The sequence below is a fragment of the Phyllobates terribilis genome, unplaced genomic scaffold (genome assembly GCF_046119375.1).
Source record: "Phyllobates terribilis strain yellow unplaced genomic scaffold, ASM4611937v1 Scaffold_1__5_contigs__length_1240528914, whole genome shotgun sequence".
Taxonomy (NCBI): domain Eukaryota; kingdom Metazoa; phylum Chordata; class Amphibia; order Anura; family Dendrobatidae; genus Phyllobates; species Phyllobates terribilis.
In genome coordinates, this window is record NW_027362761.1 from 932,950,661 (window position 1) to 933,022,749 (window position 72,089).

Genomic DNA, 72,089 nt, shown 5'->3' on the forward strand with positions numbered 1-72,089 from the left:
TACTGATGTGCTTTCAGACACAGCACTAAAGTCTTATTCTGACGTAGATACATTTTGAATGTCAGAATGAGGCTTTACATGGACATGGCAGAGCTTAGTAAGTTTGCAGAGCTCAGCAGTGTTATGATTTCACTGCTGGACTCAGAACACTGTGGCAGTGGAAGAAGTCATGGCCGAAGCATTGCCTTAGAGCAAGGCTGCACAAGCAACTTCTTTAGTGATGAGAACAGGTTAGAAGCTTTGCATTAGTAGTGCAATGTCTGGCTGCCGCCATGTCCTCATTGCCACTGCTCGGCTCCTGTCGACGCTGTAACTATTGGTGACAGGGGGAAATTGCGCTCAACGTAGAGCTATGATAAGTTGATGCAGTGAACTGTGCAACACACAAGGTGTGTACAATTTAGACCTTTGTCAGCCATAGTATAAGCGATGTGGTCAGACATCGGCCGCAGTCTACTATGGTCCAGGGCATACCTGGATTAGCAAGGAAAACAGCGGACATACTATGCATGAACACATGCAGATAACCAATAGCTGCATGCTAATATTTTTTCCCTATTCCTTAAACAAGAAATCCCACTCACACCCACAAATCCAATATAAAAAAGTGATGCTTTTCTTTTTTTAGTTTTACATTTATACAGAAAAGTAAAAGGGGTCAAGACCTAACCTCATCTGAAAAACTTATTATAATTTATGCCAGAAATTAGTATGTCTAGTAAATGTATCGCTCTCATTATTTTAATTAAAAAAAGCAACATATTATATTACAATATGTTATATTAAATATCAAGAATATGCACATATATTAAAAGGTTAAATGTATATTTGAAAAATGTTAAAATATGCAGGACTTTTGCAACTTGTACTTTTCTGAGAGTAAAATTCTCTAGTGTGGCATAGCGGCTATTGATCAAAAGTTCTACATCAACACATAGAGAAACATTACCTTTTTAAACATTCCTAAACAATGACATTTTTGAAAAATTAAGTCCTACATCCTAAAGGTTATTTGTTGTTAAAGAACAAGATTAGAATGGGAAATGAGAACTTTGAGGATGACAAATCCTCACTTAGATGCATAAACTCCGCAAACACAAAGCAAGTCTATAAAACAAAAGCAGATATACTATACGCATAAATGCTAAGAAAATTAATATCAACTGTAAAGAATTAGATTTTTTCTGAAAATGCAATGTGAAATGTTTGTTATGTACAACCCTATTTTTGAGTACAATATGTAAACTTTCTCTGTAGTTTTACTCCCACTGTTCTGCTGAGTATTATTATTTTTTTTTAAATCCACCATATGGGTCAAGAGATATGAACCTTTTTATTTAGTGATAATTTTTCCATTCTATATCAAAGAGGTAGTGTTCAGAGGGTAATAATACAAATGAAACTAAACAGTTTTAATGTTCTTTCCATGTTTGCATGAGTTTCCTCCAGGTGCTTCGGTTTCCTCCCACACTCCAAACCTAGATTTTGAGCCCCAATGGGGACAGTGTTGATAATGTCTGTAAAGTGTTAATAAAAAATAAAATTTTATTTTATTTAGAGGTAGACAACCCCGTTGCATAAGATTTGGTAGAGTACCATTAGGTAGAAATTTCTGTCACTCCAATAGTAAAATGACACACCTCTCACTGTCTTTTTAAGTTCTACATGTCATATAATTCCTTACCCTCTGACTCCCTATGTCAGACTTAGTGTGAGCTCTTAGTTTGATGCTGGGTATGTTGAAAAATTACAGTGATTTGACTGATATAGTCAATTAATTGACATTGTAGGACTTTAAGGAAATTCTCTGCAGTGCTGGACGATACCTAAAGTGCACTGTTTTTCATCATGCATGTTTCCTCAATAGTAAAGGGGAAGATGTTGACATTAGAACCTTAAATCAGACTTGTTGAAATCCAACATACCTTATCCTTCATTTCCTCAACAACTGCAGTCAATGGAAAGTTGGGACACCCCTATACACATTGATAGTTGGCTGGTCCTGCCAAAACTGTATCCTTTGTTAAATCTGTCAGAGTCATTCAGCTCAAAAGGTTACTTTGGACACAGGTGGTACTAGCCACTTCATATGGCTTTCATCTTTTAACGGCTATGCAGGAATCTGAACTTACTGTGGGTTACACTGAGTTGCATCCATGGTAGAAATGATTTAATCTTTTAAAATTAATACTTGCCAGATTCAGTGAATTTTTTTTAAAAAATGTGACAGGGAGTAAATTCACAGGTACTCAAATTGTCCTAAAAAATATGTATATCACACTGAGGTCTTATATGACTGTATCCAATCCTTTTCAAGCTCTTTAACAGAAAAACAGTTAGGGTTGACATCCCCATAGAAAAAGATAGAAACCTCCTAATATCCAACATCCCATTTAATAACACAGCACACTGACAAACTTTTCATGTTTTTTAAAACTAAAAAAAGTTGATCTAAAAATTATTTCTTAGTCATCTGTTATCAGGCAGACTATTCTGTACAGAACACTGACTGAAACTTATGGTGTCGCTGGTAGAGGTAACATCATCCTGTTGTGACTGAAAAGAGTGATGTGCCCTGTATTCCATATCGCACTCTGTTGTCTTCCAATAAACACACATGCCAAAAGCAAGAAGTCTGTTTGTGGTTATCCCATCTATTACTATTCCAACTTCATTTGTTTACCATACATTTTGTACAACACTACACTTAACTTTTGGCAGTCTTTTAAACCCCAAATATTCAACGTTTGCCAAAAAGCCCAAAACAACATAGTTAGAAATGCGAGATTTGTAGATAGCTATATATATATACTAGCCATTGAACCCATTCTACGTCTGGGTGGCAATAATTTTTATTGGTAAAAGGTCCTCTATCCTGGTATATGCTCCCCAATCCTGGTTTCCCATCCTGGTATTTGCTCCCCCAGCCTGGTATATTCTCCCCCAACATGGTATATGCTCCCCCATCCTGGTCCCCCATTCTGGTATATGCTCCCCCATCCTGGTATATGCTCCTCCATCCTGGTATATGCTCTCCATCCTGGCCCCCCATCCTGGTGTATGCTCCACAATCCTGGTCCCCCATCCTGGTGTATACTCCCCAATCCTGGTTCCCCATTTTGGTATATGCTCCCCCATCCTGGTATATGCTCCCCCATTCTGGTATTTGTGCCCCCATCCTGATATATGCTCCCCCATCCTGGAAAATTTGTGCCCCCATCCTGGTATGTGCTCCCCCATCCTGGTATATGTTCCCCCATCCTGGTACATGCTCACCCATCCTGATATATGCTTCCCCATCAACCATAAATTAAATAAAAAAACTCACCTTTCCATCGCTCCCCTGCAGTGTGTCACCAGGGTTATTTTACTAAAATGGTGCCAGAATCTGTGCCTGCATAGCACCATTTTATCGAAAACAAATGTGCAGAGTGTCTTCAAATAAATGGCGCCTGAGTATTGCGCATACCACTATGTCTGGTGCCATTTTGTTGAAGATACACTGCAAATGTGTCTTCACTAAAATGGCGCAGATTCTGACACCACACTCCTTCCCCAGCCTCACGCCCGAACAGAGGCATCGCACTCTTCCCCAGCAGGTATATGCTTATGGCACCGGAGATCGCGGTATGCGTTCAGTGCCTACGCTTACCGCGATCTCTGGCGCCACACTCGTTATCCCCGTATGGGATGTGGATGTGGTCGTCTGTCTGGGGCCAGACTGCTCTTGCTCATTGCGCATACGCAGTCTATAAAGGCTTCGGAGACAAGGACACATCCCTGGTTATATTATAGATGTTCAGAAAATAAAATGTAGCAGCAGGATTAGCATGTACAGTTGTCATATTGGACTAGTAAAACAAGTATGCAAAAACAGACATGTTAACTGTCAACATTTTTTAATATTTTTTTCCAATACCCTTTCAAAAAATGGTGTAAAAAGATGGCACACTTTTTTTTGTGATTAGTGCAAATTAAGTAGTACATTTTTCAAATTTGCGGTGCCATGTGAATTTTATTAAATTTGACTCAAATTTAATTTGCATCAAATTGATTCAATCCTCTCTGTTTCACAAAGTGGTTGTTTGCCAGAGGAGTGAGACTGAGGCATGAGTAATTTTACCACCCATGTCAGCAACAGTGGTGGCAGAATAAGGTGTTAAATCATGAGACACAGCCCAAGTCAGAGAAAAAAACTGACGTTAAATACCAAAATTTAATTCAAGAGCTAAGACAAACAGAAATAAATAATAGGAGGAGTATCAGAACAGACATGGTCAAGGCAACTAGTTGGGACAGAATCAGGAGCCGAACATCAAAATAGCACTCGAGATCAATAAATTATCCAGGAGCAGTATCTACCAATTAACAGGAGAATGCTTACAGTTTAAGTGGGGTATATTGCTGCCAGATAGGCCACAGCAGGGCATTGATTACACTTGATCTGCTGGACTGTACACACACCCATAGTCTAGATGGACAGAAAAAGAGATGCCAGCCACACCAGTATCCATGGTAGGCCAAAGTCCGTGTTGCCCAGAGAATTTAACTGTGATATATTTTCCATTGCCAGAAATTTTCCAAACAAATCTCACTTGGTGTCTAGTTTCTGTTCCTCTGGCTGTATTTTAGGCTGGGTTAAAATCACATTTTTGGCACACATCATTGACTGCATCAAGGCTTCTGTCTGAAGCCATGAAATATGGGATTCAAATGGATATACTGATGGGACCATTGATTTTAATGAAACAGACGGAGTCATTTTGTTCTTTGTCTGACCTAATTTTCAACATTATCCATCTTTTGTAAGTAGACACAAAATCACAGTCGACTATGTTTTTGCTACCACTTGAAAAAGGTGTAAACTGACTAAAATTAGGTTAGACAAAGAACAAAGTGACTTTGTCTACTTCATTAATGTCAATGATTCCAGCAGCAGATTTTCTCGATTCATGTTTTTCAGGACTTTAGACCAAAGCCCAGATGTAGCTACCGACATTTGCCAAAAATGTGAAGTGAACATAGCGTAAGGCTTGACATCACATTTACCAAGCATCATCATTATACATTATACTCACTACACATATACATGCAGTAAATCCACCACAATTATTCCTCCTCTAATAACCAGCACCAAGAATCAAATCATCACTTGATATTTTTCTCTACTTTAAGGATTGTCCACAAAAAGAAAAATACATTATTAATAGTGATGATCGAGCATGTTCGCTACTGCTCGGTGCTCGCCCAAGCATCTCACTGCTTGAGATGCTTGGTGCTCGCCGAGCATTTCCGGGGTTGCTGGGCGAGAGCTCGGGTCTCCTTCCTGCATGTTTGGCGCTGTTTAGAGCACCAATCAAGATGCAGGGATTGTCTGCCACACACTGTAATGCCGCACTCATGTTGGTTGTGGCATTACAGTGATTGGCTGGCTGCACAGTGTCATCAGGTCTATATCAGACCGGGCACCGCCATGCTCTTCACAGTCTACTCCGTAATCAGGCAGTGTAGGGAGTGGTACTGCTGAGCTAGGGAGAGATTTGCTTTTTTCTTAGTTAATTTTGTTGGAAAATAATTATGACATGGTGGGGATATCTGAGACATTTACATTTAAAGGGCTATAGTCTGTTCCGAAATGACCATACAAACAAGCGAGGGGGGTGTTGTATGTTTACATGTAAATTCATCCTTAAAACCCATCTTGCGGGAGGATATATGTGAATCTAATGGAAATGTAGAGTCCCTGTGGGTGGAGATAAGGGGAGGGGGGAAAAATAATAAATTACTGATAGGGGTTTGTTGTAAGTCTCCAAAAATAATGGAAGCAGCGGAGAATATCCTCGTAAAGCAAATAGATGAAGCAGCAACTCAAGGGGAAGTCATTATTATTGGGGACTTCAACTACCCTGAAATACATTGGGGGACAGAAACCTGTAGATCAAGCAAAGGTAGTAGGTTTTTGACAACTATGAGAGACAATTACCTTTCACAACTGGTTCAGGACCCAACAAGAAGGGGGGCAATGCAAGACCTAATATTAACCAATAGGCCAGACCGCATATCAAATATACGAGTTCGGGGTCACTTGCGTAATATTGATCACAAAATAATACAATTTCATGTAACCTTTAATAAGATGTGTAGTAGAGGGGTTACAAGGACACTAAACATCAGGAAGGCAAATTTCCAACGGTTGAGAGATGATCTTAGTGCAATAAACTGGGACGATATCCTGAGACATAAAGCTACACAAAGCAAATGGGAGACATTTATTAGCATCCTGAATAGGACCTGTGCACAATATATAACCAATGGGAATAAACATGCTAGAAATAGGAGGAAACCACTATGGCTAAATAGAGCTGTAAGGGGCGCAATAAGTGACAAAAAGAAAGCATTTAGAGAACTAAAGCAAGTAGGTAGTGATGAAGCATTAAATAAATATAGAAAATTAAATAAATTCTGTAAAAAACAAATCAGCAAAGATTGAGGCAGAGAGAATCATTGCCAGAGAAAGTAAAAATAACCCCAAAATATTCTTTAACTACATAAATAGTAAAAAATTAATAAATGATAGTGTTGGCCCCCTTAAAAATAGTCTGGGTGAAATGGTGGATGAGGATGAGGAAAAAGCCAATATGCTAAATGATTTTTTTTCAAACTTATTTACACAAGAAAGTCGCATGACACAAAACATGATTAATGATAACAAAAATTCTCAATTAAATGTCACTTGCTTAACCCAGCAGGAAGTACGGCGGCGTCTAAAAAAAGTTGACAAATCCCCGGGCCGGGATGGGATACACCCGTGAGTACTGCAGGAATTAATTAACATCATATACAGACCATTATTTTTAATCTTTAAAGATTCCATAATAACAGGGTCTGTACCACAGGACAGGTGTATAGCAAATGTGGTGCCAATATTCAAAAAGGGAACAAAAACTGAACTTGGAAATTATAGGCCAGTAAGCTTAACCTCTACTGTGGGTAAAATCCTGGAGGGTTTCCTAAGAGATGCTATACTAGAATATCTGAAGAAGAATAACCTCATGACCCAATATCAACATGAGTTTGCGAGGGACTGTTCCTGTCAAACTAATCTGATCAGATTTTATGACGAGCCAAGTTCCGGACTGGACCAAGGAAATGCAGTGGATGTTGTGTACATGGACTTTTCAAAAGCTTTTGATACGGTTCCACACAAAAGGTTGATACAAGAGATGAGAGGTGTTCGACTTGAACTGTTCGCCAATCTCAAATTCGAGCTGTTTTGTGCGGTGTACGAGCCGTTCGACGAACACGAACAATTTGAAAAAAATTCGGCTGTTCGAGGTTATGTTCGATAACTGTTCGTGCACCAAAATCATAACTGGATTTTTTCTCAGTAATGCTGAAAATGAATGTTAATACACAGTTTGAGTGTACAGCGGGGCGGGGGTGGGGCAGGGGATGGATTTCTGCATAAATAATGAAGATCTCCATTTTTTTTCTCTTTCCTGCATTTACAGTGGGGAGGGTAACCTGTCAGCCTATCAGCAGCGCACACACGGAGCGAACTGCTTTTTTCCACACAAGCAAGGGCATGTGTCATTGGCAGTGTATGTCACATGTCCTTGCCGTATAAGACACAGCCATTTTCCACGTAGCCACCATTTTCTCACTGCTACAGCTGCGTGTTAGATGGCACCGCTGTTGCTGTGTGCGCTATACTTTGAGTGATAATTTCAAGCCAATTTTCGCAAAAATCTAGAGACAGCTTGGGAGTATGGAATAGTTGTGATTGCAGTCCATTTGAGGACTAGGTTACATCATTTCCTACCACTTTTATCAGGCAGGTCTGTGCTCTTAAATAGATAGGTTGGGAGTAAAGACTAATTGTAATTGCAGTCCTCTTGAGGGCTAGGTTACATCAGTTCCTATCACTTTTATCAGGCAGGTCTGTGCAATTAAACAAATAGGTTGGGAGTAAAGACTAATTGTAATTGCAGTCCTTTTGAGGGCTAGGTTACATCATTTCCTATCACTTTTTGCCAGGCAGGTCTGTGCCAGTGCTATGCAAGTTTTTTTCACAGCATTTGGCTAAATCTAGCTAAGCAAATCCTTTTTGGCCTCATGCATTGTGTGTTAGTCAGTGGAGTAGCCTATCTGTGTTGCAAGCTACACCACCTGTGTATAGAATACAATTTTTTTTACTGCATCTAGCCAAGAAAAACCTTTTGGGCATAGCATCATTCTATTAGTCCATCTATACTAACCTCCACCAGGTTTCAAATTCAAAATAATTTTTATCTGCATCTAGCTCTGAAAAACTATTTGGGCTTGTAGCAGTGTGTGGGACATGTTCTTTTAGTCCATCTATACTAACCTCCACCAGGTTGCAAATTCAAAATAATTTTTATCTGAATCTAGCTCTGAAAAAAAATTTGGGCTTGGGTTTGTAGCAGTGTGTGGGACTTGTTCTATTAGTCCATCTATACTAACCTCCACCAGGTTGCAAATTCAAAATAATTTTTATCTGCATCTAGCTCTGAAAAAATATTTGGGCTTGTAGCAGTGTGTGGGACTTGTTCTATTAGTCCATCTATACTAACTTCCACCAGATTGCAAATTCAAAATAATTTTTATCTGCATCTAGCTCTGAAAATATATTTGGGCTTGTAGCAGTGTGTGGGACTTGTTCTATTAGTCCATCTATACTAACCTCCACCAGGATGCAAATTCAAAATAATTTTTAGCTGCATCTAGCTCTGAATTAATATTTGGGCTTGTAGCAGTGTGTGGGACTTGTTCTATTAGTCCATCTATACAAACCTCCAACAGGTTGCAAATTCAAAATAATTTTTATCTGCATCTAGATCTGAAAAAATATTTGGGCTTTTAGCAGTGTGTGGGACTTGATCAATTAGTCCATCTATACTAACCTACACCAGGTTGCAAATTCAAAATAATTTTTATCTGCATCTAGATCTGAAAACATATTTGGGCTTGGGCTTGTAGCAGTGTGTGGGACTTGTTCTATTAGTCCATTTATACTAACCTCCACCAGGTTGCAAATTCAAAATAATTTTTATCTGCATCTAGCTCTGAAAAAATATTTGGGCTTGGGCTTGTAGCAGTGTGTGGGACTTGTTCTATTAGTCCATCTATACTAACCTCCACCAGGTTGCAAATTTAAAATACATTTTATCTGCATCTAGATCTGAAAAAATATTTGGGCTTGTAGCAATGTGTGGGACTTGATCTATTAGTCCATCTATACTAACCTACACCAGGTTGCAAATTCAAAATAATTTTTATCAGCATCTAGCTCTGAAAAAATATTTGGGCTTGGGCTTGTAGCAGTGTGTGGGACTTGTTCTATTAGTCCATCTATACTAACCTCCACCAGGTTGCAAATTCAAAATAATTTTTATCTGCATCTAGCTCTGAAAAAATATTTGGGCTTGGGCTTGTAGTAGTGTGTGGGACTTGTTCTATTAGTCCATCTATACTAACCTTCACCAGGTTGCAAATTCAAAATAATTTTTATCTGCATCTAGCTCTGAAAAAATATTTGGGCTTGGGCTTGTAGTAGTGTGTGGGACTTGTTCTATTAGTCCATCTATACTAACCTCCACCAGGTTGCAAATTCAATATAATTTTTATCTTCATCTAGCTCTGAAAAAATATTTGGGCTTGGGCTTGTAGCAGTGTGTGGGACTTGTTCTATTAGTCCATCTATAGTAACCTCCACCAGGTTGCAAATTCAAAATAATTTTTATCTGCTTCTAGCCCTGAAAAAAAATTTGGCCTTGTAGCAGTGTGGGGGACTTGTTCTATTAGTCCATCTATACTAACCTCCACCAGGTTGCAAATGCAAAATAATTTTTACCTGCATCTAGCTCTTAAAAAATATTTGGGCTTGGGCTTGTAGCAGTGTGTGGGACTTGTTCTATTAGTCTATCTATACTAACCTCCACCAGGTTGCAAATTCAAAATAATTTTTATCTGCATCCAGCTCTGAAAAAATATTTGGGATTGGGCTTGTAGCAGTGTGTGGGACTTGATCTATTAGTCCATCTATACTAACCTCCACCAGGTTGCAAATTCAAAATAATTTTTATCTGCATCTAGCTCTGAAAAAATATTTGGGCCACGCCAATCGCTACAAATTCCAGATGAGAAAAGGGGGGATTGTTCCTCTGTGAAGCAGAGAAACAAAAAGATGGCCACACAAGTTCAAAATTGTAAAGAAGTAAGAAAATTCCTTTATTAACACATGTAGTAAACACAAATTACAAAGATAAATGCAGACGACAGAGTAGACACAGAGTGCTGGATCCACATGAATAAAACAATGTTAAAAACTGTGACACAGCGCCCGAAAGGTCAGCCTATATTGCAAGTGGAAATATAAGGGGGACAGCGACAGGGTCACATGTATTAATAAATATATACCACCCATCATGAATACCTTTTCCAAATAGTACCCCCAAAACAATAATATCCCATCACAATCAAAATACCCAGAAACAAAAGGGTTAAAACCCTTATACAGATGGAAGTAATACAACCAATTGGTCATAAATAAGCTAAAATAGCTATGTACCTGGGTAAAGCCACCAGACAGGCTCTGCTACCGTCACCCCGACGCACGTTTCGGTAGGAAAACCTTTTTCGTTTTTATTGATATTATTGTTTTGGGGGTACTATTTGGAAAAGGTATTCATGATGGGTGGTATATATTTATTAATACATGTGACCCTGTCGCTGTCCCCCTTATATTTCCATTTGCTATATAGGCTGACCTTTCGGGCGCTGTGTCACAGTTTTTAACATTGTTTTATTCATGTGGATCCAGCACTCTGTGTCTACTCTGTCGTCCGCATTTATCTTTGTAATTTGTGTTTACTACATGTGTTAATAAAGGAATTTTCTTACTTCTTTACAATTTTGAACTTGTGTGGCCATCTTTTTGTTTCTCTGCTTCACAGAGGAACAATCCCCCCTTTTCTTTACTGTTACAAGATGATGGCCCGTTCTCTTTATTAGTCCTATATGCAATAACATGGGTCCATTGGGATTAGATTTATCTTCACTGTGTTGTTTGCATCTGAGTTTCTGTCTCTCACTAAATTCCAGATAAGGCACAAAAACAGCAGGTGCTTCAACGGATATCAAGTGCTCCTTTAAGTGGGCTCTCCTCCACCTCAACTTCAACATCACAAATACTCCAGTCCTCAGAGGTGTCACCCCAATCGCACTTGCTTCCTCACATCTCCCAAGTCTCCAGCTGCCCATCTGAGTATGGGGTAGAACAGATGGTTGAGTCTGCAGTGCTGTTTACTCATACTATAGTCTGAGAATCAGAGGTCAGCTCCAGAGCTTCTGTGAATCCAGACGAGGAAATGATCGGCACTGATGCCCAGAATCTTTATGAGTCGGATCCAGGACCAGACACAGAAGGTTCTGACCATAATGTAGACCCTCATTCCCAAACTGTAACTCCTGTTGGTGGAGACAATGAGGAAGATGATGATGAGACTCAAATACTTGATTGGAGCGACAACTTGAGTTTTTTGTCATTGTAGGAAGAGGTTGGCTCTGAGGACGACGGGTGTGATAACACACAGGGTAATGATGACGAGGTTGGAGATCCCACTTACTGTCAACCCACAGTCAGCCAGTCGATAAGGTCAGCAGAGGAGGTGGAGGAGGATGCTAGTGACGACGAGGTCAGGTTGCGCCTTCCTGGACAGAGACATAGTACTGGAAGCACGTCAACAACTGCATCCTCAAACACAACTCTGCCTCTCACCACAAGTCGTGGTGGCTCTTCAGGTCGCATGGGTGCTAAGCCTTGCATAGCCTGGGCATTTTTTCAGATGGATAAAGATGACCCAACTCGTGTTATCTGCAACATTTGTCAGCAAAAGCTAAGTAAAGGCCAAAAAATACATAGTTTGAGTACTTCATGCATGAACTGGCACATGGATATGAAGCATAAGTTGCAGTGGGAAGCTCACTGTGCTACAATGCGGCCTAGCCAGCCGGGAGAACCACTGTCTGCCACATCTTGTGCATCCGCGGCCTCTTCATTCTCTGTGACTGAGGGGACAGCAGTCACACCTGTTTTGGGATGCAGACCTGCCACCTCTTTACCCGCAACAGCCAGCGTGATTGGCAGGTCATCATTTTCTTAGGAGGTGGAAACACCAGCCAGTGTTCAGCGCTGTCCGACATCGATATCACCACCTCTGGATAAAGGCAACCTAACAAGTCCACCTGCATCTTCCTCACAGACCGGCAGTTTGCCGGGGACACCCTTCTCAATCCCGTCTAAGCACTACAGCCAGCCCTCGGTCCCTCAGAAGTGGACAAGTAAAAGACCATTTCCTCCTAGCCATGAGAAAGCTAAGAGGTTGAATTTCACCATCTGCAAGCTCTTGGCTACAGAAATGCTGCCTTTCCGCCTGGTGGACACAGAGGATTTTCGAGACCTTATGTCCGTCGCAGTGCCCCAGTACCAGATGCCCAGTCGGCACTACTTCTCAAAGAAAGGTGTGCCTGCGCTCCACCAGCATGTCTCACACAACATCACCGCTTCTTTGAGAAACTCTGTGTGTGACAGGGTGCATTTCACCACAGACACTTGGACGAGTAGGCATGGACAGGGGCTGTACATGTCGCTGACTGGGCACTGGGTAACTATGGTGACAACAGGACAAGGGGCTGCTGTCCAAGTCTTGCCATCCCCACGAGTTGTGCGTCAATCCTCTTTATCTCGAAGTTCCTCCACTGCTTCTGCCTCCTCAACCTCCTCTCGGTCCTCCACCTGCACCCAAAGCCTGTCTGGTCATGCCACAAGCTTTCTAACTGCGCAGAAGGGATCCTGCACATCTCCTTACTATGCTGGCAGCAGGGCTCAACGTCATCAGGCGGTTTTTACTTTGAAATGTCTGGGAAATGTGAGTCACACAGCTGAGGAGGTGTGGTCAGCTCTGGAGAACCAGTTTCATGAATGGTTGTCTCCACCGGACCTGAAACCAGGAAGGCCGTGTACGACAATGCTGCAAACCTGGGTGCGGACCTTCAACGGGGCAATGTCACACACGTGCCTTGTTTAGCTCACGTGTTGAACATGGTTGTCCAGCACTTTTTAGCCCACTATCCCGGACTAGATGGTCTTCTGCAGAGGGCACGGTCGCTGTGTGCTCAATTCTGCCGATCGCATCCTGCAGCTCAGCGACTTACATCTCTACAGAAGTCGTTGGGCCTGCCACTTAACCGGCTAAAATGCGATGTGCCTACTCAGTGGAATTCAACTCTGCACATGTTGCAGCGACTGTGGCAGCACCGACAAGCCCTGGAGCAATACGCTCTGATGTATAGCCTAGGCCAACGAGATCCAGAGGTGGGGCAAATCACGCTGGAGGAGTGGTCTCAGATCAGGGACCTATGCACCCTTCTGCTCAGTTTTGAAATGGCGACGAAGATGTTTAGTGCTGACGATGCCATTATCAGCATGATTATTCCAGTGATTTACATGCTGGAGCACATGTTATACCGAATTCGGAGTCAGGTTGTGGCACAAGAGGAGGTGGAGGTAGTAGAGGAGGAGGAGTTGTATGCGGAAGGGCTAACATCTGCAAGGTCCAGATGGTCGTCAGCACCAAGGCGGCAGGCATGGGAGGGTGGGCAAGATGGTTTTACCAGGGCACATGGCAGCAGCCAAACTAGTGAATAAGGTGCAGGAGCCCAGGAAGAATTGGAGGACGAACTGATGGAAGACTCATCAGATGAGGGAGACCTTGATCACATTTCTTTTGTGCGAGGTTGGGGGGAGAGGGCAGAGGAAGGAAGCATGATTGTTGCCTCGCCACCAACACAACACAACAGGGACATGGTGCTCCTGGATGCGCAAGACACATGAGTGCCTTCTTGCTGCACTACCTGTAACATGAACCTCGAATTGTGAGAATTAGAAATAATCCTGACTACTGGGTTGCCACACTGTTAGATCCCCGGTACAAAAGTAAATTTGCAGAAATTATTCCTGTCATAGAAAGAGATACACGCATGCAGGAGTATCAGCAGAGACTGTTGCAGAATCTTACATGTGTTTTTCCACAAAAGACTAGTGGTGCACGTAGTGAATCTCACAGTTCCAACTTGCCAACTGTGGGACCGTTGAGTGTTCAGCACTCAAAACGTAACAGAAACACAGTATCTGCTGGTAACATCAATTTTGCGGAATCATTTCACCACTTTTTTAGCCCATCCTTTGCAAGGCCACAGGAGACAAGAAGTCTGACACATAGTCAACGCCTAGAGACGATGGTACAGGAGTATCTCCAAGTAAACATTGAAGCCATGACTGTGTCACTGGACCCTTGCTCTTTTTGGGCTTCCAATCTGGATAAATGTCCGGAGCTCGCCACTTACGCCTTGGAGATCCTGTCATGCCCGGCAGCCAGCGTTCTGTCTGAACGTGTGCTCAGCGCTGCTGGTGGTGTGCTGACAGATAAGCTCACGCGGCTCTCCACTGATAATGTAGACAGACTCACGTTCATAAAGACGAACAAATCATGGATCCGAAATGAATTTTATACCCCTGTGTCATCCTGGGGAGAGTAAAAGCTTGATGATTTGTTAAAATCACCTCACCAACCGTTTTAAGCTTTCAAATTACTAATCATGTTTATCTGTATCTTGGCTGGAAAATAATTTGGGCCTTGTAGCAGTGTGCAGTACTGATTCTGTTAGGCCATCTATACTAAACTCCACCAGATTTAAAATTACTAATCATGTTTATCTGTATCTTGGCTGGAAAATAATTTGGGCCTTGTAGCAGTGTGCAGTACTGATTCTATTATGCCATCTATACTAAACTCCACCAGATTTAAAATTACTAATCATGTTTATCCGTATCTTGGCTGGAAAATAATTTGGGCCTTTAGCAGTTTGCAGTACTGATTCTATTAGGCCATCTATACTAAACTCCACCAGATTTAAAATTACTAATCATGTTTATCTGTATCTTGGCTGGAAAATAATTTGGGCCTTGTAGCAGTTTGCAGTACTGATTATATTAGGCCATCTATACTAAGCTCCACCAGCTTTCAAATTAATAATTATTTTTAGCTGCATCTAGCCCGGAAAATAATTTTGGGGCTCCTAGATGCGCAAGACACATGAGTGCCTTCTTGCTGCAATAACTGCAACATGACCCTCAGATTGTCAGAATTCTAAATAATCCTGACTACTGGGTTGCCACACTCTTAGATCCCCCACACTCTTCGATCAACCTTTTCATTTTAATAAAGAACAAAAAAATGGTCATTTTTGAAATTATAAGCATTAGCAGGTTATTAGAAACTGAAATCAAACAGTTTTCAACTCAAAACTTTATTCTAGGTGATGTTACATTTGCACATAGGACCCCTTGTTCGAAAGGAGCTTCTGAACTCTCTTGTCCATTGAATTTGTCAGGTTTTGGATGATTTCTGCTTCAATTGATTTTCATGAGGACAGAATACACTCCCAGTGCTGTTGCTTTGATGTGAACTGCCTCCCGCCATCATAGACACTCCTTTTGATGATGCTCCCGAGGTTCTCAATGGGGTTGTAGTCAGGCGAGCATGGGGGTCACACCATAAGTTTGTCCCCTTTTATGCCCATATCAGCCAGAGATGCAGATGTGTTATGTGCAGCATGAGACGGTGCATTATCATGCATGAAAATGATCTTGCTGTGGAATGCACGGTTCTTCTTCTTGAACCATGGCAGGAAGTGCTGTTTGAGAAACTCCACATACATTATGGAGTTCATCTTTACCCCTTCAGGGATCCTAAAGGGGCTGACAATCTCTCTCCCCATGATTCCAGCTCCAAACATTACTCCACTTCTTCCTTGTTGGCGCCGTAGCTGTGTTTGCATGGGGTGTCCATCAACCAGCCATCCTCCACTCCATCCATCTGGACCATCAAGCGTTGCAAGGCAGTCATCGGTGAACAAAACAGTTTTGATGTCAGTCTTCATGTATTGTTTGGCCCTCTGGAGCCATTTCTGCTTGTGCACAGTGGATAGAGGAGGTCGACAGGATGGCTTGCGCACAGCTGCAAACCTCTGAAGGACCCTGCATCTTGTTGTTCGGGGAACGTTGGAGGCACCAGCAGCTTCAAAAACTTGTCTGGTGCTATGACAAGGCTTTTTTTCCGCAGTTCTTTTAACCTGAAGTAATTGCCTGTAGGAAAGAGTCCTCAATTTTCCCTTATCAGCACGCACACGTGTGTACTGTGAATCAGCTACATACTTCTTGATTGTGCGATGATCAGGATGAAGAGTCTTGGCAATGTTCATTGTAGTCATGCCTTGACCTAAACACTCCACAATTTGTTGCTTCTCAGCAGCCGACACATCCTTTTTCTTTCCCTTTTTGGCAGAAAATGTAGACTGCTTAATAATGTGGGACAGCCTTCTTAAGTAATCTTGCCTTTCATTGGACACACCTGCCAAACTAATTAGCACAGGTGTCTGCAATTGCGTACAGTGATATAAAGAGCCCTGACACACATCACCATCAATGAGTTTAACTGACAAACAAAAAAATTCTTACTTTATCACTCCTAAACACTTTTTGCATAATAATTTGGAACACAGTGTACATATGGGTGTTCGACGAACCAAACCGAACTCGAACACTATGGGGGTGGCTCAACACTAGTTGATACATAAAATGAGAACAATGGGGATAGGGGAAAATATATGAATGTGGGTTAAGAATTGGCTCAGTGATAGGAAACAAAGGTTGGTTATTAATGGAAAACACTCAAACTGGGTCTCAGTTAACACTGGGGTACCACAGGGGTCAGTATTGGGCCCCCTTCTTTTTAGCATATTTATTTATGACCTTGTAGGGGGCATACAGAGTAATATTTCAATATTTGCAGATGACACTAAACTCTGCAGGGCAATCAATACAGAGGAGGACAATTTTATATTACAGGAGGATCTATGTAAACTAGAAGCTTGGGCTGATTAATGGCAAATGAGCTTTGATGGGGATAAATGCACTTGGGCAGAGGAAACAACATGTATAATTATATGCTTAATTGTAAAACACTGGGCAAAACTGTAACTGAAAAAGACCTGGGTGTATTGGTGGACGACAAGCTCACGTTTAGTGGCCAGTGTCAGGCAGCTGCTGCAAGGGCAAATAAAATAATGGGATGCATTAAAAGAGGTATAGATGCTCATGAGGAGAACATAATTTTACCTCTATACAAGTCACTAGTGCGACCACACTTACAGTTCTGGTCTCCGGTGTATAAGAAAGACATAGCTGAACTAGAGAGGGTGCAGAGAAGAGCGACCAAGGTTATTAGAGGACTGGGGGGTCTGCAATACCAAGACAGGTTATTACACTTGGGGTTATTTACTGTGGAAAAAAGAAGGCTTAGGTGTGATCTTATTACTATGTACAAGTATATGAGGGGACAGTACAAAGACCTTTCTACTGATCTTTTTACTCTGAGGCCAGAGACGGGGACAAGGGGCATCTTCTACACCTGGAGGAAATTACAGACGGGGATTCTTTAATGTAAGAGCAGTGAGACTATGGAACTCTGACGCATGATGTTGTAATGAGTGATTCACTATTAAAATTTAAGAAGGTCCTGGAAGCCCTTCTTGAAAAGTATAATATTACAGGTTATATATACTAGATACCTTGATAGGGCGTTGATCCAGGGAACTAGTCTGATTGTCGTATGGAGTCGGGAAGGAATTTTTTTCCCCAATGTGGAGCTTAGTGTTTGCCACATGGTTTTTTTTTGCCTCCTCTGGATCAACATGTTAGGCTAAGGGTTGAACTAGATGGACTTAGTCTTCCTTCAACCTTAAAAACTATGTTACTATGTTAGTGTAGGTATACCACCATATATTATTCACATATCCATCTCAACTAACAGTCCTTCTGCTTTTGCATTCACTGCATAGGCAAACACTATGGGAAACCCACTTCCTAATAATGGGAACATTGTTTTTAGGAGGCTCTCCGACCTCTCCATCTCCTCCAAGGGGCATTGAAGTGCCTCCAAAATCTTGGCAGCTTTTGCATTCACTGCATAGGCAATCACTGTGGGAGACCCACTTCTTAATAAATGGAACATTTTTTCAGGAGGCCCTCTACGTCTCTTCCAATGGGCATTGGAGTGCCTCCAAATTTTTGTCAGGCTTTGCTTCACTGCATAGGCAAACACTATGGGAGACTCACTTCCTAATAATGGGAACATTGTTTTTAGGAGGCTCTCCCACCTCTACGTCTCTTGCAAGGGGCATTGGAATTCCTCCAAATTTTTGGCAGCCATTGCTTGATTGCATAGGCACACACTATGGGAGACCCACTTCCTAATAAAGGGAACATTATTTTAGGTGCCTCTCTGACCTCTACGTCTCTTGCAAGGAGCATTGGAGTGCCTCCAAATTTTTGCCAGCCTTTGCAGTCACTGAATATGCAATAACAGTATACGAGATCCAGTCGTTAATAATGGGAACAACAAAGCATTGCCGGCTGATGGCTCGCTAACAATAGCGATGACCAACTGCTGGCCCTTTAAGAATAGTAAGGGCCGCCTGATGGCCCTATAAAAATAGGCTTTGTGACTTTCAGAGTCCCTCCATCATAAATAAAACAGGATGTGTCTGATGATGTGTCACACACCACATGGCCAGATAAGGTTGTAAAATCTTAAAATGACATTTACCAGTGAATGCACTTGTCTTGGTTGAAAGCAATGTAAAAGTGCAAAAATGCATCAAAAACGCTACGTGTGAACACAGCCCAAGGTGTGGAGGAGCATTTTTGTATATTTATTTTGCCTTATATACAAGGTTTCGTTTTTGTATGCTTTATTGTGAGTTCTTTAAAGAGCCGCAATACCTTTGACAACGTTGTTGACAGCAGTGAACTGGGAGTCAAAAATGCTTCCAGGGGTCTTCCCCATGCTGTTCCCATGTCATTTGAGCACTGTTCCCATTGATTTGGGCAATTTTTAGGCCCTTTGAAGACTGCCGGGTGGAGCCGCCTGAACAATGCTCGAGTTTACCATAGACTCACATTGGGCTCGTTGCTTGGGTCGAGCACCCGAGCATTTTAGTGCTCGCCCATCACTAATTATTACAGGTAATGTAGAAGTGGTGGAAATAGGAAACCTAAAACCACAGACCAAACCAAAGTATAAATCTAAACAGTAACAGAAAATTAACTTGTAGTAACTATTACATTATGTATTTCAATAAAGTATTACCAGTCCTAACTGTCTACCTTCTAATATATTGCTTTAGGCTCTGAATCTGTATATATGAGAGCTAAGTTCACTTGACTCTCTACCGACTAGAGATGATCGCATAAATCATCTGCAAATTAACTGTAAGTTGAATTTTCTGATATTTTTTGGTTTTACTGAATTCAAACAATTTGCAATTTGATTTGCTCAGATCGCAAAAATGAATAGCTCAGAGCCACATAAGGTCGGGAATTGCCTTGTGGGCTTCCACAAAATGCCATTCATCCAGAGATGGCGTAGCTACCCGGCATGCCCGGGCAAGTGCCGGGGCATTGGACAAATGGGGGGGCCCACTCACTGTTAAAGATGTATGGGGCCCGTAAGTTGGGGGGGCTGGTGCCAGTGCCGGCACCAGGTCCCCCTCCCCACATGGTACTTTCAACTGTTTCGACATGCTGAATGCTGATACAGTTGAAAGCAGTGATAGGAGAAGGAGCCATCTACTGACATTCTCTCTTCCATCATGCCCCCTCTGCATGTGATCTTTGACATCTCAGTGCAGGGAGTGCAATACGTCACCACAGCACACCCTCTGTGCAAAGAAGTCCAGAGGGTCAGAAGACACTGGGGAGACCGGAGCAACAGGGGAACGGGGAGATGTATTTGTTTATTTATTTTTTATGCATGGAACAATATAGGGGGCCCATTATACTGTATGGAACAATCTATATGGCCCATAATCCTGTATGGAGTAATATATTGGACCTATCATACTGTATGCAGAACTATGTGGGGCAAATTATACTGTATGTAGCAATATATGGGACCCATCATACTGCATGGAACAATATAGGGGACCCATTACACTGTTTATATCAATATAAGGAGCCAATTAGACTGTATGGAACAATATAGGGGGCTCTTTACACTGTCTTGAGCACTATCTGAGGCCATTATACTGTATAGAGCACTGTGACGACGACTGTTTTAGGCTGTGGACTTGTAGTATAGTATTGGTCAGAGACCAAGTGTGAATAGGTTAAAAAAACACAGGTGGTAGATTTGAAATGGAGTATATTTGGCACGCTCCACAAAATTTACTGTATTATTTCTGCAGTAATATGCAATCACGTGTGACAACCACGATATTGGGCTGTGGCCTTGTAGTATAGTATTGGTCAGCGACCAAGTGTGAATAGGTTCAACAAAACACAGATGATTGACTTTAAATGCAGTTTATTTGGCACACTCCACAAAATGTCTGTATTATTACCACAGTAATATGTGATCACATGTGACGACCACGGTTTTAAGCTGTGTCCTTGTAGTATACTATTGGTCAGCGAACAAGTGTGAATAGGTTCAACAAAACACAGATTGTTGACTTTAAATGGAGTATATTTTGCACACTACACAAAATGTCTGTATTATTACCGCAGTAATATTTGATCACGTGTGACGACCACGGTTTTAGGCTGTGGCCTTGTAGTATAGTATTGGTCAGCGACAAAGTGTGAATAGGTTCAACAAAACACAGATGGCTGACTTTAAATGGAGTATATTTGGCCCTCTCCAGAAAATGTCTGTATTACTACCACAGTAATTTGCGATCACGTGTGATGACCACAATTTTACGCTGTGGCCTTATAGTATAGTATTGGTCAGAGACCAAGTGTGAATAGGTTCAACAAAACACAGCTGGCTGACTTTAAAAGGAGTGGAATATTTTGCACACTCCCAAAAATGTCACAATTATTACTGTAGTAATATGGGATCTCTTGTGTGATGGTGGAAAAGTTGCTCTGCTTACATAATACAGCAATGTGAATAAAATAAAAAAGATCTGCCTGTACTCTGCTAACAAGCAAATGAAGTACTGTATTGCTTTTCAAGCAAATAATCAGGATTAAGAGCAAAAAAAAAATAGCCCTGATATGTAGGGCTATGGATATCTGTAACGGCAACAGAAGCAGACAGAAAATGCAATGGACCCTATTGTGCTGTATACACTGTCCAAAAACCCTGCCTGCCTAACTCCTGCGATCACCCTCACTAGTAGTAATATATGCAGCTGTATTAGTCCTCAGAAGAACTGTTAGTTTATATATATACAGTGTGGGTCATTTATATGGATACACCTAAATAAAATGGGAACGATTGGTGATATCAACTTCCTGTTTGTGGCAAATTAGTATATGGGAGGAGGAAAATTTTTCCAGATGGGTGGTGACCATTGTGGCCATTTTGAAGTTGGCCATTTTGGATCCAACTTTATTTTTTTCAATGGGAAGAGGGTCATGTGACACATCAAAATTATTGAGAATCTCATAAGAAAAACAATGGTGTGCTTGGTTTTAACGTAACTTTATTCTTTCATGAGTTATTTACAAGTTTATCTTTGCTTACAGCCATTGACATGTCGCAGAGGTTAACACATGGGGAGAGGATAGAAATTGTGTTGATGTTTGGGGAATGCAGTACCCGGGTCATTGCAGCAGATTTCAATGCAAGACACCCTACGAGACCACCCATCTCCCATGCTGCAGTTAGCAAACTGCTTGCCAAATTTCATGAAACAGATTCAGTGCTGGATTTTCCAAAATGTGGATGGAAGAAAACTGTCACTAATGAAGAAACATCAGTGGCTGTCCTAGCTTCATTCAGCAAGAGCCCACAGCGTAGCACTCTCCGCATGTCACTGGAGAGTGGCATCAGTCAAACATCCCTTCGGCGGATATTAGCTACTCACAAATGGCACCCTTGCAAAATCCAGCTGCTGCAGCTTCTCAACGAGGATGACCCAGATCGGCGAACTGAATTTGAAGAATGGGCAAAACAAAAATTGGAACAGGACCCTAGGTTTTGTTACATCTGTTTATGCAGTGAAACTGGAGACACTAATATTGCAGGCAGGCTGATGTTGTATTAGCCATCTTGGCCATAATGTGTAACCAATCTAGTGCATTTCTGGTTGATTCCATATTTTTCCAGGGTCTTCTAAGTGTGGTAAGTAATTTTGGAAATGTTATATATGTGCCCAAAATCTATGGTAAATAAAAATGTAGCTCTAGCAATGGATGGTGTCAGAGAATAAAATAAGTAGGAGTTGCTAGCAGCAACATCACTGACATTGCTGGAGCAATCCTATCCATTAGTAGTAGTTGCAGTAGTTCCAAATGCAGTTAACATTTGCACAGTATTGATGATGTTACCTCTGATAGCAACCCTATCAATTTTAGTCAGTATAGTGCACATTACAACTACACTTAAAGTTGTATATAGTGGAATTTCACTTCCATCAATGCCACCTTTTTCTGTTTTGCTCCTTAGATCCCTAACCCGCAGCACCCCAGGGGATAAGATAGATACTTTACCAAAACAGCTTCTTCCAGTTGATCTATGGGAAGAGATGATAAATAAGTCTTTGTACTTGGATGACATGAGACTGGAGAACTAGAGGAAATAGTGGACACATTTTAAATGCCTAGCTGTGTAGCTGGTTCTGCAAGTCATGGTGGTAAGGTCATTGGTAGAGGTGGTAGCACTCTGAGCCAGGACAAATCTCAAGTTTGCAATCAGGTGGGGCAATGAACTCAAGCTATTTTCCAAACAGAGACAACTATCAAGAGTCCGGGATGACAATAATGATGATTAGAGATGAGTGGACCTGTGGAAGTTCAAGTTCGTCGGGTTCAACTGAACTTTAGTCCAAAGTTCAGTTTGGGTTCCAGAACTTGACCCAAACTTGACCTCAGACCCAAACCCCATATAAGCCAATGGGGACCTGAACTTTGGTGCTGTAAAATTGTCGTAGTAAAGACAAGGAGGCAGAAAACGGAGGCATAATGGGGGTAAGAGCAGGACAATTGCCCTGCAAACAAACATGGATAGGGAAATTACTTAAAATAAAAGATTAAAAAAATATAAAAAATAATAATCTCTAAACCAGGAGGTGGAGGTCCAAGTGGAGGAGTGCCTCCACTTTGGTGCTGTAAAATGGTCATAGTAAGGACTAGTGACTGAGAAAGGAAGCAAAATGGTGGTAAGAGCAGGACAGTTGACCTGAAAGCAAATGTGAATAGGGAAATTACTTAAAATAACATAGAATAAAAAAATATAAAAAATAATAGTCTTGAACCAGAAACCGGAGGTCCAAATGGAGGAGTACCTGCGTGTGTATTTTACTGTACTTATTAATAAACAAAAAAATGAAAAAAACGACATGGGGTCTCCCCTATTTTTAATGACCAGCCAAGTGAAAGAAGACAGCTGTGAGCTTGTCTTATTATGCTGGGAAGGAGCCAATATCTATGGACCTTCCCAGCCCCCAGCTGTCTGTTTTACCTTTGCTGGTTTTTAAAAATGGGGGGACCCAAAAAATGACATGATGTCCTCACTATTTTTAATAACAAGCTAAGGCAAAGCAGACAAATAGGGGCTGATAAGAATAGGTCGGGAAGGTCCATGGATATTGGCCCTTCCCAGCCTAAAAACACAAGCCCTCAGCCACCTCAGAAATGGCAATTCTGGAGCTTAGCCTCTTCTCTTCCTGATTGCCCTGGTGTGGTGACAATCTGGATAATAGCTTTTGAGGTTGATGTCAGCTGTGTAATGTCAGCTGGCATCAAGCCCAGGGGTTAGTAATGAAGAGGTGCCCCCATTATTAACCCTGTATTTAAAAATAAAATGACACACAACACAGGAATAAAACATTTATTTGAATAAAGACTCCCCCACACATTCCCTAGTTTACCAATTTATTATTAAAAAATAATCCCAGCAGTTCCGACATAATTTATACAGTCACTCGCAGTCATGTCTCATGGGCGATGATGTTACTGACAGCCAGGCTGCATCTTCAAGTACTTTCTGGTAGTTGTCATCATCACAACCGTAACCAATCAAAGCTGTGTGTTGTACTCTGAGTACTCCGCCTCCTTCTCCATCACACTGGAAAATAGCCCATCTCTGATTGTATGTCGATTAAACAGGCAAAAACTAAGAGTCATCCACTATTGTGCTAACTAAACCTCATTTTGTTACGTTTGGGGTGGTGCACTTACTGTCATTCTACCTAGTTTAGTTGGCTCCCTTTCGATAAGTGATGACTTGCACGCAGACTTGCTAGAAAATACAGAGTTGACATTATTTCTCAAAGGAAAAGGTGCCTAATGTGCTCTAATGTGCAAGCGAACTTGGGCTGCTCTCACTATCATGAGCTGCAAACTGTACTGCATCATAGACACCTAGACATGAGCTTCACAGTCTCACAGAGGTCATAGATCCTTGAGCAACCAAGAAGGAGAAACAAGGGAAATACATACCATGTCCACAGAGGCAAGGAAACACTATTAAAGGTCTGGGACAGTTTCATTAGACCCTTGCAGCGCCCTTGCCCTGATGCGTGGTGTAGTCTGACAAGGAGGGAAAAGTTTTTGAAAATGGTGAAGAAGTACCTAGTCAACTGTACAAGTGTCCTCTGTAATTCCTCTGCCCTGTCAATCTATTGGGTATCCAAGCTAGACATGTGGCATGAACTGTCCCTCTATAACTTGGAGGTGCTGGCCCGCACTGCCACTAGCGTTTTGTAAGAGCGAGTTTGTAGCACAGCCGGGAGCATAATAACTGATTGGTGCATCCGCCTGTCAAATGAAATTGCTGACAGGTTGACTCATCAAAATGAACAAGACCTGATTGGCACAGACTTCTCAACCCCACCCGATGACAGCAGCGGAACTTAAAGCAAGTTCAAATGTTCCTTTTTCCTGTGGTGTATTTCCATGCACGCCTTCCCAACCAAAAAAGGCATTATAGTTCAACGTTTCTTCTTATCCTCCTCCTGCATGATATCAACAGGGTCATCAGGCCGCCTTCACTCAAAATCTTTATAGGGTCATCAGGCGACCCTCACTCAAAATCTTTATAGGGTCAATAGGTGGTCCTCACGCAAAATATTTATTGGGTCCACAGGCTGCCCTCACTCAAAATCTTTTTAGGGTCCTAATGCGGCTCTCATTCAAAATGAACAAAGCCTGGATTGGCCCAGACTTCTCAACCCCACAGGTTAACATCAGCGGAACATATAGCCAATGCAAATGTAGGGTCATCAGGCAGCCCTCTCTCAAAACCTTTATAGGGTCAACAGGCGGCCCTCACTTAAAATCTTTGTAGGGTCATCATGTAGCCCTTACTCAAAATTAACAAGGCCTAGATTGGCCCAGATTTTTCAACCCCACCGGATGACATCAGCAGAAGACAAAGCCAATTCAAATGTAGGGTTATCAGGCTGCCCTTATTCAAAATCTTTATAGGGTGTACAGGCGGCCCTTACTCAAAATCTTCATAGGGTCAACAAGCAACCCTAACTCAAAATTTTTAGGCGGTAATTATAAGTCACTCTCTCCAAATTTTTAGAGGGCCATTATGCGTCAATCTCTCCAAATTTTTAGAGGGCCATTATGCATCACTTTCTCTAAATTTTTAAAGGGTCATTATGTGTCACTTTCTCCAAATTTTTAAATAGTCATTATGCATCACTCTCTCCAAATTTTTAGAATGTCATTATGTCTCACTCTATCCAAATTTTTAGAGGGTCATTATGCGTCATTCTCTCCAAATTTTTAGAAGTTCATCATGCTGAACTTGTTCAAAATTTTTGTCTTCCAGGGTGTATTGCAGTCTCTCCTTCTAATTTTTGGCAGTCCTTGCACTGCGTAGTGCGTAGGCTTTATGAGTCTAGAAGTCCCACAACCTAACAATATTAACAGAATGTGTATGTTAAATACAGGGTGTATTGAAGTTCTTCTTTCTTCTAATTTTTGGCAGTTCTTGTATTGTTCGTATAGGCTTTGCGAGTTTCAGAGTCCCTCCATCATAAATTTAACAGGATGTGTCTTACCATGTCACACACACCACATGCCCAAATAAGGTCATAAAATGTTAAAATTACATTTACTGATAACTACCAGTGGTTGTAGTTTTATTTCTTTCCCCCTATACTATGTCATATATTGTAGGCAATGGGGAAATATGGTGAGTGATGGCCCAGCTATTAAGGGGTGGAGGAGGCTTTTTTTTTTTTGCCACATATACAAGACACTATACGCGGAAGAAAGTTTCCTAACTTTTATCCTGTAAAATAAATTTTATCTTCAATTTTGTATGTTTTATTATCAGTCCATAAAAGTTGCGTAATACTCTGACATCATTGTTCCCAGCAGTGACCTGAGAGTTGAGGGGTGTGTCCAGGCGTTTTCCCATTCTGTTCCCATTCCATTTGAGTGCTGTTTCCATCAATTTTAGAGATTTTTCTGCCCCCAGCCTCTGGGTAGGGTCATCAGGAAAAATTACTTAAGCCGAGCCTGTCCGAGTGTCCGACTTGTTCAATTCGAGTACAAAGCATTTTAGGTCTCAGTCATCACTACTTGCAGAGGATGTACAGTGGCTTGCGAAAGTATTCACCCATATTGGCATTTTTCGGAATTAGCTATCTCATAACCTGGAATTTTGGAAATTTCGCTGTTTTTTAGGTGGGCTTGCATCAGTTCTTGTAAAGAACATGCCTACAACTGTGAACATTTGGTTTTCTTTTTCTTGTGAAGCAAACAACAAATAGGAGAAACTAACGGTAAACTTCAGTGTGCATAACTATTCACCCCCTTAAAGTCAGTACTTTGTAGAGCCTCCTTTTGCTGCAATTATAGCTGCAAGTCGCTTTGGATATGTCTCTATGAGCTTTCCACATCTTGCCGCTGGATTTTCACCCATTCCTCAAGGCAAAACTGCTCCAACTCGTTCAAGTTTGATGGTTTCCTCTTGTGAATGCAATTTTCAAGTCTAACCACAGTCTAAGAAAGATTATGTCCTTTCTTTGGGTTCTGTTTAGTGGAAATAGTACCTCAGAGTAGAAGTCAACAATATCCTTCTTTGACATGTCTGCTGTTGGTGCATAGGGGCACATTCAGAAGTTTCTCTCTGATGCAGATTGTTATGACCCAATCATTAACACTAGGACTACTGGACTCGTGACCCCGCCTAGAACTACTGAAAGGAGTCATTTTGACTCCTTGCTTGTTTTCGTTTATTTTTAGAGTTTCATTTGTGGTTATTTATTAATAATTATATTTTTTGTAATGTATTATTATTGTGAGATCCAACAGTAATGCTTTTGATTGTTTTTTTTCTGCTTTTCTTATTTTTCTACAGAAAATAACAATAATTATAATAGACGTTTTTCAAACATTTTTTTTTATTCAAGTGCACACATATAAACAACAACTGAAGAACAAAAAGCAGAGAAAATGTAGGTGGAGGAGCATAAAAATGAAAATATGGCGCAGAATTCACCTTCTAAACATTTGGTGTTTCGCATTTTAGGCATTGCCTTTGATTTATGGCAGTACATTGCCCACACAAAGACTTACCACAAGTCTTACAATTTCCGACAGATCTATTTTTCTTGCACTTTTCTTTGATCTGGCAAATTTTTTGTTTGAACCATCACTTCTGAGCATGTAGAAACTTGGGACGTGGAACCCTTTTCCCTATCTGTGACATAAGGACCACTCAACTCTCTCACAAGCGTTTGCAAAAATGCCTTGCGTGACATTTTTTGGTGGGTAATCTCCTTGAATATTATCCATGCATTTATACCCGCAAAGTCTAAGGCATTTTCAAATGCATGAACAGGCCATCTCCTTGTGCATGTTCGTGTGGTATATTTTCGTGCCATCTGATCCACTACATCTACTCCATATTTTGTTTCATTGTAAAACTTTACCGTTTCTGGAGTTTTTTTACCGGAATCAGACGCAACAACAACATCTGGATGGACGGAACTCAAAATGACAACATTTTTGTTGGGCTTTCCTTGATATACTGTAAGTGTAAAATTGTCTTCATTTCTAAACACTTTAGTGTTGTACAATTCCTCTTTCATGGATTTTATTTCTTTAGGCACTTCTCGCCTTATCTTGTTCAGTGTTCCCACGATGGTTGTTCCTTTGCTTTTTAGCTGTTTAGCTAATTTTACTGAAGTAAAATAATTATCGGTTGTAACATTGCGACCTTTTTTCAAAAACGGGTCCAATAACTTCATTACCACATGGTCAGCTAAACGGTCCTCAGCACGACGTGTGTCATCTTTGCCTAGATAAGGGAAGCCATTTGCCAGATATTTGCTCCTCTTATCAACAGCTAGCCAATATTTGTGGCCATATTTATCTGGTTTGGAAGGCATGTACTGCGTGAATGGACACCTAGTTTTGCTTGGGAAAAGTTGCTCATCCACCGTTATGTATGGGCCAGGTTTGTAACACGCAATACAATTTTCAATAAACCTGTCCCACACAGTAGAAAATAGAGCAAACTTGTCCGTTTGCAGTCTCTCCGATCGAGTAGATTTCTCATAAAATCTGAGAAACCTCATAATTTCAACAAAGCGGTCCCTAGACATTGTCGCTTTGCAAAACGGTATTCCCCAGTCATTACACCAAATACTGCTAATCGAGTGAATGTTCGTGCCAGATATTCCACGAGCATAGAATATCGCAATGAATGCATCTAGCTCCTCATCAGATAGAGTAAACTGTAAATTATTGTTCCTGCATGCTTCTGCAAGCGTACAGTTCTTTATATGTGTCAATATATATGAATCAAAAAATAAACGCCATGCGCTCAAAGGACTATCGATAATGATATTTCTTCTGGCGTATCCTGTAGGGCCAGGTGCTTCTCGAAGAATATTTTGGCTGTCACGCCTACCAGGCAAGTGTTCTCCAATTTCAACAGGTTTCCATTGAATACCATCCGCTGAAACTAGTATTCCTTCAGATTCACCTTCTCTGGTGTTTGTTGTTGCATTACCTTCGCCGCCATCGTTATCTGTTGTTCTTTCATTTCTGGGACGTTTTGCTGATTTTTTCTGTCCACGACCAGGAGGATGGTCACGAGGCAACATAACTGCATGAGCCCGATCCCCAGTTGATGTGCTTGGAATATCTGTAAAAAAGTTGATGAATATTTAGAATTTTTGTTTTGTAAGGGTCCGTGCACACTGGCTGGATTAGCGGCGGAATATCCGACCGGATATTCTCACCACAATCCGGCCCGTACCTGCCCGCTCAGGTACAGAGCGGAGTTTCATACCTGAAGCTCCGCTCCGAACCCCGGGCTGGAGCCGCTGTCTGGGACGGAGCCGTGCTCGCGCGTAAGCAAGCGCTGCTCTGTCCCTGACAGCGGCTCCAGCCCGGGGTTCGGAGCGGAGCTTCAGGCATGAGCGGGCAGGTACGGCCTGTATTGCGGCAAGAATATCCAGATGGCTATTCAGCCAGAATTCTGCTAGTGTGCACAGGCCCTAACTCAGTGTGTGGAAGAACAAATAAATACACATAACTACTTACCTTCTGGATTTGTTCCTTCTGAGTCTTCAGATTCACTTGATATGTTCTGAGGAATGAAATCTTCATCACTGTCAGAATCAAATACATGTTCCTGCAATTCGGATTCCGATTCATCCTCCGGTATGGATTGCAAAGTAGCCAGAATATCCTGAGGCTTTATCAAACGTCTTCTCTCCATATTCCTCACAAATTCCATAATTCTATATAGTTCCCTGCTGAAAAATAGAAATGAAATGAAAACTAAAAGAAATAATAACTGTTCTGCCACCTTCAAAAGTAGGTGGGCTGAATCAGTTGACAGACAGCTAAACTATTTCATAACAATTCATACCTGTATGAGTCTTCAGAGCTCGAATGTCTGCATCTGTTCTCTTTGTCTCTTCAGCTGAACTGAAAGTAAAGTTACTATCCAGAATACTGTCTCCTGCTAGGACCTTAGAAAAACACCACCCTTCATTAGCATAAGATAAGAGCCTAGAGTAAACAAGCTATTTTGTTCAGCATTACACAGTAATACAAGCAGGTAAAACACAAGGAAAATGTGAAGAGTTGACATGTAAATTGAACTACATCTATATGAACATCAGGGTAAATAAGACAGAGTGAAAAAATTATGCACAAAACTTTATAGCAACATTTAGTGACAAAAGGACCTCAAAATATAGTAGGGAGTCAAAATGACTCCCTTCAGTAGTTCTTGGTAAATTTTGAAAAAAACGCGCAAATTTTTCACCAAAATTATTTATTCTCACAAAATCTTTTTTCACATCATATTTGAGGAAAAGTCACCGAGTTTCAAGCCGGAATTCTGAAAAATGTAGTCACAGAAGAGAAATAAAAAACGAATGGAGTCAAAATGACTCCATCAGTAGTTCTAGTGTTAATGTACTGGAAGCTAAGTAAGCACACTGCAATCCTTTTATTGACCACAGTGGCAACTTCCTTTCTCCTTCCTGTCTTGTTTTCTGAGTAATAAATGGTGTAGCCATCTGAGCTGAAGTTCTCACATCCAAACAAATGCAGTTCACTGGCTCCCACCTGGTCCACACCTTTTCATTCCATTATCCTTTTCATGATGTACAGCCTTCACATGTTTATTTCTTTTATATTCCAAGCTCCGATGGTAAATCATTCTTTGGAAATCAGGTAGCCCTTTTAATCATGGACTACATCAGTGATTTAGATCCCACATGGGTTCTCCCCCTTTTCTGTCATCTTTTTTCTGATTACTTCTGATTTGCATTGGCTTTTCTCTATTTTCTTGAATGATGCTGTCCTGCCCAGGGGTGCACTGTTGAGTTTTATATTTGAAGCATATTAATTCTGATGTATAGAGTTTCATGGTGATCGCTTTATGTTGTTGGTCGCCATGTGTTTCACCATCCCTTAGCATTTAGCTACATCACCATTGTACTTGCTATGTCATGTGTTGCTACCCTGCACTTTGAGTCAGATATAACTAAACCAGAATTTCAGAATAAAATATAGATGTCTGCAAGTCCCTCATTCATGTTTCTATATTTATTTTACCCACTTATCAAATGCCACAGTGCTTTATAGACATCATTATCACTGTCCCCTTTGGGGCTCATAATCTACATTACTTACCAGTATGTCTTTTGAGTGCAGGAGGAAACCAGAGTACCCAGAGGAAACCCACTGTAAGATGGCCACCGGACAGGTCTTTGACGGGAGATATGTATCACCCAGGTTGGTAGCTTCGGTGATGTAATACCGGGAAAGCATGCTCCAGCATGTTTAGTGCTGAAAGGGTTAATAGTGCGTGTCAGGGCCAGTTTTTATGAGCAGTCATAAGAGTTGGGTGGAATTGGCTGCTCACATATCCCCACCCCAGGGCCTGTGTATAAAATGGAGACCAAGTGTATCATTCAGTGTCTGTGGCTGGAGGTGTGGAGACCTCCAGCGTGTCTCTGCTACAGTACACTGACTGGTAACGGGTGAACCCCCAGAACTGTATAGACTTTTTTTTTCCTGTTTTGTTACTTTGTGCCGGACAAGGCTGTGTTTCATTTTCCTGGAGAATGCAGTTTATGAAGTCCGAATAAACCCACCTTGGACATTTTTAAAGAAACTGACTCCTGTCACTACCTTGAAAGTGGCTGAGTGAGTAAAAACCCCTTTACATTACTCAAACACTGTGAGAACAATCAAACTATTGAAAGATGTATTAAAAGGTCCTTTTTAAAAATAAATGTTTTGTCACCTTATAAAGCAACTATGATAGATTGATAAGGGCAAATATTATTTGGTCGTCAAGGCCCTGAATAGACAAATTTTTATGTGATTAAACAGCTGGATCTGATTTTTACATTAGGTTTTATTTCCAAATTCCAAAGCCTGTGGAGTTAAATTTATGATTCATACTATATTTTTTTCTTGTAAGTAAAAATAACAATAAAAATTATTGATGAAAACTGCTCTATGGCAATGAGGGTTTATATATTTTAAATAGCATTTAATAAGTTTCCTCCAAACAGGTTATTCAGCTTAAATTCCCATGTAATCTAGAAAGTTTAAAACTATGCCAAGAAATGGTTTATATTATTACAAATTAGATATTATGCTTTAAAAACTAACATTTGATAAATAAAGTGTGGCACACGAGTTTAATGTAGTTGTCTCTCAAATGATTAAAGGTTATTTCCCACCTTGGAATATAAATGAACATGAGACATAACTATTATCCTGACCAATTATTTAAAATCAAGATTCTAGAATTGTCATTCAACTCCTTATATTTTTCCATCCTAGGGACATAATATAATTTACATATGTAAAAAAAAAATGAAAAACATGTCTAATCCTTTACTACTACCAATATTAAGTGACAATTGATGCAGGAGATGAAATACGTTAATTTAAAGCACATTTGCATAGTAGACATCACTTATGTTGAGCATTTGATAAAAATACATATTTAGTTCATCCGAATTTTATGTTTATAATTGGGGAGCCTTACTGAAGCATGTGGAGATTTTCATTTTGATATAAGTGTATATGAAGAACTTTCCTCATTAAGGAACTTTTCTTTTAAGCTTTTGTCCAGAGGGTAATATAAAGTAGTGCAACACTACTTAAGATTAATTTGATTGAGGATAATTTTACAAGTAGATATTTTAGATTAAATATAGTTTACAGTTATGGCTAAATATACTATTACAATTTGCTTTCTAGTTTACTTAGCATATTTAGTAATGAAAATGAAAAAGCTAATTAGTAAGAAATAATATTTCTCATGTACAAAGACTATTTTTGTCAGGAGAGACTGAAATTTGGGCTCTTTTATTTTTTCAACCTATTTTTAATTAAAATAAAAAATCAAATGAATATAATTGAAATAAAACCAAAAAATAACTATTGTATGCATTACAACTTTGTTTCTTCTTTATACCAAGGTACACATATCTTTATACTAGGGTATACTATATTAGGGTATACTAGCGTATCAGAATGTTTTCATGTGCCTAGAGATGAGAAGATGATGCATGTTAATTCTGAGTTGAATTATCTCGAATTTGCAGGTCCTCACAAAATTTTCGATTAAATTTTTCCATTTTCAAGAGCCTCAAAAAAAAAAAAAGGAAAACGCCATTTCATACAATGTTGAAGATTTCAGGCTAGGGATTGGGGCATAGAGCACACAGATAGGGATAGAAAAAGGCCTACATTTGATTGTGGTGTAATAATGAAACTTAGAAGCACATGGAAAATTGGAGTGGTAGACTCATACTATGAATAATAATCCAAAGGCTCAAGTTATATTTAGGCGCTGAACAGCAGTTAGTATGACTGTGAATTTATGGATCTATGATTTAAAGTAGTAACACAAAAGTAATGCAAGAAATGATTAAGCAAGGGGAGGGAATTACCCATGCTGTTGTGGAGAGTTATTAGAAACTGACTTAACAGTAAGACTATTTCAATTTTCTCCAATAACCCTCCATGACAGGACCACAGGAGGAGTACCAATGACAAATCTTAGGGAGGGACAATAGCTTGGAGAACTTTTCTCCCAAAGGCCCAATCTTTAATAGACATTATGTTTATCCTACACTATTTGGAGAACGAATGGACCGAGGATCAGGTAGCAGCTCTGCAGATCTACTCAATGGAAGTGCTTTCTCTGTCTAGGAGACCGACACCACCCTAGTGAAGTGAGCCATACATTTTTCTGGAGGCGAGAGGTTCTGGTTTTGATATGTCTCGATAATCTCTTTTTTGATCCAATTGGCAATAGTGCTTTTTATTATTATTAATTATTATTATAGCGCCATTTATTCCATGGCGCTTTATATGTGAAAGGGGGTATACATACAAAAACAATTACAATTATATTGAACAAAACATGACGGCGACTGGTACAGGAGGAGCGAGGACCCTGCCTGAGATGGCTCACAGTCTACAAGGGATGGGTGAGGATACAATAGGTGAGGATAGAGCTGGTAGTGCAGCAGTGTGGTGGAGCAGTGGTTACTGCAGGTTGATGTTTTCTTTCCTTTATTCTGGCCATACAGCTGGATAAACAAATTCTGATCCCTCCTCCAAAGTTTTGTTTTTTGGAGGTAATGAAGGACAACTCGTTTTACATTCAGGTAATGGAATTCTTCCTCTTTCATATTTGCTGTATTTTGCCAGAAGGAGGGGAAAATTATCTCCTGTGATCTGTGGAACTCTAAGACCACCTTGAGCAGGAAGGATGGACCAAGTCGAAGAACAAGTCTGTCATCCAGGACTCTCAAATATGGTTCATTGATTGAGAGAACCTGAAGTTCACCCACTCTCTTAGCTGTAGTGATTAGAGATGACTGAGCACTAAAATTCTCGGGTACTCGTTGCTCGGGTCAAGCTAATTGGAGTGCTTGAGTGCTTGGTCCGAGCAATGAGCCCAATGTAAGTCTATGGGAAAGTCGAGCATTCCAGCGGACCCCTCCCGGTGGAGGGTTGCTTACAAGATGAAACTCCCGACCTCCTTACGGATCCCAACTCCATTCACGTGTCTCTCCTCAAACCGGTTGTCCTTAATTCTTTCTCTGACGATCCAGGTACCACTCCAGCTCCAGTCATCGCTGAGGACGTCTTTGAGGTAGAAAACATTTTGGCCATCAAGACGGTAAGAGGAAAGACATTCTTTCTTGTGGATTGGAAGGGGTTTGGTCCTGAGGAGAGGTCTTGGGAGCCCAGGGAGAACATTCATGCCCCTCGTCTTCTAGAAAAATTTCTTGTGGGCCTAAAGAAGAGGGGACATAAAGTGGGGGTAATGTAGCGTCGGCGTCTCTGCCTCCTGCCGAGAAGAGATGCCGTTCCCCTCACCGCCGCGGTCCCGGTCCGGCGTCCTCCAGCTCGCCTGTTGCTGTTGCACACACCGCGCTCAGCTTCCCGGGCACTGTGCTTAGGGCATGCGCACTCTCCCTCCCTCTTAAAGGGGCTGCGCACGCTGTCCTAAAGAGTCCCCGGACAATGGCCGGAGGACCACTCCTATTTAAAACACCTCCTCCAAAATGGAGGTGCCTGTGCAAGATTGTTGTTTGCGTGCTAACACTCTCCTCAGCCCTCAGGTTCCAGTGCCTGCCAGTCTGTCTATCAGCTGTGCTCACCTGCCCGTCTATCAGCCATGCCAGCCTGTGTAACAACAGTGCCTGCCAGCCTGTCTATCAGCCGTGCCTGCCAGCCTATCAGCCGTGCCCACCTTCCTGTCTATCAGCTGTGCCCGCCGGCCTGTTTATCAGTCGTGCCCGCCTTCCAGTCTATCAGCCGTGCCGCCAGCCTGTCTACCTGCCGTGCCCACCGGCTTGCCTACCCATATCACCTGTCAGGTTACTTGCTGTGCCCGCCTGCTTGCCTACCCGGATCACCCGTCAGGCTACCTGCCGTGCTCATCCACTGTACCTGTCTGACTCAGCCACCTGACCCATGGGAGTCTCCTGCTCTCACACATGGTCGGTCCCAGAGTGGCACCTGGTTCACCTTCCCGGTCCCTCCTTGGTTTACGGAGTCGACTAAGCCGCCGTGTGGCCAGGGTCGGTCCGAGTGTGCACTTAGTTACGCCCCTCTGGTCCCTCCTTGCATCTCAGTACAGAGGTTCCACCACCTGGATCCATAACATGGAGCTGTAAAATGGTGTACACTGACACACTGCTACAATCTATAAATGGAGGACAATATTTTCCACGTTCACTATAAATGGCTGATTTTGGAACCCAGTTATATGTCTGATGGAGAAACATGGTTTTAAAATGTGGGCCTGTAGTTTTCCAATACTATTCTTCACAGCAACCTCGTGTGGGTAGCTTCACTGACACACTGCAACAAAATGGAAATGGAGGCAAATATTTTCCATGTTCACTACAAATTTCTGGATTTTTATCGCTGTACTATGGAAAATATCTGGCTGCATTCTGCAGTGCTAACAAGCAAATGGAGCAGAAAAATTGCATACTCTGGATTGCTTTTTTAGGCAAATAACCAGGATTAAGATAAAAAAATTAGCCCTGGCCCATGATATATGGGGCTATGTCTACAAATATTTGTGACAGCGGGATCAGTCAGAAGTTGAACATTCAATGGACCCTCTTGTGCTGTATCATGCACTGCAGTCTGTCACATACCTTGCCTACCATGGTTTTTAAGCATATAACCAGGATTAAGATAAAAAAAAAATTGGCCCTGGCCTCTAATACCTGGAGCTACAGTACAGACCAAAAGTTTGGACACACCTTCTTATTTAAAGATTTTTTTGTATTTTCATGACTATGAAAATTGTACATTCACACTGAAGGCATCAAAACTATGAATTAACACATGTGGAATTATATACTTAACAAAAAAGTGTGAAACAACTGAAAATATGTCTTCTATTCTAGGTTCTTCAAAGTAGACACCTTTTGCTTTGATGACTGCTTTGCACACTCTTGGCATTCTCTTGATGAGCTTCAAGAGGTAGTCACCGGAAATGGTTTTCACTTCACATGTGTGTCCTGTCAGGTTAAATAAGTGGGATTTCTTGCCTTATAAATGGGGTTGGGACCATCAGCTATGTTGTGCAGAAGTCTGGTGGATACACAGCTGATAGTCCTACTGAATAGACTGTTAGCTGCTTTTTTCTTGCCATAATACAAATTCTAAGTAAAGAAAAACGAGTAGCCATCATTATTTTAAGAAATGAAGGTCAGTCAGTTCGAAAAATTGGGAAAACTTTGAAAGTGTCCCCTAGTGCAGTTGCAAAAACCATCAAGCGCTACAAAGAAACTGGCTCACATGAGGACCGCCCCAGGAAAGGAAGACCAAGAGTCACCTCTGCTTCTGAGGATAAGTTTATCCGAGTCACCAGCCTCAGAAATCGCAGGTTAACAGCAGCTCAGATTAGAGACCAGGTCAATGCCACACAGAGTTCTAGCAGCAGACACATCTCTTCAACAACTGTTAAGAGGAGACTTTGTGCGGCAGGTCTTCATGGTAAAATAGCTGCTAGGAAACCACTACTAAGGATAGGCAACAAGCAGAAGAGACTTGTTTGGGCTAAAGAACACAAGGAATGGACATTAGACCAGTGGAAATCTGTGCTTTGGTCTGATGAGTCCAAATTTGAGATCTTTGGTTCCAACCACCGTGTCTTTGTGCGACGCAGAAAAGGTGAACGGATGGACTCTACATGCCTGGTTCCCACCGTGAAGCATGGAGGAGGAGATGTGATGGTGTGGCGGTGCTTTGCTGGTGACACTGTTGGGAATTTATTCAAAATTGAAGGCATACTGAACCAGCATGGCTACCACAGCATCTTGCAGTGGCATGCTATTCCATCCGGTTTGCGTTTAGTTGGACCATCATTTATTTTTCAACAGGACAATGACCACAAACACACCTCCAGGCTGTGTAAGGGCTATTTGACCAAGAAGGAGAGTGATGGGGTGCTACGCCAGATGACCTGGCCTCCACAGTCACCAGACCTGAACCCAATCGAAATGGTTTGGGGTGAGCTGGACCGCAGAGTGAAGGCAAAAGGGCCTACAAGTGCTAAGCATCTCTGGGAACTCCTTGAAGATTGTTGGAAGACCATTTCCGGTGACTACCTCTTGAAGCTCATAAAGACAATGCCAAGAGTGTGCAAAGCAGTCATCAAAGCAAAAGGTGGCTACTTTGAAGAACCTAGAATATAAGACATATTTTCAGTTGTTTCACACTTTTTTGTTAAGTATATAATTCCACATGTGTTAATTCATAGTTTTGATGCCTTCAGTGTGAATGTACAATTTTCATAGTTATGAAAATACAGAAAAATCTTTAAATGAGAAGGTGTGTCCAAACTTTTGGTCTGTACTGTATGTCTACAAATATTTGTCATAGCAGGATCAGTCAGAAGTTGAACATGCAATGGACCCTCTTGTGCTGTATCATGCACCGCAGTCTGTCACATACCCTGCCTTGGTTTTTAAGCATGTAACCAGGATTAAGATAAAAAAAAAAATGCCCTGGTCCCTAATACCTGGGGATATGTCTACAAATATTTTTCACAACAGGATCAGTCAGAAGTTGAACATGCAATGGACCCTCTTTTGCTGTATCATGCACTGCAGTCTGTTACATACTCTGCCTGCCTTGGTTTTTAAGCAAATAACCAGGAGTAAGATGAAAAAAAATTGCCCTGGCCCCTGATATCTGGGGTTATGTCTACAAATATCTGTAAGAACAGCAGCAGCAGACAGAATGTTCAATGGACCCTCTTGTGCTATATGCATTGCAGTCTGCCACATGCACTGCCTGCCTGCCTAACTCCTGCTATCACCACTGAATATATGGAGCTGGATTAGTCCTCAGAAGGACTGTTAGTTGAGATGGATATATATATATATATATATATATATATGTTGTGGAATACCTATACTATCTATAAACAAGCAAATCTCTCCCTGACTCAGCAGCAGCTCTCCCTACTCTGCCTGTTTCCGGGGTATACTGTGACTAGCATAGCGGTGCCAGGTCTTATATAGACCTGATGACGCTGTGCGGCCAACCAATCACTGTAATGCCCACAACCAACATGACTATGGTATTATGGTGCGTGGCAATCAATCCCTGCATGTACATTGGCTCTCTAAAGAGCACCAAACATGCAGGGCAGGGACCCAAGTTCCTGCCCAAGCAACCCGGAAATACTTGCCGAGCACATAGCCGAGTACCGAGTAGTGGCGAACAGGTTCGCTCATCACTAGTAGTGATCACTACCAGGAAGTCTGTTTTCTAAGATAGTTTGTTTGGTTCTACTGAGGATAAGCATTCAAATGGTGGTAGTTTCAGATCTTTAAGGACAATATTAAGGTCCATGGAGGAGACTAGGTTGATCAATCTAGAACAAAGATGGGTAGCCGCAGTCATGAATCTTTTTACCCAGCTATGGTCAGTCAGATTCTGGTCAAAATGTGAACTTAATGCTGCTACCTGAACCTTGAGGGTGGTAGGTCTAAGACCTTTTTCTAGACCTTCTTGCAGGAAGTCTAGGTTCTGAGTAGAGATGAGCGGTGTTTGACTCGAACTGTTCGCCAATCTCAAATTCGAGCTGTTTTGGGCGGGGTTCGAGCCGTTTGACGAACCCGAACGATTTGCAAAAAATCCGGCAGTTCGAGGTTATGTTCGATAACTGTTCGTGCACCGAAATAGTAACTGGATTTTTTCACAGTAATACTGTTAATCAATGTTAATAGACAGTTTCAGTGTAGAGTGGGTGGGGGTAGGGGCAGGGGATGGATCTCTGCAGAAATAATGCCGATCTCCATTTTTTTTTCTATCCTGCATTTACAGTGGGGAGGTGCAGTCTGTCAGCCTATAAGCAGCACACACACGCAGCAAAGTGCTTTTTTTTCACACAAGCAAGGGCATGTGTCATTGCCTGTGTATGTCACATGTCCTTGCCCTATAAGACCCAGTCATTTTCCCCATCGCCACCATTTTCTCACTGCTGCAGCTGAGTGTAAGACGGTACCGCTGCTGCTGTGGGCGCTATACTTTGTAACTGTGTGAATTACAAGCGACTTTGCTCTTAAATAGACAGATAGATATAGGGAGTAGGGACTAGTTGTAATTGCAGCCCTTTTGAGGGCTAGGTTACAGCAGTTCCTAGCACTTTTTGCCAGGCAGGTCTGTGCCAGTGCTGTGCAAGTGTTTTCAGAGCATTTGGCTAAATCTAGCTAAGCCAATCCTTTTGGGCCTCTAGCAGTGTGTGTTAATCAGTGGAGTAGCCTATCTGTGTTGCAAACTACGCCACCTGTGTATCTAAAACCAATTTTTTATTGCACCTAGCCAAGCAAAAACATTTTGGGCATAGTAGCAGTGTCTGTTACTCATTGTAGTAGCCCATCTGTACCAAGCTACACCAAATTTGTATTTAAAATTTTTTTTTACTGCATCTAGCCCAGTAAATACTTTTGGGCCTGTAGCAGTGTCTGTTACTCATTGTAGTAGCCCATCTGTACCAAGCTACAGCACCTTTGTATTTAATAACAATTTTTTACTGCGTCTAGCCCAGTAAATACTTTTGGGCCTGTAGCAGTGTCTGTTACTCATTGTAGTAGCCCATCTGTACCAAGCTACACCACCTTTGTATTTAAAAACAATTTTTTACTGCATCTAGCCCAGTAAATACTTTTGAACCTGTAGCAGTGTCTGTTACTCATTGTAGTGGCCCATTTGTACCAAGCTACACCACCTTTGTATTTAACCCCTTAACCCCCGAAGGTGGTTTGCACGTTAATGACCAGGCCAATTTTTACAATTCTGACCACTGTCATTTTATGAGGTAATTACTCTGGAACGCTTCAACAGATCCCCCTGATTCTGAGATTGTTTTTTCGTGACATATTGTACTTCATGATTGTGGTAAAATTTCTTTGATATCACTTGCGTTTATTTGTGAAAAAAATGGAAATTTGGTGAAAATTTTGCAATTTTCAAACTTTTAATTTTTATGCCCTTAAATCAGAGAGATATGTCGCACAAAATAGTTAATAAATAACATTTCCCACATGTCTACTTTATATCAGCACAATTTTGGAACCAAAATTTTATTTTATTAGGGAGCTAAAAGGGTTAAAAGTTGACCAGCAATTTCTCATTTTTCCAACAAAATTTACAAAACCATTTTTTTAGGGACCACATGACATTTGAAGTCACTTTGAGAGGTGTTTATGACAGAAAATACCCAAAAGTGGCAACATTCTAAAAACTGCACCCCTCAAGGTGCTCAAAACCACATTCAAGAACTTTATTAACCCTTCAGGTGCTTCACAGGAATTTTTGGAATGTGGAAGAAAAAAATGAACATTTAACTTTTTTCACAAAAATTTTACTATAGGCCCAATTTTTTTTATTTTCACAGTGGTAACAAGAAAAAATGGACCCCAAAATTTGTTGTGCAATTTCCCCTGGGCACGGAGATACCCGATATGTGGGGAAAAAGCACTGTTTGGGCGCACGGCAGGGTTCGGAAGGGAAGGAGCGGCATTTGACTTTTTGATTGTAAAATTTGCTTGAATAATTAGCAGACGCCATGTTGCGTTTGGAGAGCCCCTGATGTGCCTAAACATTGGAGCTCCCCAATAAGTGACCCCATTTTGGAAACTAGACCCCCAAGGCACCTATCTAGATGCATAGTGAGCACTTGGAACCCCCAGGTGCTTCACAAATTTATTCGTAAAAATGAAAAAGTGTTTTTTTTTTCACTTTTTCATTTTTACGAATCAATTTGTGAAGCACCTAAGGGTTCCAAGTGCTCACTATGCATCTAGAAAGGTGCATTGGGGGGTCTAGTTCCAAAATGGGGTCACTTGTGGTGGAGCTCCAATGTTTGGGCACACAGGGACTCTCCAAATGCAACATGGTGTCCGCTAACAAATTGAATGGAAAATCGGCTCAAATTGTTAGCGGACACCATGTTGCGTTTGGAGAGCACCTGTGTGCCCAAACATTGGAGCTCCCCCACAAGTGACCCCATTTTGGAAACTAGACCCCCCAAGGCACCTATCTAGATGGATAGTGAGCACTTGGAACCCCCAGGTGCTTCACAAATTGATTCGTAAAAATGAAATAGTGAAAAAAAAAACACTTTTTCATTTTTATGAATCAATTTGTGAAGCACCTGGGGGTTCCAAGTGCTCACTATGCATCTAGATAGGTGCCTTGGTGGGTCTAGTTTCCAAAATGGGGTCAATTGAGGGGGAGCTCCAATGTTTAGACACACAGGGGCTCTCCAAACGTGACATGGTTCCAAATTGTTAGTGGATACCATGTTGTGTTTGGAGAGCCCCTGTGTGCCCAAACATTGGAGCTCCCCCACAAATGACTCCATTTTGGAAACTAGACCCCCCAAGGCACCTATTTAGATGCATAGTGAGCACTTGGAACCCCCAGGTGCTTCACAAATTGATTCGGAAAATGAAAAAGTGAAAAAAAAAAACCTTTTTCATTTTTACGAATCAATTTGTGAAGCACCTGGGGACTCCAAGTGCTCACTATGCATCTAGATAGGTGCCTTGGGGGGTCTAGTTTCCAAAATGGGGTCACTTGTGGGGGAGCTCCAATGTTTGGGCACACAGGGACTCTCCAAATGCAACATGGTGTCCACTAACAAATTGAATGGAAAATCGGCTCAAATTGATAGCGGACACCATGTTGCGTTTGGAGAGCACCTGTGTGCCCAAACATTGGAGCTCCCCCACAAATGACCCCATTTTGGAAACTAGACCCCGCAAGGCACCTATCTGGATGCAGAGTGAGCACTTGGAACCCTTAGGTGCTTCACAAATTGATTCGTAAAAATTAAATAGTGAAAAAAAAAACACTTTTTCATTTTTATGAATCAATTTGTGAAGCACCTCGGGGTTCCAAGTGCTCACTATGCTTCTAGATAGGTGCACTGGGGGATCTAGTTTCCAAAATGGGGTCAATTGTTGGGGAGCTCCAATGTTTAGACACACAGGGGCTCTCCAAACATGACATGGTTCCAAATTGTTAGGGGACACCATGTTGCGTTTGGAGAGCCCCTGTGTGCCCAAACATTGGAGCTCCCCCATAAGTGACCCCATTTTGGAAACTATACCCCCCAAGGCACCTATCTAGATGCATAGTGAGAAGTTGGAACACCCAAGTGCTTCACAAATTGAATCGTAATAATGAAAAAGTGGAAAAAAAAATACTTTTCCATTTTTACGAATCAATTTGTGAAGCACCTAGGGGTTCCAAGTGCTCACTATGCATCTAGATAGGTGCCTTGGGGGGTCTAGTTTCCAATTTGCGGTCACTTGTGGGGGAGCTCCAATGTTTAGATAAACAGGGGCTCTCCAAACGCAACATGGTGTCCCCTAACAAATTGGAACCATGTCGCGTTTGGAGAGCCCCTGTGTATCTAAACATTGGATCTCCCCCACAAGTGACCCCATTTTGGAAACTAGAACCCCCAAGGCACCAATCTAGATGCATAGTGAGCACTTGGAACCCCCAGGTGCTTTACAAATTGATTCGTAAAAATTAAAAACTGAAAAAAAAAAACACTTTTTCATTTTCATGGATCAATTTGTGAAGCACCTGGGGGTTCCAAGTGCTCACTATGCATCTAGATAGATGCCTTGGGGGGTCTAGTTTCCAAAATGGGGTCACTTGTGGGGAAGCTCCAATGTTTGGGCACACAGGGGCTCTCCAAACGCAACATGGTGTCCCCTAACAATTTATAAACATGTCAAGTTTGGAGAGCCCCTGTGTGTCTAAACATTGGAGCTCCCCCACAATTGACCCCATTTTGGAAACTAGACCCCCCATGGAACTTATCTAGATGTGTTTTGAGCCCATTGAACCCCCAGGTGCTTCACAGAAAATCATAATGTTGACTTGTGAAAATAAAAAAAAAACATTTTTTCCACAAAAATGCAAAAAAAAAATATTTTCACAAGGGTACCAGGAGAAACTGCACCCCATAAGTTGTTGTGCAATTTCTCCTGAGTACGCATCTACCCCTTGTTTTGGAAAAAACTACTGTTTGGGCACATGTAAGGTCTCGGAAGAGAAGGAGTGACGCTTTTGAACGCAGACTTTGATGGAATGGTCTGCGGGCGTCATGTCAACTTCTCAGAGCCCCTGATGTGCCTAAACAGTTAAATGCCCAACAAGTGCCCCCTTTTTGGTAGTGGTAGTTGATTTTTGAATTTTGTAATGTAGTTTTATACCTCAGTTGTGTAGGACAACCTGGCGAACACTACACAACTGACGTATGACAACCTGACGAACACTACGTCAGCTGTGTAGTATTCGTCAGGTTGTCATACGTCAGAAATTAATTTAATAGTCCATCGAAGTATGGTACCTTTTGAAGCAGTCTTTCATACACAGCCCAGGTTTGTCAGGGCAGGTGTCACATTGATAAATGGTGTCCTTGCGTATTCCACTTTTATAACACACTCGGCACCTCTTTTGTGACTTTCCTTTTTTTCCGCTGTGAGGGATCTGCCCTGGGAAATGCTGGCCTGGTACAATTCTCGGTCCTTCAAATCCAGAAGTACTGGGGCCCGCTCTGTCACCGCTGCCAAATATCAGGGCCTTGATAACTGTTTCCTGAAACTGAAGATCTGACGCAGAAGTCTGGCCTGCACATTGTGACAGAAGGAAAGCGTTGTGCATTGCCATCTGTACAATGTGCACGGCCAGCATCTTGTACCACACTCTGGCCTTTCTCAAAGCACTGTAAGGCTGGAGGACTTGATCAGAGAGATCAACTCCCCCCATGTACTTGTTGTACCCCACTACACAGTCTGGTTTGGCGACCTGTGTAGTGGAACCTCATACAGTGCTGAGGTTGCTGCCATCACCATGTATGGTGGTCAAGAAAAGGACATCCCTTTTGTCCTTGTACTTGACCATCAACAGGTGGTCGCTACATGGGGCTCTACTCTCACCCCTTCTGAGCAGCTGCCCAATTAGCGTCTTTGGGAGGCCTTTCTGATTTTTGTGGACAGTACCGCAGGCTGCGGTACGTCGCGCAGAGATTGACTTGAAGATCGGGATCCTTGTATAAAAGTTATCCACGTAGAGGTGATAACCTTTATCAAGCAGTGGGTGCACCAAGTCCCACACAATTTTCCCACTCACTCCCAGAACAGGGGGGCATTCAGGGAATTCAATCCGGGAGTCATTCCCTTCATAAACTCTAAACTTGTGAGTGTATCCTGAGGTACTCTCACAAAGTTTATACAGCTTGATCCCGTACCTTGCCCTCTTACTGGTCAGGTACTGCCGGAAGTCCTTAAAAGAAATTAAGGACTCATCCACACAGATGTCACTTTGGGGCACGTACACTTCACCAAACTTTTTGTTGAAGTGTTCGATGACCGGCCGAACTTTGAAAAGACGATCAAAGTTCGGGTCACCGCGTGCAGGACACCTTGCATTATCTTGGTAATGCAAGAACTTGTAGATGGCCTGAAAGCGAGTCCGTGGCATGACCACTCGGAACACTGGAGTGTTATACAAAACGTCAACACTCCAGTATTGCCGAAGCTCGGGCTTCTTCAAGATCCCCTTAAGAAGGACCAGGCCCCAAAACTTCATCATTTTTACTGCGTCTACAGGAAACCAGTTAGAAAATGATGAAGATGGGTTTTGTTCTAAAAATTGATGAGCGTATAAATTAGTTTGGCCCACCATGAGGTTTATAAAATCCTCAGAGAACAAGACTTTGAAAAAGTCTATTTCTGTGAGGCCAGTGGTGTCAAACTTGATTCCTGATTCCGCCACGAAATCAGGAATCAGCGGCTCATAATTTTCGGGGGGCGAAGTCCATATAGGCTCAGTAGTGGGGGGCGCTGGAACATCTCTCCTGTGACGACGGCGGGGCGGGCCAGCAGAACCTGAGGAAGAGGAGGAAGAAGAGAAGGAGGAAGACGACGAGGAGTCGGAAAAGCAAAGAAATGTGGGATCCTCACCCTCGCTGTCAGTGTTGGAGGCAAGAAAAGCGTATGCCTCCTCCGATGAATACTGAGTTTGGGATGAGCAGGACATTGTTTGTTGTGTATGTGGTGCGTGTGTGTCATTACTTTATTGAGAGAGTGTGTGTGTCAGTACTTTATTTAGAGTGTGTAGAAAAAGGAAATACTGTATGTGGTGCAAACAGCGAGCACGAGTGTGGATTGGTGAACTATGTCACCGATCAATACTCGGCAGCTGCTGGATGTGCGCACAGATGTGTGGGGAATGGGAAGAGGGGAATTTAGTTGGATGAGGGGAGATCAGAGATTACTTACCAAAGTCCTCTCTGTTATTATTTCAGGACCGGTAGTCCGGGCAGGAGCCCGGCGCTGGTGACCGGGAGCTCGGAGCAGGAGCCAGGAGCAGGAGACCGGGAGCCTCGAGCAGGAGACCAGGAGCCCGGAGCAGGAGACCAGGAGCCCGGAGCAGGAGACCAGGAGCCTGGAGCAGGAGCCCCGAGCTGGAGACCGGGAGCCCGGCGCTGGTGACCGGGAGCCCGGCGCAGGAGACCGGGAGCCCAGAGCTGGAGACCGGAAACCCGGAGCAGGAGACCAGGAGCCCGGAGCAAGAGCCCGGAGCAGGAGACCAGGAGCCCGGAGCAGGAGACCGGGAGCCCAGAGCAGGAGACCAGGAGCCCGGAGCAGGAGACTAGGAGCCCGGAGCAGGAGACCGGTACTGGAGCTGGAGATCAGAACCAAAAGAATTAACAGGGACACTGGGGTGAGGCGGATTGGGGTGGGAAGGGGGGTAAAAAGACAGGGGAGTGGGAAGAGGGGTAAAAAGACAGGGGGGTGGGAAGAGGGGAATTGGGGTGGATGAGGAGAGATGGACTTACCAAAGGGTCAGCAGGACTGGAACAGAAGACCCAGAGCAGGAGACCGGAGCAGGAGACCGGGAGCCCGGAGCAGGAGACCGGGACCCCGGCGCTGGTGACGAGGAGCCCGGCGCTGGTGACCAGGAGCCCGAAGCTGGTGACTGGGAGCGGAGCTGGAGACTCGGACCAGAGCTGGAGACCGCTGCAGGACGCAGAAAAAAAGGTAAGGGGGGTTAAAAAGAGGGGGGAGGGGGGATTGGGGTGGATGAGGGGAGAACAGACTTACCAAAGTCTTCTCTGCAGGATCAGCAGCAGGATCAGCAGCAGGATCAGCAGCAGGCTCTGGAGCAGGAACCACAGCAGGTCAGGAGCAGAAGATCCAGGACGCTGGAGCAGAAGATCCAGGATACTGGAGCAGAAGATCCAGGAGCAGCAGCAGCAGCAGCGACTGGAATGGGTGAGAAGATGGTCTTGTGGTGTCACAGAATATTCTGTGGCACTACAAGGCCCAGCACAGACACATCAGATGTGACCACTCTGTAGAAATCCTCACCAAGTGTGAGGGTCTGCAGAGCGGTCACAGGGTGATGATGGGGTGGTGACAGATGGAGGTAATTTGATTGGAGCAATCATTGATGACATTGATTGCTCCAATCAGAGTTCCTGAATACAGGTGACCAGGCGGTCACAGGGAGGTGTCACCTCTCTGTGACCCCCTGTGGTGCATGCCGTGCCCCAGCCATCTGATTGGTGACACTGATTGCACCAATCAGACATAACTGGAGCAGAGCACGCACCACAGGGGGTCACAGAGAGGTGACACTTCCCTGTGACCGCCGGTCACTTGTACTTAGGTTCTCTGATTGGAGCGATCGATGTCATCATCGATCGCTCCAATCACAGCAGTCTGGGGGCTTGAATCACATTACAGGGGGTAATGGGGCAGTGACAGGCAGGTCACAAGCCGGTCACTGCCCCATGGCCGCCCTGTCACTGCGCGGTAGCGCTACGATCGGTGCATGATCGATGTGATCGGCGATCGCACCGATCATAGCAGTCTGGGGCCAGGGCTGGGGTGTCCTAGCAACAGCCTAGGATTAGTGCTCTTAGGAGCACCGATCCTAGGCTGCAGATCACTGTTTCGGGCAATCACATTGCCGGAAACAGTGAGAAATGCTGTGATTGGCTGTTCAGATTTGAGCAGCCAATTACAGCGATTGCTGGTGCGGGGGGGCGGCGACACCCCCCGGGATGATGACGCCATCTACCCAGAGGTAAGATGGCACCGTAACTTTAATGCTGTCACTGTGACTTAAGTCGCGGTCCCGCATTAAAGATATGACGTACTAATACGGGTCTGTCTCTTAAGTCCCAGGACACAGACGCGTATTAGTACGTCTAATGTTGTTAAGGGGTTAATAACAATTTTTTACTGCATCTAGCCAAGTAAAACCTTTTGGGCATAGTAGCAGTGTCTGTTACTCATTGTAGTAGCCCATCTGTACCAAGTTACACCACCTTTGTATTTAAAAACAATTTTTTACTGAATCTAGCCCATTAAATACTTTTGGGCCTGTACCAGTGTCTGTTACTCATTGTAGTAGCCCATCTGTACCAAGCTACACCACCTTTGTGTTTAATAACAATTTTTTACTGCATCTAGCCCAGTAAATACTTTTCGTCATAGTAGCAGTGTCTGTTACTCATTGTAGTAGCCCATCTGTACCAAGCTACACCACCTTTGTATTTAATATAAATTTTTTACTGCATCTAGCCAAGTAAAACCTTTTGGGCCTGTAGCAGTGTCTGTTACTCATTGGAGTAGCTAATCTGTAACAAGCTACACCACCTTTGTATTTAATAACAATTTTTTACTGCATCTAGCCCAGTAAATACTTTTGGGCCTGTAGCAGTGTCTATTACTCTTTGTAGTAGCCCATCTGTACCAAGCTACACCACTTTGTATTTAATAACAATTTTTTACTGCATCTAGCCCAGTAAATCCTTTTGGGCATGTAGCAGTGTGGTACTAATTGTAGTAGCCGATCTGTACCAAGCTACACCACATTTGTATTTAATAACAATTTTTTACTGCATCTATCCCAGTAAAAACGTTTTGGCCTGTAGCAGTGTCTGTTACTCATTGTAGTAGTCCATCTGTACCAAGCTACACCACCTTTGTATTTAATAACAATTTTTTACTGCATCTAGCCCAGTAAAACCTTTTGGGCATAGTAGCAGTGTCTGTTGCTCATTGTAGTAGCCCATCTGTACCAAGCTACACCACCTTTGTATTTAATAACAATGTTTTCCTGCATCTAGCCCAGTAAAAACTTTTGGGCCTGTAGCAGTGTCTGTTACTCATTTGAGTAGCCCATCTGTACCAAGCTACACCACCTTTGTATTTAATAACAATTTTTTACTGCATCTAGCCAAGTAAAACCTTTTGGGCCTGTAGCAGTGTCTGTTACTCATTGGAGTAGCCCATCTGTAAGGATATGCAGCGATACTAAATAACCAATGGTGCACAAGCTTATGGCTCCCGTATTGGGCAGAACAAGTGCTGACAAAAAAACAGACACTCCTGGAACGCTTCCCAATAGTGGTAGCAATAGAAATATGGGGCGCGCGCCTGGCTAACAAAAATATACGCTTCATAGCAAAAAACACCAGCCTAGCGCACTGCATTAATAAGATGGCATTATCGTCTCTCCCAGTGCTAGGCCTACTACGCCGGCTAGCATTCCTGTGCCTAAAACACAATGTATGGGTCCGCGCTAGCCACGATGCTGAGGGGTCTAACGCTGCTGCTAACGCTTTATCACAATTCAATTGGCAGATTTTCACAGAGCTCCTCCTCAACGCCCACCCATCAGGCAACAGTTGCCCACATTCCCTAAGGGATCTAGTGGCGAATAGTTGATGCCAATAATCAGAGCGTCAGTTGCCCCGACGACGTGGCAAGCATACGGTAAGGCATGGGAAGAGTGGACACGACTAGTAGCAGGCAGGCGGGTTGACCAATGTGAACAAGCCAGATTACAAGTCGCATAGAATTTCTCCACCAGCTAATGATGAGGGGCATATCAGGGGGTGTCAGCGCAGCGGTGTCTGACCGGAGTAGCATTTTACTTCCAACTACTGAATTGGGGAGATGTGACAAAGAGATTCATCATCAGACAATCCATAAAAGGGTGGAAAAGGGGTCAGCCAAGTCTGGAGTGTAGACGTCCCGTCCCGTGTCACTAAAACTGATTTCTCACATCATATCCCTAACACCACTAACATGACACTCACAATTTGAAGCAACACTACTGTCTACTGCATTTGCGATCGCCTTCTTCGGGGCGCTATGCAAAAGCGAATTAGTCCCTCAAACCAAAATTACCACCAGTGGAGGCTTATTACACCAGGACGTAGTCAAAGCCAAAAATGCAATACGTCTACGCATACGCAAATCGAAAACGGTTCCAGTGGGCACGGGCACTTGGGTACTTCTACAACCCACAAACGGTACACTGAGTCGGGTAACAATAGTACAAACACATATAACCATCAGATCACAAAGTAATTTCTTCCTATCACACATTGATGGAACGCCATTATCAAGATACCAGTTCAAGCTATATTTAATAAACGCCTAACATCGGCAGGGAACCACCCCAAAGATTACGGGACACACTCATTCCGCATAGGCGCGGCCACGGAAGCAGCAAGAGCAGGACTGTCAGAAACGGAAGTTCAGAGGATAGGGAGATGGCGATCTACGTGTTTGGCGAGATACATAAGACCGGACTTGTTATCCTAACGTGGTTTGTTTCTTTTACAGGTGATGCTAAGCCAACAGTGTGGGTGATAGGCCACTCGTATATATATTGGGCAGAAAAAAGGGCGAAAGTCCGCCCAGGCGGGAGGAAATAAGTTTCATAACACATATTTCAATTGGAGAGGCATTAGAGGCCTGCAATTGCCACAGGCACTAATGGAGGTAATCAAGGTAGGGAGAGAGGCAAGAGGTCCGGTCATCTTAGTTATACAGGCCAGGGGAAACTGCCTAGGTCATCACAAGAGCGCATAACTAATGGCAATAATGAAACTAGACACTGAGCGCTTCAGAGAATTTTTCACAAAACTAACTATAGTATGGTCAGGTGCGCGAGACATCACGATCATCGAATGGACAAGGTGGGTAATAAATATTCGGATGGCAAAATTTAGAAGAGACAGAGGCTGTTTAGTGATACGACACCGACAACTGGAAGGAGATAAAGCAGGCCTCATACGGCCTGATGGTGTTCACTTAATGGATATTGGACTGGACATATTCCTGTCAGGACTCCAGGACTGAGTGGAACAAGCGTTGAGTGATGGATGGGGGTCAGAGTCCTGCATACGAGTACGCAGTATCCTCCGTGGCTTGGAAATAGAAAGGACATGTTGGAGAGTTACACTTGTTGGCCAACTTGCCGGTGTGGAGACACATGGCATGCTGCAACAAGCTGAATTATTTTAGAAATAAAATGCCTTTCTAATGGAATGAGTATAAAGAGTTAATAAAGCTGTGACCGATCCTCACCCATCAAGTTGTACGAGTTACATTATTGTATTGTCAAGGAAAGGGTGGCGGTAGGGGGGCTGAGCGTCTGGGTTTGGTTGGGTGTCCCCACAGTCTGCCTAGGCTAGATGCAGTTAAAAATTCTTATTAGATACACAGGCGGTGCAGCTTGCTTCACAGCTGGGCTACTATGCCTAAAGTATTGCCTAGGCTAGATGCAGTTAAAAATTCTTATTAGATACACAGGCAGTGTAGCTTGCTTCAGAGCTGGGCTACTACGCTGACTAGCAGACACTGAAGCTTTGGAGCAGACCTCTGAGTAAACAGATCTTCAGACTCAACCATCTGTGTTACCCCAAGCCATAGTGTATGTAGTTTCTTACGGTCAAAAGGGGGAGGGGAGCGACCCAACCCACCTGGAATTGATGATGCCAACGTCACGTAAAACACAGCAAGGGGACTCCAAAAAGAGTCTCCATTTTTTCCAAAAATTGTGGCGCAGACACCACTTAAGTGGCATCAATTGCTTAGAACGGTTGGTGATGTGATTTTACCAAATCCTCAAGATTTTAGTCTCCCCAGGATGACACAGGGGTAGAAAAGTCCTTGCGGATCCATGATTTGTTCATCTTTATAAATTTGAGTCTGTCTACATTCTCAGTGGACAGCCGCATGCGTTTATCTGTCAGCACACCACCAGCAGCGCTGAACACACGTTCAGACAGAACGCTGGCTGCGGGGCATGACAAGATCTCCAAGGCGTGAGTAGCGAGCTCAGGCCATTTTTCCAGATTAAAAGCCCAAAATGAGCAAGGGTCCAGTGACACAGTCATGGCTTCGATGTTCACTTGGAGATACTCCTGTACCATCCTCTGTAGGCGTTGACTATTTGTCAGACTTCTTGTCTCCTGTGGCCTTGCAAAGGATGGTCTAAAAAAGCGGTGAAACGATTCCACAAAATTGCTGTTACCTGCAGATACTGTGTTACTGTTGCGGTTTGAGTGATGAAGACTCAACAGTCCCACGGTTGGCAAGTTAGAACTGTGAGATTCACTACATGCACCACTGTTGTTTTGTGGAAAAGCACATGTAAGATTCTGCAACAGCCTCTGCTGATACTCCTGCATGCGTGAATCCCTTTCTATGGAAGGAATTATTTTGGTAAATTTACTTTTGTACCGGGGATCTAAGAGTGTGGCAACCCAGTAGTCGGGATTAATTCGAATTCTGACAATCTGAGGGTCATATTGCAGGTAGTGCAGCAAGAAGGCACTCATATGTCTTGCGCATCCAGGAGGACTAAGTCCTTGTTGTGTTGGTAGCGAGGTAAGAATCATGCTTCCTTCCTCTGCCCTCTCCCCCCAACCTGGCACAACAGAAATGTGATCAAGGTCTCCCTCATCTGATGAGTCTTGCATGCCCATCGCCAGTTCGTCCTCCACTTCTTCCTTGGCTCCTGCACCTTCCTCAACAGTTTGGCTGCTACCTTGCGCCCTGGTTAATCCCTCTCACCTACCCTCCCATTCCTGCCGCCTTGGTGCTGCCGACCCTCTGGACCTTGGAGATGTTATCCCTTCCGCATACGACTCCTCCTCTACTTCCTCCAGCTCCTCTTGTCCCACCACCTGACTCCGAATTCTGTTTAACGTGTGCTCCAGCATGTAAATCACCGGAATAGTCATGCTGATAATGGCATCGTCAGCACTAAACATCTTCGTCGCCATTTCAAAACTGTGCAGAAGGGTGCATAGGTCCCTGATCTGAGATCACTCCGGCAGCGTGATTTACCCCACCTCTGGATCTCATTGGCCCAGGCTATACATCAGAATGTCTTGCACCAGGGCTTGTCGGTTCTGCCACAGTCGCTGCAGCATGTGCAGAGTTGAATTCTACCGGATAGGCACATCGCATTTCAGCCGGTGAACTGGCAGGCCCAACGACTTTTGTAGAGATGCAGGATACGAATGGCGGAAGTGAGCACACAGCGACCGTGCCCTCTGCAGAAGGCCATCTAGTCCGGGATAGTGGGCTAAAAATTGCTGAACAACCAGGTTCAACACGTGAGCCATACAAGGCATGTGTGTGACATTGCCCCGGCGAAGGGCCGCACCCAAGTTTGCAGCATTGTCGCACACGGCCTTCCCTGGTTGCAGGTCCAGTGGAGACAGCCATTCATGAAACTGGGTCTCCAGAGCTGACCACAACTCCTCAGCTGTGTGACTCACATTTCCCAGACATTTCAAAGTAAACACCGCCTGATGCCGTTGAGCCCTGTTGCCAGCATAGTATGGAGGTGTGCAGGATTCCTTCTGCGCAGTTAGAATGCGGGTGGCATTTCCAGACAGGCTTTGGGTGCAGATGGAGGACCGAGAGGAGGTTGAGGAGGCAGAAGCAGTGGAGGAACTTCTAGATAAAGAGGATTGACGCACAACTCGTGGGGACGGCAAGACTTGGACAGCAGCCCCTTGTCCTGCTGTCACCATAGTTACCCAGTGCCCAGTCAGCGACATGTAACGCCCCTGTCCATGTCTACTCGTCCAAGTGTCTATGGTGAAATGCACCCTGTCACACACAGAGTTTCTCAAAGAAGCGGTGATGTTGTGTGCGACATGCTGGTGTTGCGCAGGCATACCTTTCTTTGAGAAGAAGTGCCGACTGGGCATCTGGTACTGGGGCACTGCGACGGACATAAGGTTTCAAAAATACTCTGTGTCCACCAGCCGGAAAGGCAGCATTTCTGTAGCCAACAGCTTGCAGATGGTGAAATTCAACCTCTTAGCTTTGTCATGGCTAGGAGGAAATGGTCTTTTACTTGTCCACATCTGAGGGACCGAGGGCTGGCTGTTGTGCTTAGACGGGGTTGAGTAGGGTGTCCCCAGCAAACTGCAGGTCTGTGAGGAAGATGCAGGCGGAAAAGTTAGGTTGCCTTGATCCAAAGGTGGTGCTCTCGATATCGGAGAGCGCTCATCACCAGCTGGTGTTTCTACTTCCAAATGAAATGATGACTTGCCAGTCACACTGGCTGCTGCGGGTTAAGAAGTGGCAGGTCTGCGTCCAAAAACATGTGTGACTGCTGTCCCCCCAGTCACAGAGGATAAAGAGGCTGTGGATGCACAAGATGTGGCAGACGGTGGTTGGCCCGGCCCGCTAGGCCGCATTGTAGCACAGTGAGCTTCCCACTGCAACTTATGCTTCATATCCATGTGACGGTTCATGCATGAAGTACTCAAACTATGGATTTTTTTACCTTTATTTTGCTTTTGGTGACAAATATTACAGATAACACGAGTTGGGTCATCCTGATCGATCAGAAAAGATGCACAGGCTATGCAAGGCTTAGAGCCCATGGGACCTGAAGAGCCACCAAGACTTGTGGTCAGAGGCAGAGTTGTGGTAGAGGATGCAGTTGTTGACGTGCTTCCAGTACTCTGTCTCTGTCCAGGAAGGCGCAACCTAACCTCGTCGTCACTAGCATCCTCCTCCACCTCCTCTGCTGACCTCATCAACTGGCTGACTGTGAGTTGACAGTAAGTGGGATCTCCAACGTCGTCATCATCACCCTGTGTGTTCTCACATCCGTCGTCCTCAGAGCCAACCTCTTCCTGTTCTGATCAAAAAGTCAAGTTGTTGCTCCAATCAGCTATTTGAGTCTCATCATCGTCTTCATCATTGTCTCCACCAACAGGAGTTACAGTTTGGGAATGAGGGTCTACATTATGGTCAGAATCTTCTTCATCTGGTCCTGGATCTGACTCATTAAGATTCTGGGCATCAGTGCAGATCATTTCCTCGTCTGGATTAACAGAAGATCTGGAGCAGACCTCCGTTTCCCAGGCTATAGTATGAGTAAACAGCTCTGCAGACTCAACCATCTGTGTTCCCCATACTCAGACTGGCAGCTGGAGACTTGGGAGCTGTGAGGAAGCAAGTGCGATTGGGTTGACACCTCTGAGGACTGGAGTATTTGTGATGTTGAAGTTGAGGTGGAGGAGAGCCCACTTGAAGGAGCACTTGATATCCGTTGAAGCACCTGCTGTTTTTGTGCCTCATCTGGAATTTGTAGCGATGGGCATGTCCGTAAGAAAGGGATCGTATCACATTGTCCACGAAAAGAAGTAGACATCTTAGTTTGGCTGGAAGATGGACTTTCTTCTGCAGATGTTACTCCCCCCCACAGTGGGGGGGGGGTTCGACCCACCAGCGGACAGGTAGCAGTATTGAAAGAGGGGGGCTGGCCATCCGGGTCCACTGCAGCACTGGCACAAACACAGCGACACGGTGGTCGCACGGGCAGGAACGGACTGGCCATGTCGGCTTCGCACTCCAGCGTAGTCCCTCTGCCTGCTCGCGCCCGTAACCTCAAAGGGATGCGCAAGCGGCTTTTCTTCCCAGGGCTGCTCCCCGCCCAGCAGGAACGTGGGGGAGCTCAGGTCGGCCTTCCACTGTACTCCTTTACCTCCCTCGCCCTCTTTCCTTCTTCCGTTCTCAATCTAACCCCTCGGCTCTGTGGTCTCCACTCTCTCTCCAGCTCTCTCCTTCTCACAGGTGGACTACCACGTGTATTCACACTATGGCGAATATTTTGGGCCCAGGCATAAGAAGTTGTCGAGGTAATGGATAATATGTGCCCCCTTAGAAACGTCCATTACAACCCATTTGAGAAAGCAACTAAACGCCTCAAATAGTGAGCAGGATCTGGACCACCCCATGGGCAAACAGCGATCTATTTAGTATGCTCCTTCCCAGAAGCAACCCAACAGGTGGACACTATTCGGAGGCACAGGTAGTAAGTAACCGGAACGCCGCATCAATGTCTGTTTTGGCGATTAGGGTGACCCTTCCCAACTTCTTGATCCGCCTGATTGCCTTGTCAAATGATGTACAGTATATACTACTGTACATAGTTCCGCGTCGATGTTGTCGTTTACTGACCTGCCCCTTGGATATGACAAATGGTGGATTAGTCCGAATGTATTGGGTTCCGTTTTTGGCACAACTCACAACGGGGATACCACTACACCTTGTAATGAAAGTGTTCTGAATGGAACCGCCATTCTACCTAAAGATATTTCTTTTTTTAATTTTCTTGTCACGACGTCTGGGTGTTGGTAGGCTGATTTTAGATTTTTACTCCAGCCTTTCTTGATTTTGCCCATATCTGGGTCTCCCCCTCCTTTTACTCCTCCACCTCTTTCGCATGACTATATGTACTTGTCATGTACCTTGTTAGTTGTGTCTTCTGAGTAGTTTGTCAGCTTTTGGACACCTTTGAAGGTGTTTTCTATGTGTTTCTATGTGTTTTTGTTTGCATGCCATTAGTTTTAACAGTGTTCAACGGTGTTCGACGAACCGAACCTGAACACTACGGGGGTGGCTCAACTCTAGTTCTGAGCGATGTCTGGGTGAAGTGTGTCTGGAGAATTAGGCGCAAACCATGACACAAAGGTTTTCCATATTTTATGATACATGGTATTTGTCACCTGCTTACTACTCTTCTGGACGGTCCGAGTGACTCTATCTGAGAGGCCTTTAGTTTAAAAAATTGTGAAATCAGAAGCCGGGCTGCCAGACATAGGCTTCCAGGGTCTGGGTGATAGATTGGACCCTGGTGAAGGAGGTTTATAATTCGTGGGAGAATCAGGGAACCTTCTAAACTCAGGTTGTTCAGGGTGCCATCCAGCTTCTCTTCAGCCAGAGAGATGCTTTCAGAATTACCTTGACCCTTTAGGTTCTTATCTTCTGTATTGCTCTTGGTAGGATTGGAGTAAATGTGTCCACAGCTAGACAGGTATCGTTCATATTCAGGGAGAAGTGCTAATCCACTTTTGCGTTTTGATGTCCTGCAAAAAGATCAGCTTCTGGGTCACACCATCATCTGGTTAGCATCTGGAAAACTTTTGAATTTAAACCCCATTTGCCTTGATGAATATCTCTCCTGCTCTGGAAATTAGCTTGGATGTTGACTGAGCCTCTTATGTGGAGAGCCGATAGGGAGAGAAGGTGTTCTTCTGTCCAGCAGAATATTCTTTCTGAGATTGTTTTCAGGTCTTCTTGCTTTGTCTTTCTCTGATGGCAGAGATGAGCGATCTTAGTCATGCTGTCTGAGTAGACTCTTATATGGGTGCCCAGAATCATTGATGTTGCTGATTTTAGTACTTCCTCTACCACCTTCAGTTCTCTGAAATTGGAGGATTGCTGGCTGATTTCTCTTGTCCAGAATCTCAGGATAGAAGTTTGGGAAACCATAGCCCACCATTCTCTTTTGCTGGCATCTACTGTAAAAGTTACTAGAGGGTTCTGGATCGAGGGAACTCATCCCTTTAGGTTCCCTGGACAGAGCCACCAAGTTAAATAGGTTTTTACCCTGGCAGGTACTAGAATTTTACTGTTTAGGGATTCTCGGGATCCTTCCCAATTTGCAAGGATATAGCTTTGCAATACTCTGGTATGTGCTTGGGCCCAGGTTAATGCCCTGATGCATGATGTCATGGAGCCAAGGACTGATATTGTGAATCTTACTGGTGCTAATTTTTGGCTTCATAGGAAAGCTATCCGGGAAATTTATTGGATCTGTTTTTCAGGCAGGCAATCGTAGAGATACGGGATTATATAAATATTTTCTCTCCTGATGGAAGATATGACTTCTGCCGTGATCTCTGTGAAGATACGGTGTGCCAATGATATTTCAAATGGTAAGATGTTGAATAGGTAATTCAATACTTGTATTTCAAGGGTAAATGCAAACCTTAAGAATTTCCGGTAGGTTGGAAGGATGGGGACGTGATATGAAGCGTCCTGTGAGTCGATAAGACAAGACTTCGTCATGACAGCTATCAGGGGGACCGTCGACTTGATGGACTCCATCTTGAACCTTCTGTATGCAATGTATTGGTTAAGAGGTTTAAAGTGTGTTAAACTTCTCTGGATGCCAACTGGTTTCTTTGTAAGGAAAAGGTTGGGCGTAGTGACCCCTGCTTCTCTCTGCTTCTGGAACTGGGGAGATTACATCTGAGGATAATAAGCCTTTCAGACTGGACATCAGAGCGTCTCTTAGCATTGGAGAAGAGAGGTGAGTTATCTTCAACCTCTGTTGTGGAGGATAGGAGGAAAATTCGATTTTTACTCCCTCCTGGACTGATTTCAGAATCCATGAGTTTGAGCAAATTTTGCGTCACTGAGGGAGGAATTTTGAAATGCGACCCCTTACTATTCTAACATCATGGCATCGTCCTTTTGGATAACTCCTCCGGCTTGACTTTCATTTCCCTTTGTACTGAGGGGGTTGTTATTGAGAAGGTCGAAAGGGACTCTTTCTGAAACATTTTGGCTTGAGCAGAGATTTTTTCTTGTCTGAGGCCTTCTCTAGTAATTTATTGAGAGCCAGTAAAAACATGTATTCAGCCTGAATGGGAGTAGAACAGAACTTTACTTTATAAGTTTCATCTCCACTTTATGATTTTAGCCAGAGTGCACGTCTTACAGAATTCGACAGAACTGATGATCTTGCTGCCACCCTCACTGATTCTGCCAAAAAACCTGTTGCCTTCTGGAGGAGAAGTAAGAATGCTAGTATATCCTCTCTTGGAGTGCCCATACTAAGATGTTCTTTCAAATGATCAATCCATCGGAACATAGATCAAGCTACACACGTGGAGATGACATTTGTCTTTATTAGGGCTGTTGAAGTCTCCCAGGACTTCCTTAACAGGTTGTCTATCTTGCATTTCAGAGGATTTTTCAGCTGGGAGGAATCTTTGAATGGTAATGTTGTCTTCTATCTAATTGCACCCCAGACAGACAGAAGGGACCCTTGATATTGACCAATACCTCATATATTATATATATTCAGAGTGCATCCAAACCCATCTGTGTTGGCATTGTAAACAAGGGTGTCAGTCCTCATGGGATGCACTTAGATAGTGCTGGGCAGCCCATCTAATCTAATAATATGGGTGTCACTAATAAGCTGTAAGTCAGACACTCTGCACTACTTATGTGTGGCCATCACCTTATACTAACCTTTTTATGTATGCAATTCTAATACTAAGCAATCACCCCCTCCATGAATTGGTAGGTTGTGAGTGGTTGTCTCATCAGTATTTTGCACCTGTATTGCCGCCATCTTTATTATATGGGTTTGCTGCATTAGTTCTGAGACCTGCACAGATAAATACTGTTGCCCTTATTTGCTGTGTTTATAGTTGTAAAATATTAATAATAGGTCAATTAAATAGGTATATATATGTTAATAGGTATATCTAAATGCTTATATATGTGAAATGTTTGTTTACAGATTTGATACATATACAGTACATATTGAATAATACAAGTATAATGTGAAACAGGAAAACTTTTCTCCAACTTCTCTGTTAGCACCAGCAATTTTGGAAACCCTTCTTTAAAAATTTTGTTAGTCCTTGATACTAATTATTACAAATTATCAAGTTGATTCTATGTGAGTTTTATGATTTTTTTCTGGTCCTGTTGAATTCGGACTATAGCTAAAAAAAGTCGTGCAAATCGACAAAATTATGCCCCCACCGAATTTTTACATATTGCAAAAGATTGAGTCAGCAACAGAAGGCTGATATAACTTTAGGTGTGACATGGGCTCACCCTTAGAGAGAACCTGTCACATGAAAAAATGCAATTTTCCTGAAGATATGGGGTTAATTTGCAGGTTAATAGCATTCTGATTCTCTCCTGCGCTTGCACTTGGACCCCTGCTGCCGGGAGGATATCTGTGTATAGAAGGTGGCAGCTATAGCAGTGCCCATTGCACTGACTGACAGCTGGCTCAGCATTAGAAGGGACTAGCCTATATTATAGACTAGGCAGGGGCTTTAGCAGTCATTTTATGTATGATAAGTGAGATAGTGAGAGGACAGCAGTGCTGATACCCCAGTAAGAGAGATAAGAAGACAAGGTCTTAAAGCATTAGACAATGTGTTATACAACTTCAATGGTTTAGAAGATAAGTGAAGTGGTCTGTGAATATTAGGCTATGTGCCCATGAAGAAGTGAAGCAAAAATTTTCTGCTTCATTTCTGCATCTCCTTGCCCGGAAAAACGTGTGCGGAATTTGACACGCGTTTTTCGCGCGTTTTGCACATGCAGAAAAAAAATCTTAAATCAGTGTCAGTTGGAGACTGTGTGTTTGATTGACATAAATTAATTTACTGAGTTTTTGCATTTCTTGTGAATCTGCTTTCTGAAGGGGAATTAATGTTTTTTAAAAATACAGAAGAAAAGTTCCCAATATCCAGACATTTAAATGAGCTGTTCTATCTCACCTATTTGTTTTTTTTACACATATTTTACAAGTCACATTTTATATACTGTACCTCATCAATATAGAGACTTGTTGCAGGTGCTGGCTGTTTAGACATGTATCTGTCTAATATTTTTTAATTATGTCATTATGTTTTGGAAAAAGGTTGAATTTTGAAAAAAAAATAGAAAAACATGTTTACAAAAAATGTAGACATTTCACTATACATGTCTGTTTTTGCACACCTGTTTCACAAGTTCAATTTGAAAACAACACACTTCACTCGTATACTGTGGGATGCAGCCATGGTTGACTTTCCTTATATATAAAGTATTTATCTAACTAACATTTCTTGCTATGTCATTTTTGGCTAGGGTGATGTTCAACATGTGTAAAATGGTAAATGAAAAAGTGATAATTATAATAGTAAACATACTATGCCTATGGGAGTTGCTCATAGAAGAAGCATCAGCACCACCACTAACCCTCCAAGCCGTAGTATTACCATACACAGGCTACAATTTGCCACCTTTGACTTTGGCAAAGTTATTAATGGGGAAAATTTTAAGATCGTAATGGCATATATGGCACATCGCTCTTCTCAATCTGACAGTGACAACATCCATTTGAGTCAATGATTTGTAAAGAATGATCTGTCTGTTCACCATAGCTCATAACCAACCCGTATTCAGTGGAACTGCCATGATTTAAGGGGGAAGTCCCAAAGTCCTAGCACATAAGGGCTTTGTCCCAACTTCTAATTCTCAATTTATCTCTATCTGTGACATCTTCTCTCAGTGCTACGTAGCTCCTCCTCATGGAGCACACACTTATATTAACTAATCAACTCTCTTCTTTTCTTGAGATCTGATCACCCTGCAAATCAAACCCACAATTTGAACCATTGCAGACAACAGTTAAAGCTATGAGCCACAAGCACTACTGACATCACTGTGAGAATTTTTTAAACTTGAAGCTGCAGTGCAGACTTTGAACTCACAAGCAGATTATATATGCAAATTGCCTCTTCAGAGAAAAAGAGGACTTGAACTTTATAGCGCCACCTATTGGAAGCAGCAGTCTTACAAGTCACAATCAACCCTTTAACGAGTCATGCAATATAGCTTAAGATAATAGCCATATCAGAATCTCAATTTGCAAACAAGGTGTTTCGGGCTATAGAGTTGAAGTTCTCTTTTTATCTGAAGAGTCAATTTGCATATTAAATTTCCCAGAGGAGCATTGCACGGCAAATAAGCCTCCTTACCTAGGCACGACAGACCTGGTGTGTCATTCTCCACAAGGAGAAACGTTAAGAAGATTATAGTAATACATAGAGATACTTCTATATAGTAGTGTATTTCTATGTGTCTATATTCTAGAGGGAGAATAAAAGTCAGTTTTTCTTTTTTCTTCCTATAAAATTTATAGAAAACAATTTCAAAAAAATAATTTTCTCTTCTTGAGATCTTGCATCTCCAGTAATCAAACCCACAAACTACATTGCTGCAGGCAGCAGCTAAAGCTATGAGCCACAGCTTACACTGACATATTTAAAGCTGCATTTCAGGCTCTAAACCCACAGGTGGATGATACAGGTACATAGAGATGCATCTATACATAGCAATGTATTTATATGTCCCTGTATTTTAAAAGAAAAGAAAATATATTTTTTCTTCCTAGAAAATTACTAAACATGTTGAAAATCAATTACAAAATGACATTTTTAAAGCGCTTTTTTAAATAAATAACAAATATCTCAAATTAGCAAATAACATGGACACATTTGGTGTCCCTGTAATTGTAACAACACGTACAACACAGCTCGGATTAATTATGGTGATCAGCAGATGGCATAAAAAAATGGTGTGATTGATTTTTTTTTTTTCATTAAACCCATAAAACATTCAAAATAAATGTAAGGGTCGTGCATTTTGATGCCTTTTTGTTGTAGATGTGAAGGAGCATTTTTATTGTGGTTTTACAGTACAGAAAAGATTTTATTCTACTCTTACAAATGCAATGGCATTTTTTTCCACGTGTTTTTTTAGGCTCCACATAGAAATCTATAGAGAAAAAATGCATCAAAACCGCATAGTACAACAGCATCTTAAGAAGCATCGAGGGCAGAAGTTCTCATGAAATCATATCCACTTTGCTTTTATACTCCTTTATTTGCATTTGTGATTTCATGAAAACTCCACAGTGCATCAAAAGATGCTGCTAAACTGTGTGGTTTTGGTGATTTGTTTTCATTAGAGGCTTCTTTGTATAATATAAAAAATGCTTCTAAAAAACTGAAGTTTTTTTTAAACATAAATGGTAAATTGGTGTGGCTTAAGGGGTGGCTACGGGGCATGGTCAAAATTTGCTGTGGCTAATTGTTTTTCTCTCTCCCCTGCAAAAGTTGGGAGGCACGCTAATCAGAAATGACTGCGAGATAATTTTTTGGACACTTTTTTTATTTAAAAAAATACCTGTAAAGTTTTTCAATGCACTGTGTTATTTAATGGGCTGTTCGATATTAACAGTTTACCTTCAGTTTCTATGGTGAAGTTACTTTGACATCTGTAAGGATGTAATTGTATAGCAGAGCTTGAAAGGGGTTGAATACAATAGTATGACACTTCAAAGTGTTACAGAAGTCATAGGCTTGGCTCTACTGTAATTTGCTGTAGATTGATTCAATATGAATCTTTTCTAGAGATATTTTTGTCATATGTTTGCCTTATGTTTTATGTGATCACGGAATACACTGTTGTTTATTTTCACAGATAGACAAGTAAATGAACTACCTTCACTAAATAACAAAACATTAAAAAATGTCAAATTATACATTTGAATTACGTATTTATTAGCGAAGTTACATTTACAATTTTTTGCGCATGTGAATTTCCATTTCTTATAATAACTTGTTTTATAAGTTCCCATAAATGAAGATGAGTTTCAAAATCAACTAGTAGGTTACTATTTCTAGAAAAAGAATACCTATTGCTTTAATCTAATATTTTTACCCTTTCTACACTATGCCATGTATAATATAATGGGGGATGTGTCTGAAGCCTCTGGCGCCTGCACAGTTTGGCGCCGGAGTCAGCATATGCGCATACCACACTACAGTGTCATTTTATTGAAGAAACTGTGTATGTGAATTTTCATATACAGGGTCTTCAATAAAATGTCATCAGATATCGCGGGATCCTCATGCGTTGACTCCGACGCCATTTTATTGAAGAATTGAAACACCTTGCATTTCCAAATGTGCCAGTGAGTGGCGCTATTGCTGTTCACTCATCCCCCTCATGTGACCCCTGGCTGCAGCTGCCTTTGATTTCTGGTGATGTCACGCCATAAACCTACGTGATGCTGGGCTGTGACGTGTGGTGAAACTCCGCCCAAAGCTCAGTCACTCAGGGAGAATGGAACCCTACTCGGTGATGCCAGTTAAGCTTCCAATTCCGGAAGATGGCGTGACATCACTGGACATCAGAGGCAGCTGCAGCCGGTAGTCATGTGATGAGGATGAGTGGACAGCAATAGTGCCGCTCATAGACACATTTGGAAACTCTAGGTATTTGAAGAAAGCCTTATTTATTATTATTTATTATAGCACAATTTATTCCATTGCACTTTACATTTGAAAGGGGTATACATAGCCAAAACAATCACAATAATCATGAAAAATACAAGTCAGCGACTGGTACAAGAGGAAAGAGGACCCTGCCCGCGAAGGCTCAGAATCTACAAGGGATGGGTGAGGATACAGTAGCTGAGGGTAGAGCTGGTCATGCAGCGGTATGGTGGAGCGAGGATTAATGCAGGTTGTGCGCATGTCGGAAGATGTGGGTCTTCAGGTTCCTTTTGAAGATTTCCACGGTAGGTGAGAGTCTGATGTGTTGGGGTAGAGAGTTCCAGAGTAGGGGGGATTCATGGAAAAAATCTTGTATGTGATTGTGGAAAGAGGAGATAAGAGGGGAGCAGAGAAGAAGATCTTGTGAGGATCAGAGGTTGCGTGCAGCTAAGTACCAGGAGATTAGGTCACAGATGTATGGAGGAGACAGGTCGTGGATGGCTTTGTATACCAACGTTAGGGTTTTGAACTGGAGTCTCTGGGCAAAGAGGAGCCAGTGAAGGGATTGACAGAGAGGAGAGGCCAGGGAATAGTGGGAGGTCAGGTGGATTAGTCTGGCAGCATAGTTTAAGATAGATTGGAGGGGTGCAAGAGTTTTAGAGGGGATGCTACAGAGCAGGAGGTTGCAGTAGTTGAGGCAGGAGATGATGAGGGCGTGCACTAGTGTTTTTGTAGATTTTTGGTTGAGAAATGTGTTGATCCAGGAGATATTTTTGAGTGGCAGTCGGCAGGAAGTGGCAAGGGCTTGAATATGTGTTTTTTCAGGAGAGTTGAGAGTCCAGGGTTACCCCGAGGCAGTGAGCTTGCAGGACTGGGAAGAGTGGGCAGCCATTGACTATGATGGATTGATGGATAGGTCAGTTGGGGAGGGTTGAGTGATATGGGGGAAAGATGATGAATCTGTTTCATCCATATTAAGTTTCAGAAATCAATCAGTGAAGAGCGATGAAATAGCAGACAGACATTGTGGGATTCTGGTTAGTAAGGAGGTGATATTTGGTCCAGAGAGGTAGATCTGTGTGTCGTCAGCATAGAGATGATATTGAAAGCCGTGGGACCCTGTGAGCTGTCCCAGGCCGAAGGTGTAGATGGAGAAGAGCAGAGGTCAAAGAACAGAACCATGGGGGACACCGACAGATAGGGGGCGAGATAAGAAGGTGGTGTGTGAGTGGGAGATGTTGAATGTCCAGTCTCTTAGGTATGAGGAGATCCAAGATAGGGCCAGGTCTGTAATGCAAAGAGATGAGATAGTCTGTAATAAGAGGGAATGGTCCACATGTGAATTTCCATTTCTTATAATAACTTGTTTTATAAGTTCCCTTAAATGGAGATGACAGGTCTAGGAGGAGGAGGACAGCGTAGTGTCGCTTGGATTTGGCAGTTAATAGGTTGTTGGTGACTTTAGTCAGGGCAGTTTCAGTGGAGTGATGCGGTCAGATGCCAGATTGTAAGCGATCAAACAGAGAGCAGGAGAGGTTGGAGGACAGTTCAGTGTAAACATGTTGTTCCAGTAGTTTTGAGGTATAGGGGAGAAGTGATATGGTGCAATAGCTAGACAGTAAGGATGGGTCAAGGGATGGCTTTTGAGGATGGGTGTGATCGAGGCATGTTTGAAACATGAGGGGAAGACACCAGTTGTTAGTGACAGGTTGAAAAGTTGGGTTAGCGTTATTTCCAAGGTTTAAATCAATTTGTCCACTACACATTGTAGTCAACAACTTCTATTAGCTGAAAATGGCCCCAAAGTCAGCGCTTGCGCTCTGCATATTGCTCTCCCGGTGGTGGGCTTCAGGAAAATGGTGTTTATCTGTGCATGCACTGCCTCCTGTGACCATTTTTTTGAAGCCCACAGCTTCATTTTCATGTACTATTACTATTTATTTATTTACCTGCTGCAGGGTATTTGTGCATTATTTTTATTCTAGATTTTGTTTGTCTATGGCCACAGTGTGAGGGTGCACCTACACATTGCAATTATGCAACAGGTGTACTGGCTCATTATTTTGTTTTACACACTGTGTTTGTGCCCACTGTGCACATGGAATTTATTTTTTGCTATAGCCCTTTTCGAAGGAAAACAAAGTGTTCTGTGCTTTCCTATTCAGTAAAACAAATGTTATATATGCACTTTTAGCCCTGATTTGATTAATGAGGGCCTATGGGAAAGTTACAGTTTATGTTGGGAAAAATTGTAGGCTAAGTGTACACATGCAATATCCACTTAGCATATAGCGCCAAAGGTATAGGTCAAAACTACACTTTGAAATAACAAACTAGGCAGCAAGTGTGTAAGTGTGAATGTGTGTGTGTATGTGTAAACATAATTGCTTATATATCAATACAATTGTATGATCTATATTTTTAAATATGATAATACTTATATCACTAAAATTAACTGTATAACTAAAGATAAGAATACACAATGTTTCTACTTTTGTGAACAATAAAGAATTTACAGATTGGAGTGCAATTTGATCTTAAAACTAAACATGATCAGCAGTTATAATGCGTAGTTGGGCACATCTTATGTTAATGTCCTGTCAAGTGAAATTCTCTTGAACTCTTTTACAAGGGTATAACCTGCCAGGAAATGCTTTTCTCTTCTCATTAATTATTGCATAATTAAAATGCATGTATCATTGCAAACTCCAAGAACTACAAGGAAGCAATTAAGGACTGTTATTACAAATCTTTTTAATACTACATTACTTTACCATTTAAGTAGATATATTGGCTTTCAATCAGCTTGTCCTTGAGAACCAATGGATTCCATTTTGCTGTTGGAGTTAGAAAAGGTCACAATTATAATGGGGCATAATGGAACCAGGAGACAGTGTGTGGCACGCTTGTATAGAAGTTGGAATTCAATGACTGTTATGCATTAGTAGTTTTAAACTACATTTACTGAGTCAAACAGAAAATATAAACTGTAGGGCAAAAAGCAAAATGATTATCATTAAAACCAATTAAGAAATACATACCATTTTCGTTTACCACAATAATCCTTTTATTGCAAATGCCTTTATATCATTACGCAAGAAAGCTGTCTCTATCTAAGAGTACAATAGAAAAAAACATTACTGTAGCATGATTGCATACTAAAGAATTCTAAAATTCCATTCCCTAACAGACCGATTGCTCCTGCAGCTAAAATAGCTAAATGAGGTCATCTTTAAATTGATAATTCAATATATTATTGCTGGGATTAAATTCGCAAATAGTGTACAGGTAGCAGAGCTGAGCTTTCAAATGTTAAAAAAACAGTGGTTTTTATTTGTTACCAAAAGATACAGAATACATATATAAGTGTGCATATATAAATATGTACATACATATATATATATATATATATATATATATATATATATATATATATACATATATACAGTACAGACCAAAAGTTTGGACACACCTTCTCATTTAAAGATTTTTCTGTATTTTCATGACTATGAAAATTGTACATTCACACTGAAGGCATCAAAACTATGAATTAACACATGTGGAATTATATACTTAACAAAAAACTGTGAAACAACTGAAAATATGTCTTATATTCTAGGTTCTTCAAAGTAGCCACCTTTTGCTTTAATGATTGCTTTGCACACTCTTGGCATTCTCTTGATGAGCTTCAAGAGGTAGTCACCGGAAATGGTCTTCCAACAAACTTGAAGGAGTTTCCAGAGATGCTTAGCACTTGTTGGCCCTTTTGCCTTCACTCTGCGGTCCAGCTCACCCCAAACCATCTCTATTGGGTTCAGATCTCAAATTTGGACTCATTAGACCAAAGCACAGATTTCCACTGGTCTAATGTCCATTCCTTGTGTTCTTTAGCCCAATCAAGTCTCTTCTGCTTGTTGCCTGTCCTTAGCAGTGGTTTCCTAACAGCTATTTTACCATGAAGGCCTGCTGCACAATGTCTCCTCTTAACAGTTGTTGAAGAGATGTGTCTGCTGCTAGAACTCTGTGTGGCATTGACCTGTTCTCTAATCTGAGCTGCTGTTAGTGATTTCTGAGGCTGGTGACTCACATAAACTTATCCTCAGAAGCAGAGGTGACTCTTGGTCTTGGTATTTTATTTGATCAGTAATTATCTTGAAATTGTACAAATACTGCATACATGAGCATTGTTCAATTGATGTATTTCTGTTTCCATGGCCTTTTGGGCTACGGCTAAAGCAAGACTTTTGATAAAATGGTTGTCAAGTCTTCTATTCAATGTGACTGCAGACTTCTGAATATTTATAGTGCACACACTGCACACTGCCAGGATTTTCCGATGATGTAGCCAAGAGAGTATGGGTGGTCACATGACCACAAGAATGTGATTTGCATACTTCTGGATATTGTCTGACTAGACATGCTTGTCTTTGCTGAATTCAAAAGTATTGTGTGAGGCCGAGCACGTCTAGTCAGTACTCAGTATGTGTCCGGAAGAATGAAAATGACATACTTGCATCCATGTGACCACCCTCTCTCAGCAGCAATACCGGAGAATCCTGAGAGAGTGTGGTGCACCCGCTTTAAGGATTCTGAAGTCCACATTCACACAAAGTGACTGCAGACTTTTAGCAGAAGATGAGACAAGCAGTTTAAGTTTCAATTACTACTTAATCAGAAAAAAATGTATACATTTTTACTGCTTAAACATGATCAAAAGCATAATAGATTGTCTACCAGTGTACTGGCCCCCGAACACATTTGATGAAAATCAGCAACATATGTCAATGTTGGTGGGACTAGTCAACCATTTGATACATGTGTTTGGAAATCTTCCATCTCTTCCCCCATAGATGAAAGAAGGATCAGGCTTTTGTGATTTATTTGGATTTTTTTCAGGAGGAACTGGAAGTTGAATCTTCTCATTGAAATCAAATAAATGCTCCTCTAATCTGTGCACTCATGTGCAAGTTGGAGTGGGTAGAGAATATGTCTGCCTAAAAAACATTTGGCTGAAAGTTATTTTATGTATATAGTCAGCTTTAGACTGCATTTACACCAGAGTATTTTTAGTAATTATATTGCTTACATGCAAAATGGACTGCACACAAAGTGCAGTAAAGAAATTCAATAGACCAGTGTACATAAGTGATGTTCCACACTGACCAGATTCCTGTCTGATTTAGGCATATAATTGTTTAAAATTGTGTCAAATGGAAAATCATGGAATAGCTGTACATATGAACATAAGTAATTATGTTCATATTACTTCATGTTCATATTAATTCAAATTTGCCACTTTGTTCAAGCTTGGCAAGGAAATAAAATTTGCATTGAAGTCATCTGATGCAAATGTTCCTTTTTATCCTCTGGGGTCTCTCTAGACCACAGAGCATAAGAAAAACAAGTCAGTGGTCATGTGACCACAAATATGCATTTACATACTTGAGACCATGTGAATACATTCTTATCCGCTTCTCACATTGTTCTGCTCATGTGACTACCCAGGAATATTTTATGTTTGCTTATAGAATGACTACTTAAATGTCTGGAGCCCGTAAAATGCTTTTAATACACTTTTTAATAAATGTCACAAATCAGCAATTAACAACATATTTGGTATCCTTGTAATTGCAACAACCTGTATAATGCAATGAACAGATTAATTTTGGTGATAAGTTAATAGTTAAAAATAAATAGCATATGTGTTTTTTTTCAACATTTAACCCATAAAAAAGTTAAGAAAAAAAGTTAATATATCAATACCTACAAGTATGTTTGGAAAAATGGCCCTAAGAAAACTACAGCTTCTCTCGTAAAAAAAATGCCATTATATTTTTCATATGCTTGTTTGAATGTATGCATTATTTTTATTCACATTTTGTATGCAGTGTTTTTCCTGCCAAGAGACATTAAGATGTTTTTTTTTGTAGAAAATGCATACCCTTACAAGGATTGACCGTCAGGATAAAGCATCTTCTGATTGAAAAATATTCACTAATTTGCTGTTGTTTAACCCCTTAGCTAATTTTGACCTTTATGACCATGCCCAATTTTTTAAATCTGACCAGAGTCACTTTATGTGGTAATAACGCTTCAATGGATAGAACTGATTCTAAAACTGCTTTTTTTGTGACATATTGTACTTCATGTTAGTGGTAAATTTTGGTCTATATGATTTGCGTCTATTTATGAAAATGTTGAAAATTTTACAAAAATTTTTAAAATTTTGCAATTTTCGAACTTTAAATTTTTATGCCCTTAAATCAGATATTGATGCCACACAAAATATTTAATAAATAACATTTTTCATGTTTACTTTACATCTGCATCATTTTTGAAACATAACTACTTTTTTGTTAGAAAGTTATAAGGGTTCAAAGCGGATCAGCAATTTCTATTTTTCCCTACAAAATTTACAAAAAAAACATTTTTTTAGGGACCTCATCACATTTGAAATGACTTTGGGAGGCCTTTATGACAGAAAATACCCCAAAATGACACAATTTTAAAACCTATACCTCTCAAAGTCCTCAAAACCATGTTTAAGAAGTTTATTAACCCTTCAGCTGCTTTCCAGGTATTAATGGAATGTGGAAGGAAAAAAATGAACATTTTCCTTTTTTTTCCCAAAAAATTTACTTTAGCCCTACATTTTTTACTGTCACAAGGGTAACAGAAGAAAATTAACCCCAAAGTTTGTTGTGCAATTTCTACTGAGTATGCTGATACCCCATATGTGGGAGAAAACTACTGTTTGGATGCACAGCAGGGTTCAGAAGGGAAGGAACATCTTTTGACTTTTTGAACAGAAAAATAGCTGGAATCAAGAGAGGAGGCCAAGTCTTGTTTGGAGATCCCCTGATGTACTTAAACAGTAGAAACTCCCCACAAATAACCCCATTTTGGAAACTAGACCCCTCAAGGAATGCATCTAGATGTGTGGTGAGCACCTTGAACCCTCAGGTTCTTCACTGAAGTTTATAACTTAGAGCCGTGAAAATAAAAAAAATCACATTTTTCCCGCAACAATGTTCTATTAGCCCCAAAACTTTGCATTTTCTCAAGGATAACAGGGGAAATGGACCATGCTGTTTTTCTGTGCAATTTATCCTGAGTACACCAATACCCCATATGTGGGGGAAAACTACTGTTTGGGCTCACGGCAGGGCTATGAATGGAAGGAGCACCATTTGACTTTTTGATCGCAAAATGTGCTGGAATCATCAGCAAATGCCATGTGGTGTTTTGAAACACCCCACAAGTAACCCTATTTTTGAAACTAGACCCCTCAAGAAATTTATCTAGATGTTTGGTGAGAACTTTTAACCCACAGGTGATTCCTTGAAACATTGAACTGTGAAAATGAAAAGATAATTTTTCCCACAAAAATGTTGGTTTTGCCACAAATTTTTCATTTCCTCAAGCATAACAGAGTAATTGTTGTGCAATTGCTCCTGAGTACACTGGTACTTCATATGTAGTCAAAAACTATTTTGAGGCACAGTGCAAAGCTCAGAATGGAAGAAGCGCCATATTTGAGTTCAGATTTTGCTGGAATAGTTTGAAGGAGCCATAACACATTGGAAGAGCCCCTGAGGTGCCAGAACAGCAGAAACCCTCCATAAGTGATATCATTTTACAAACTATACCTCTCAATGAAGTAATTTAGGGGTGCAGTGAGCATATAGACACCACATGTGAATGGCAAAAAATTATACCATTGGTGTAAATACTGCTAAGATGTTGTTTTAGCCCCCAATTTTTTATTTTTATAAGGGCTAATAGGAAAGAATGACCTTTCAGTTTGTTGTGCAATTTGTCCTGAGTACACCAATACCCTACATGTAATCGGGAACTACTTTTGAGGCATAGTGCAAAATTCAGAAAAGAAGGAGAGACATTATTCTGTGCAGTTTTTTTATGGTTTGTGGGCGCCATGACCCTCTGGAAGAGTGGACTTCGAGGGGCCTATATAGTGGAAACTCCCCAAAAGTGATACCATTTTGAAAACCGCACCCCTTAAATACTTTAAAACTGTTGTTGTAATTTTTTTAACCCTTCAGTGGCTACACAGGAAATAATGCAATGTGGAATGAAAAAAAAATTACATTTTACTTCTAAAAGCTTGCTATATCTCCAAATTTCTCACTTTTGCAAGAGGTAACACTAAAAAATAGATCCCACAGT

At 42.1% G+C, this 72,089-nt stretch overlaps 1 protein-coding gene across 1 annotated transcript; it reads right to left on the reverse strand.

Moving 5' to 3' along the window:
• Window positions 1-27,720: 27,720 nt before the first annotated feature.
• LOC141161776 (uncharacterized) lies at window positions 27,721-58,693 on the reverse strand. Its single transcript, XM_073647154.1, has 5 exons — window positions 58,541-58,693; window positions 58,277-58,422; window positions 56,541-56,900; window positions 29,672-29,886; window positions 27,721-29,270 (listed from the first exon to the last, which is right to left on the reverse strand). The coding sequence occupies exons 1-5, from the start codon at window positions 58,691-58,693 to the stop codon at window positions 27,721-27,723; spliced, it is 2,424 nt and encodes an 807-aa protein (XP_073503255.1).
• Between the last annotated feature and the right edge of the window lie 13,396 nt (window positions 58,694-72,089).

Bases quoted from the DNA above. Each gene is read 5' to 3' on its own strand.
- LOC141161776 (XM_073647154.1), bottom strand. From the start codon at position 58,693: ATGTTCCGATGGATTGATCATTTGAAAGAACATCTTAGTATGGGCACT. The intron at 58,423-58,540 runs GTAAGACGTGCA...ATAAATTACTAG, and splicing joins CATCAGTTCTGTCGAATTCT to AGAAGGCCTCAGACAAGAAA. The intron at 56,901-58,276 runs GTTAGAATAGTA...ATCTTTTTGCAG, and splicing joins CAAAAGGACGATGCCATGAT to GACATCAAAACGCAAAAGTG.